The following is a 72089-nucleotide window of genomic DNA, read 5'->3' as shown; positions in this document are numbered from 1 at the left end:
GCACGCGTCAACTTCTCCACCTCACGATTGTTTTAGAACTTCCTCAACCGGATCCTTTAGCAAATAATGTTTTCATTTTCCGCAATTGTCATCCCACAACGCTGCAACATCAAATTAAGCGATCCTTTATGCGGACGATACAAAAACAAAACCATCACTTAGCAAATCATAAAACTAAAAGATGAATAGATAAATAACTAGAGAAAAAATGGCCAAGAGAAAATTATCATCACGTACGGTCATTTACAGGAAAAAGAATATATTTATTTCATTCATTTTTTTAAACGTATGAAACATCGTGGTCCCAGTAGACTCTCCTCGGATCTCTCCCGGGCAGCACGTCCCACAAGGCAAAGACCCCAGGGCTGCCCAGGACAAGCTGGTGGGACAATGTCGCTCGGCTGGCCTGGGAACGCCTGGAAATTCCCCAGGAAGAGCTAGAGTCTGTGTATAAAAGTGTCGTGTATAGTTGTTTAGTGTATAGTGTAGTAGTGTAGAGTAATGTAGTGCTGGAGTCTATCACCAGGGAAAAGGAGTCTGGACCGCCCTACTCAACATGCTGCCGTCGCGACCCTCACCAAAACAAGCGGACTGAGAAATGAACGAACATCGGGGCACATTGGTGGCATGTAATGCCGATAATTACGTTTAAAAAAAAGCCAAATATCGACCGATGTATATGTCGGGTTCTAGTTTTGAGGATTTCGCCAGATTTCCAGATGCACCAGGGCACTTTACCTTCCCGTGTAATTTTCATTATTAGCCAAATTCATATAATTTTCACTTGGGGTGAATTTCAAGTATTCCAAAACAGCCCTTGCACTCTGCCAAAGTGCCCACCGTATCGTTCTAATTAGAACTCACGTTTCTTCCCCTGTGCTTTAAAATGGTAGTTTAACTATTAATGAAATTGAAATGTTTTTTTGCATGTAATGCCTTTTGTTTATATTTCACAGAGAGCAGAGAGAATGATTCAGAATTGCTGGAAAGCACAGACACGCTGGAAGGGCAGGCAGAACCACTGCCAACAATTTCCCAAGCTCTACGGTCCTACAGTAGGATGTTTCGCCAACTCCATTAATGGGTGTTTATTGTGCTCCTGTAAGCGAGTGTGTGTCTTATCAGGCTCATGAAGAGGAAGCTCTTGATGGACGCTACTGGGCAGTTGGAAGCAGCGTCCAAGAATAGCGGAGGGCGCAAAAGTGACGCTGACAACGAGAGGCTCTCCAGGCGGCTAAAACTGAACGAGTTGGCACAGTGGGGAGCACAGGTGGTTCATCTGCCTGCCATCTCAGTCAGTTAACCCACAACACCTTGGTCTGTTTCATGACCTGTCAGTGGGCCTTCGGCACATCACGTGGCTACAACGTGCACGTAGCCTGGCACAAGCTCTGCGGTGATCTCACTGGCACATAGTCGTGAATGGGGGCTGTAGTTGTGTCAGAATATTTGTACAACTTGCATTGGATGCGTCTTATAATTCAGTTGAGGTGTGTTATAATGTGCGTTATTACAAGGTATGGGGGAGCAGTGGTGCAGTGGTTAACTCGGATCTATGAACCCGGCGACCCGAGTTAGATACCCGCTCACAGCCAACAGCAGTGATGATTATCTGAACTGATGCTGGGCCTCTCTCTAGGTCAACTCAGCCTCAAATGAGTACCTGGTGCTGTGTGTAAACATCGCCACTGGGGAGACAAAGGCGGTCGGGCGTGGTGCTTGCCACCCATCTCGTGTGCTGTGCGGGCCATCATAGGCGCTTGCTAACAGCACCTGCCCCAACTGTCAGTTAAGGTGCTACAGCGGATATTTGTCTTTGTATTACAATGGTTGGAGGTTTAATTACACATGTAAAGCTTAATGCAGCTGTGTAATAAATATTTTCATTGCCAAAGGTTTGACGGATATTTTTTGATATATTGATGAACTGTAGTACTGCCTCCCCATCGTTGGGAAACTAATTGATTCCTGCAAGATGAAAAAAGAAATTACCAGGTTTTTTTACATTTTGAGATTTGCATAACGTGATTCAAATCAGAAATGTGGACACTGACGAAGCACAAAGAATAAAAGCTGAAGGGCACGGAGATGGTCCGGAGTCTCAGCTCCGTGAGGGATTCCTGGGTCACCCAGCATAATCTTTTCGAATTCCAAAATGACGCTCCCGTCTGGTTACGTGAGACCGATGGAACGATCTGGATGAGATTGGAGGATATTGATGCACACATACACACAAAGATACCCCGTATAGCCCTTACAGACTTGGGACAAGTGCTATTAGCGAGCAGCACCTATATGGACGCTGGCATGGCACACAGGGGGGAAAGAGGGGGGGTGTTGGCCAGCACGACCCAAAAATCCCCATCATGGTGGTGAATGCCGTGCAGTTGTCATCCTCACGCAGTTCGCGTGCGCGTGGTGATGGTTGCGCGTGGTGGTGGTGGTGAACAATGGTCTGGCTTTGCTGAGTGATGGGAGTCGATGTAGGAGTTGAAGCAGTCTACGCGGGGTGGGAGTCTTATTTCATATTTAACACGAGAGTGCCTTTGTGTGAAACTTCTACAGTTCTCCCGAGCCCATCATACTGTTGCTACTCCGGCCCACCAGCTACGACCAGGCCTACCCCAACCCCTATCACTACTCCAACCCCAACTCCTATAAACACCCGTATCACCACCCTTACCCCGATATCCTGCAGCCATTTATGTGCTAGCGCCTGCTCCGGTGTCATCCGAAAAGCCGGGATCCATCTGTTGAGACACACAGACAGACGCGGCACACGCTGTGAGTGATGATGATTGGAGGGTTTACATTCGTATCCTCCCACCGGGTCCAAGAATTAATGCCAGCAGTAGTAGCAGTCATCCACTTTTGGTGATGATCACCAAAATCATCATCATTGACCATTTGCTGCTGTGATCAATGGCAGATGCACCACCTGTGCTCCCAACTCTGCCACTTTGCTGCGTATTAGACGCTCGGTGCTCTGCTCGTTGTTAGCGTTGCTCCTCCACCCTCTGTTGTTGCTCAGTGGCAACTTCCGTCCAACTGCCAATTAGCCTCAAAGTGCACCTTGCCTGGCATTTCCCTGTGTCGTATTTATCGAAACTGAACCCAACGTCGCTGGTAACATTAATCGACAAGTCCAACCAGCTCCACATCCTCCAATGCCACATGAGCTCATCTCTACTTTGACATGGCTCAGCAGTGACATGGCCCAGCAGTGACGGGGCCCAGCATGAGCGCGTTGTTTGCCGTGTGTTGCAGACGGTCACAGTGCGCATCCAGTGGCCGTCCTGGTTAATGCAGCGGGTGTGTGAACCCTAAAAATACTCGCTGTTTGCTTCATAGAGAATGTAAAGATCCTGTCATGTAATTTGCAAGAGAAGGCCATTGTGTGCTGACATCACGGTCAAAATTAAACTAAACAATGTACTGCTTGTAAGCAGGGCCGTCCATAGGGGGTGTGGGTCCACGGCCAATCTCACCGTGTGGGCCCACCGACACCTTCAAACTAAAGCAGAAGTGTTACATCTGACACCACCGTGACATTGAAGCATGGCACCCCTCAAGTTACTCGACTTGAATGTACAGCGGTACCTCGATATACGTCGTCAATTCGTTCCAGACGTTTAACACGTAGGCTTTCGCGACCAATATTATTCATAATAAAGATTTTTGGGTTAGATCGCGTTTATTTATAAATGTGTCGTAACCCTCCACCACCCGACATGGCCAATCAGCAAAAAAAGTGTCACGTTGACAAAAGACAAATAATTCACTACTTTAGCCCACCGGTGTGTTGAAGAGTGAATCCACATTTACAGTTTGAGTACGACGTTTCGCTGGTAAATACATCCAGCATCATCGAATTGCCCGATGATGCTGGATGTATTTGCCAGCGAAACGTCGTACTCAAACTGTAAATGTGGATTCACTCTTCAACACACCGGTGGGCTAAAGTAGTGAATTATTTGTCTTTTGTCAACGTGACACTTTTTTTGCTGATTGGTCGTGTTGGGTGGTGGAGGGTTACGACACGTTTATAAATAAACGCGATCTAACCCAAAAACCTTTATTATGAATCGTTCCAGAAGGTCGGACTTATACTGAAAATTACGTCTACCAAACGAATGTTTCCCATTAGAAATAAAGGGTAAGGAAATAATCCGCTCCAGAGTATAAGAAATTTTATTTTACATGGCATATACCTTAATTTGGGTTGTATTAAATAATTTAGACACTACTTATTAAAATGCATACTTAAATCAAAATAAATGCATAAATAAACTAAAATAAATTGAAATGAAAATAAAATTTAACATCACTTTACCTTGCTGAGAGGAGTTGAATGAATGTACAAAAAATCCACGTTAAAATGACAAAAACACGTGAAAATTCACAGGGATTTACTGTACGGGCAGACTGAGGAGTGGCGCTTTGTTTCAGTCGTGAATGGGGTATACGCGGGTACGCGGTGACTCATCCCGACCCATACAAGTTCTAGCAAGCGCATCGTATCCCAAGCAAGACGTCGTATCCCAAGATATTTTTTTCTCGTCAAAACACGACGTACTCCAAATTCGACGTATTCCACAGCGGTCGTATACCGAGGTATGACTATGTAGAAATCATCTCCTCCCACTACGCAAACTTGGCAGGACCCTCCTGAAAAAGAGTCTTGAGGCTCACTGAAGCTTTCCGAGGTAAGCAAACGTCAATAAAATAATAAAAGCAGCGGTCTACGTTCCCCAATTCTATCGATTATCCTTGTCCTACCTTAAAATCATTATTGCATTGCACAGGGCGCTCGCCTAAATTCTACGGCAACGCAAACCACCGTACATCACATTTCATCCATTCCCGTGCACTACTGCGGTCTAGCCAAGAGGGAAACGCCAAGGGACGTGGTTACGGACATGAGCAATTGTGGACTTTTGACTTCGAAGATGATAAGAGTCTAGGTCTCTGTGTAAGTATATGGATCATGTAAGTCCATGCAATGATAGGGCTTCTGATTCTGCTTGAGAGGGATGAAGCTATTTTCTGGAGGAAAGCGGTCGCTCATTTAGAGCAGAGTGACCGATGCGAGAATCCTCGTGGGGGAGAGGGGCCCTTGCTGGAGGCAGCTGCTGATGAAGTCCACAAACTCCAGGCCGTAGTTTGCGAGCAGCAAGCAGAGCGGGCGACTCCCTGGCACTCGATGGAAACCAAACATCCTTGGCTGCTTGTCGGATTCTACAGGTAGCACGCACAGACAGGAGAAACAGTCACACAACCTACGTAGCCCTTGCACACCGGCAGCGATGCCGCAACAGTGCGATGCTGTAGCACTTTGCCATGGCCCAGCGGTAGCAATTTTGCTGCTTGTTATAGAAGTTTGTAGGGTGTATTAACCATACCAAAATTCGCATTGTTTGCTTCACAGTGGACGTTCCAGATCCCGCGACGTCATTAGAAAATAGTCGGCCATTGAGTCCCAATGTGAAAAATGAAACTGAAAATTACTCCATGAGAAGTATAATGGAACATCGCCCACTACTGTGAAACTACTGCAGACCGTCTGAAATACAGCAGCACCTTCATTCCAGCTCATCTCATGCTAAAATAATGGCACACTAAATGTAATAATTATTATTTTTAATTATTGTAATAAACCATACATTTAAAATGGAATGTTTGGCATCATCTGGCATGGGTGTTGGTACGACAAAGGAGCATATGCACGATTCATTATCGATATTTGGGTCTGGCCGCTTAATGACTGAGCCACATTTTCTGCTGTAGGACCCGAATGTCAGATGTACAAGCATTTCAAGGCTAACTGCCTGGTTTTCAGTCCGACTTCTTGCATCCTGCCCTGATGATGCTTGACGCAGTTTCAAGTGAAAAGTTGCATCTAATTGCAAAAGTGGGTTGTAAAAATCGAAGTTGAAATATTTATGGGTGGTTAAGCTGAAAGAAGAACAATTGGCTTGAGAAACACTTTACACATTCAACTTTCATTTGTTTCCCTATGTCGGGTGTCGCAGGATGTTAACGACACAAATGGTCATATCATTACGTGGTTTTGCCAGAAAATCTATTACAAACCACGTGCAAAGTTAGCCCCCCAAAAATATAACAGTTCTGGGGCACCACCTCAAACGTAATCCAGTCAGCCTGCCCTTTCAACTTTCCAAAGTATTTGTTTCTTCTAGGAGCGGCTTTCACCAAGTCGTCCGGAGGCAGCCCCAGGACCTACGCACGGTTCACACAAGAAACAAAGATGCCTCGTATAAATGTAACTGACTGTTGTGGCAAGTGCTTTTAGTAAGCACCTATTAAGGCCAATGTGGCACACTAGAGGATGGGCCCCATAACAATAGGTACTTGACACGCCACATGATTATTTAACGCTATTAGCCTATGTCCATTTCAGGTATTTGTCAACATTCTTGGTGGTAAGCGGGAATCAAACTCGGGTCACGAGGTTCGTAGCACAGTTCACTAATCACTACGCTACCACTCCCCACGGTTCCCCTACAGGTGCATGGCAGTGGTAATGCCTTGGCCCAGAAGTAGCACGTTTGCCTCCTCTGCTGGAGGTTCTTGGTTCAAATCCAGCCACCCAGTTTTTACTTGCGATGTGTACAAACCGTAAACTACTACGTGCCGTCTTCTTTATTTGCAGTGGATGTAATGATCCCATGACGTTATTTTAAAGTAGGCCATTGTGTGCACGAGTTATGGTCCTGCAAGTGTGCTGGATGTAGCTTCAAGTAAAACCTATTTAATTTCTAAACTTGATTGGAAGAATTGTTCTTAAAATTACTGGTGGTGAGCCTAAACAGCAAGGAGCTGTTTAAGTTTGTGCTTGCACGACAATTTATTATGCTTGGCTGTGTCAGAAAATGGAGGTAAAAAATATGCCCAAATCATTACGTGACCAATCTATTATCATTCACGAGTGAAGTGCTGTGTGGGCAGTACCTCCATACAGCACACCAACTGGTCGTGAAAGTTCATGGGGTCAAAAATGGCTGTTCCGGTTGCCATCTCCGCCACCGTGCAACCCAGAGCCCACATGTCCACTGAGCAGGTGGACGAGTAACCCAGGTGCCCCTCCGGAGCCATGAACATGAGGGTACCGAAGCACACGGGGGCTGAAAATCACAAAGACAACGATCCCCATTTAACCTTTAAAAGCATCAACTGACACATCATTACCCACACACGGTCACATGTACATACATGTGCGCACACACAGACACGGGTATACAAAGGCAAACAGTCCCCGTATAGCCTTTAATAGACTGTTGGGACAAGTGGTGTTAGCGAGTACTTATGAAGGCCGGCACGGTACAAGGGATGGGTGGCTACCACCACGCACGACCGCCTTTCTCCGAAGGTGATGTTTAAACTTTGCTACAGGTATTCATTTGATGCTGAGTTGGTGGTCGTGGCGGCTGTGGTGTCACTGCTGGGCCATGTCACAGTAGAGATGTGCTCATGTGGGATTGATGGATGTCGAATCCGGTTGGACTTGGCAATGACTGTTGCCAGCGGCGTTGAGATCAGTTTCGTGAAATACAACACAGGGCAGTGTCAGGCAAGGTGCACTTTGAGGCTACTTGGCAGTTGATGGCAACTCGCCACTCAGGCCCAGGAGGAGTTCAGATAATCGTCACTGGTGTAGGTGGTTGTTAGCGGGAATGGAACCCGGGTCGCTAGGTTCATAGCGCAGTGCGGTAACCATTACTAGCAATCTTACTCAGGTGAGGGCACTCACTTTGGCAGCCCTCAACGAAGCGGTATCCAAAGTTTGTGACCTTCATGGTCCCTGCTACGCGGTCCTTGACCAATATGTTTTCTTAGATGAAGAACAGAAGAAGGGATTCACAGAGGGATGTAACAGCATTCATCCAGCAGTCCAGTGATCATATCCCAAAATTGCAAAATAGCTACGAAACGGTGAGTTAAACTTGGTGACTCTCTGTCATAAAGGTTAGTTGCAACGACAGGATATGTTTACCGACAGCTGCCACTGGGGGTGCCCTTTCAAATGTTAGATGAGATGCGATGTAAGTCGATTATTGCTTGTAAAAAAGACCATAAATTAGCTAAAAGCTGCTCGTCCATGCTAACAAGTTGGGAAAAATCATGTACACGCTTGGATTGGGTAACACTTTCCACCACGCGTTTGTCTTGGAAATAAAGTATTTAGTCGGATAGAGGCTGATGAGTCGCCCTGAAGAGGAGCTTAATAGCTCAATGGGCTTTATACTGGTAGGAACGAAGTTGTAAACTGAGTGTACCAGCCTGCAATAGATTAACGTGTCCGTCCGTCCGTCCCCTTTCAATACTTTAACGAAGTGAAATCTCGTGCTGTTGGGTGTAAAATCAGCAATAGACAGCGCAGAGACTTGATATGTCTTATTGCACCCAACATTTGGAAGTCACATTATCCTACCAGCCCACCCTGCAGGAACCTGTTTTGGAAAATAAACTTCTGATTCTAAAATTAATTTGTATATTTGCAAATTGAGTAATACCCCAGGTTCCGTCGGGGATGCGTTCCAAACAGGTGCAATGACGAATATCCAAGCAATGTAAAAGGGGAAGACATAAATCAAAGAATTACTGGAGTTATGTCTTCTCCTGGTTTGTGTCCGCCAATTGTTTCTTTCTCAGCCAAGTCAGTAATAGCAACACAACTTTGCCCAAAGTCTGCTTCACATTCGATCATCTTTATCAGAGTTACCATGACTCCCCCACCGCCCATCCCAGACAGATGAACATAGCTGATACATTAAAACCCTTTGATCAATGTAGCTGGGGCTTTCTCCAGGTTGACAGTGAGGTTCCGCCAAACACTGTCCACTCACAGGCTTGAGGTCACCATGAATAATTTTCTTCGCCTGGAGGTGAGACAGGCACTTGAGGATCCCCTTTGCGAATATTTTCACCTCCTCCATCTGAAGGGGCTCGGCATTCTGGCGACGAATCAGGTCATCCAGGGTTCCGCTGTGAAAAAGGCAACAATACAAAGTCGGTGCCATTCGACGATGTTCTGATTCATATAATAACAATAGATTATTATGCTTTAAACAGGACATCCTCACGCCTCTTTTTCAGGAGGGTCCTGCCAAGTTTTGACAGTAGAGGGGGCGATGTTGCTGCAATGCATTATCCCAATTTAGTAATGTGTCGGTAAAATTCAGCCATTGGGGTGATTGGCCAAGGACAGTCACGTTGGGTATTTATTAGAAACGATACACGTTTTATTTTACCAACTGATTGAGGGGATATGGCTATGTAAAAGTGAGCAGGGCTAGCAGAGAAACGAAAATGGCTTCCAGCTCGACATGTGTCCCAGTTTAGTCTTAAAACGACACATTGTCGCAAGAGCACGTCAACACAACGATGCTACCTGACATGTGGTACGTTCCTCAACAGCTCCAAGACGATGGTGTATTGTTTTATGAACTGAAACCAATCCAACATCTTGATGATGTTGCAGTCGTCGGTGTCCCCCGCCTGAACTTGTATCCCAATGTGTATCTCCCTCCTCTGGAGATTGTCATCATTGGCGCTGCAAATACATAGTCCAGAATTAAATATCGATAAAAAATGTAGACTTATATACCATGCTCACTCTCAAAGACAGAGACCTATTCAGATGCGTGAGCATCCACATACAAGTGGGAAGGCAGCCAAGCAGTGAGCTGGCACTTACAATTTCCCAAGCTCTGAGAGCCTTTGTATGTTAAGATGAATCTGCCAATTCATATTCATAGTAAAAGATTGGGTCGCGACTATGAATATGGCTCTCAAAGCACAAGGCTATCGCAAAGAGAGGTGCTATGATTCACAGACACAGCCTGCAGTAGTTTCAGGGTAGGGGCCTATGTTATTTTAAATTCGTTAGTAATTTTCAGCATTGGGATGTTTAGGTTAACCTGCTTAAATTGTATGGGTTTTTTTAGCTTCGAGAGGAAACTGGAAAATCTGGAGTAAACCGATGCGAAACATGGAGATATAAACTCAGAAAGGCATTCGGGCAATTCATGCTGTGAGGCACAAATGTTACCACTGTGCCACCCTTCCCTTATAGTCACGTTAATAACATCAACCTGATTGTGGCATGGGCCAGTGTGGAGTCTTACCTCAGTGGAATGCTCAGGATTTTCACCGCCACCAGGGTGTTTGTCTTGTGGTCAAGACACTTGATCACTATGCCTTGACCGCCAATCCCAATGATCTTCAGCACCTCATACCGAAAGTTGAGGTGCTCGTGTTTAACCTGCGCAACAATCACACAGTGGTTAAGTGCCGATTCAATCGAGGCTCATTCAATCAGTGCTCGTTAGACAACGCATAGAGAGACTTAATCCATGCAGTGACAAGGAGCACGAGTTAATGAAGTAGCCGAGCTTTGTCAATTCTAGTGAAGGGTAAAGACAAGACTTGATGTGCTCATTTGCCATGCTAGATAACCATTTTCAACACTTTTTTGGCACACAGCACGAAGGGCCTGGGTTAAATGTGCAGCTCAGTCTCTTTTTGCGTGGAGTTATTTACTACCCCTCTTTAGAAAATTGTGAGTGTGTAGAGTTTGTTTGCTTTCACCTTGTTCTGCATGGCTTACATCCTGGTTCTTTGGAATCTGCCCATTGGTAATAAACACTCACAATGTAACCGGTGATGACCAACCATGCTGAAAACGTACCTGCAAATGTATCAATTGGTTTTACACACAGCAACCTCGCTAAATACTGCGATAAATGGTCAGAACCGTCCTGAAAATGTAATGGCAATGTTGCTATCAGAATCAAAGTGTATTTCCAGAATAAATACATTGACATCAAATACCAACTGCATATATGCAGGTAATTTTTCAGCATTGATATATTTGGCCAATACCAGTTACAACGAGTGTGTGACAACACCGTGGTGTGAGGACATTGTCGTTGATGATGGTGTACGTGATAACGCGATGATGATACCGTGTGCAGTTGATTATGCTGAATGTGATGACGATGATTATGATGATGACACCCGAAGTAATAACCAGGGTGGCCTGCCGTATTTATTCCGCAGACTTTTGCAACGAGCAGCAAGCCCACTACCACCGAGCCATGGCATCGCCTCCAAGGCGGGTATTTTGTGGAGTGCCTTACCGGAATATAATTGTCGTCTTCATCATCGTAACCATTATTTTAGAAGCCCTGATCTTGATTTTGGAGCCCAAGGTAGCATATCTCCTGCATGGCTAAGAGCTCTGTTCGCTCCCTTTCTGTCAGGTAGCTGCCGTAGAGCTGCAGGATTTCTGCAGAAATGACAATAAAAACAATTATTAATACATTATTATTACTATCCTTGTTTCTTATCTTAGATTCATATCGCGCCTTATTCCAATGTGCATTACACCATTTACAACATTGTGCATAAGATGATAATAGTTGAGACAAAGAGCAGGGTTATTAAAAGTGGTGGTGTAACTATGGTGACAGGAGAACAAGCATGAGAGGTTAAGGAGGGGTGAGGGTAGGCCTGGTCTTGAATGAGGGTCGGGGGTTAGGGAGCAGCAGTGGAGGTAGTGATAGGGGTGATGATAGGGGTCGAGGTAGTGATATGGGTTGGGGTAGGCTTGATCGCAGCTGAGGGACAGAGTCAGAGGGTAGCAGTAGGATGGGCAAGGGAGAAGAGATGGCTTTTATTTAAGGGAGGAAGGGAAGTAGGTTTACCACTACTATAGGGGCTGATGGTGTAATCAGAACTGAATAACTGCAGGTAATTGTGAAGTCTTGAAAGTTTGGCTAATGACAGTAACAGTTGGTTTTTTTACGTGAGGAAATTGGAGTCCCTGGAGGAAACTCGTGCAGAACAGGTCGAGAACATAAACTCATCAATCAGTGCCATCTGAGTCAGGAATCAAACCCTAGCCTTCTTGCTGTGGTACCACTGTAACACCTTACTGCCCAAACTTTAGATGCCGTGTGAAAGCACATTGCGATAAAGGAAATAAATTCATAATTTTGTCGTAAGTCTGGTCGACAATGAAGGAGAAAACAGACTTAAGTAAATATGGGAGTTGTAGTTAAATGGTAACGCTCACTTTTATAAGCGCGGTTCCTCGGTATTACAGCAACATTCCACTGCACAAGCCAAGCAGCTGCCAATCAGCTGCAAGAAAAATTAAGAACCCATGCAATATGGCTGCCTTCACATCCCCCAACCAACGTGGCTGACGTGATGTCCTCCATGTAAAAAATGGACAACTTGACATCACCCGTACAAGAAACCAGCACGATGTCACCCATGCCATATGGCTCACTTAAAGTAACCTCTAGAATATGGCAACCATGACATCTTTCATGAAACATTGTCGCCGTCACATCCGCACTCCACCATGTAACATGGCCAATGTGACATCACCAATGCAACATGGCTGAAATGATGTCCCCCATAATTGTTATTACCTTGCAGGGTTTTGCACTGGATGGTGGCTCCGTCTTGTGAGTCTGAGAGCGCACTCCATCTCACGTCTTCCCTCTGTCTCTCTCTCGATTGGCTCGACTACACACACAAAAACAAATGTCCACATTATAGCGTTTAACAAACTGTTGGAGCAAGTGCAGTTATTGAGCACTGAGCCAGCATTTCTGAAATCTTCGCTTCCAAATTCAGGAGGGTCCTGGCATGTTTTATTAACAGTGCGTAATGTTACTGTGTGTAATCCCAATGTATTTGCAGATTTTTTTATTGGAAGAGGAACACATGGAATAGAGAATATACGCAGGTGAATGACAAAAGTCAAACTTAATAAAAAGGACACATTGTGGCTATAAGGGATGTTGACCATTGGTAAAGAAAAATAAGTGACAGCCAAGTATTGGAAAACTTCCGAGAGACCGTCCAACTGGAGATGGAACGATAAAATCATCTCAGCTAGCAGGAGCTGAACGGAATATTACATCACCGGATATTTAGAGGTGTCATCGGCTTGGGGAGGCCTTCATTCAGCAGTGGAGAGATAAAAATTCTGTAGATGTTCTGGTTAAAATAGACATTCAGGTACACAGACAAGATCTCAGTCAGACACTCTTTGATGCCTAGACACAGGCAGGTAGACACACAGCCAGGTAGAATTGGTGAGGAGTAGGTACACGGATAGAGAGTAGAGAACACAGGCATGTGAATCACATATTCGCCCATACATCACCATGCAAGTTGAGGAGCCGTACCTCCATTTTGGCGACGTGCAGGGCAAATTTCGCAGAGTGTTTTGTGTCTCACACCTTCTGGGTCTCTGTGAGAAAAGCGGGAGACGAGTCTAGGGTCGTACACAGTCTAGGATCATTTCTCACAATACAATTCACATCTCTATATCGTGAAATCCTGAACATTTATATAATTACTCATTTGGGATTGCACATCGCCCTCAACTAGAAGACTAATGGCCACTTGCAGGCCAAGTTCTGAGCCACTTTGTGACCAACAGGGATAGCTATCACGAGAGGTTGAGAGGGGTGAGCAAGGGGTGATACAGAGCAGCAAAATCCATCATTGCATTGCTCTTCTATGCTCCCCCATCCCCTGACTTAACCACAGCTCCAACAGAAACCCACATCGTCAAAACGGACATCCATCATCAACACGAACCAACATCATCGACATGGACCAACATCATCAACACAAACACAGTTTAACACGTAGGCTTTCACGACTAATATAATCCATAATAGATGTTTTTTTTTGGGTTAGATCGCGTAGATTTATAAATGTCGTTAAAACCCACCACCACCCGACAAAGCCAACTAGTAAGCGTTGCCACTCATACAGAACATGCCAATTCGTCACTAGTACAGAACACCGGTGCGTTGCAGAGCCAAGCCACAACATTTGCAATCTGAGCACGACGTTTAGCCACTAAGGGGTCGTCCATAAATGACGTCACGCGATTTTGGACGATTTTTGACCCCCCCCCCTTTGTCACACGGCATCACAAAACGTCAGACCCCCCCACCCCTCAAATATGACGTCACAAAGCTCGGCCCCCCCCCCAAAAAAAATACGTATAAACATGCTTCAAATCCCTTTAAACTGTTGTTATTGTAGTGCATATTTAATGTGCCGCTGCACAGATGTTGTAGGAGAAAACATTTATTTCAAAGTCTATTTAATTAAGTAGAACGTATTCTTGGTTCTTTCGGTAAAGTCACGTAGAAGGGAAACAAAGTAATAAAAATATAAAACAAAATTCTCACGACACAGGCAGTGATCTCAAGTACGTACACGAAGCTCTTAAGGCTAATGGTTACTCCGACTATACAATCCGCAAAGCTATCACTCAAACCATAAAGAAGGACCCTCTTGAGTAGCCTTTCAAAACAATCACTTTACCCTACATTGCGGGGATCACAAAAAAGATCTCCAAAATCTTGAATAAACACAAGATCCAAGTCCGTTTCAACACATTACATAAAATCCGTGATCTGGTTCCGTCTGTAAAAGATGTGATTCCGGACATACAATACCCTGGTGTCTACAAACTAAGTTGCCTCTGTGGTAGTAGTTACATTGGAGAAACCAAACGCGATGTCTCGGACCGCATTCGTGAACACAAAGCAGACCTTAAACACGGTAGGACCAACACCTCGGCCGTGGCAGATCATTGTTATAATTCAGTAGGCTCACATGACATTGACTTCTCCAAGACAGAGGTTCGTTGTACGCCATCTGGCTACCATGAGAGATACGTTCATGAGGCTATCCACATATACAAACACAGAGACAATTTCAACCGAGAAGATGGATTCTGGCTTAGCAATCATTGGAAGGATTTGAAAAACCATTTCAGGTCTTAATTGATTGTTCACTCTTACGGTGGCTTTCAGACAGCATACATTAATTTTTCGTCTCCCCCGTCCTCTTTTCAGAACATAGATGGACTCGTCCTTCTAAAAAAACTGCCAAATCGCTGCGCGTGGCGCTAACTTGTTTTATAAATAAGTAAATACACCGTAAATAAATAAATGCAAACCGATATTTCTTTCAAATGTTTCTTGCCGTTGGTTTTTCACACCTGATGATGACCGTTTGTGTTATGGTCGAAACATCGTGAGATTTTTTATTGTTTTATATATATTTTATTATTTTATTGTTTCTCTTCAACGTGACTTTACCGAAAGAGCTAAGAATATGAATTACTGCAGTCACAAAAGCTTTAAATCAAAACAGTGTTAGTCAAGTTCATTACGGTTTTGTTTTTAAATTGTTCGTTATTAGTAGGGATTTGTTTATTATGAAGTCTAGAAAATGTATTCATTTGGTTAGTTTTTGTTAGATTAAACACATTATCAGCCGATTGTTGTGTTATGGTACCGATTATATTCCAATAATACATGGATACACTATTGCTTATATCTAGGTGTAACTGCTTTAGCGATTCGGAAATGTAAGATAATTCAATCCTGTTGTGCTGTATTCTCTATTAATAATAATTCGTTAGCTTTGTGTAGTATTTGGTTAGCTTTAGAAGACTCTATGTGATGTGTTATTTTAACTGCGTTTGGTATTACCTTTGAATCTCTGCACCTTTTGAGGAACGCCAGTGAAGATCTCAATTTCATCTGCTTAATGCGGAGCTTCTACAACTTTGTGGTTTTAAGAAAAGTATCCTCCCCATAGAGGTTAGTCAGTTTAACATGCAGGCTTTCGCGACCAATATTATTCATAATAAAGGTTTTTGTGTTAGGTCACGTTATTTATAAATGTATCTTATCAAGACGCTCATACATTGGGCTAAAACAGTGTCAGATGGTGAAAGTCTAGTGAGAGAGATCAAACACGTTGAAGAAGCATTACGACAGAATGGCTACAATAATACTCAAATTAACAGAGCACTGAATGCCAAATTACGATCGCAAAGCAACACTGCTGAAAGCGATCAGATTGTTAAAACAATTAAAACTCCATATATCTCAGGAGTAACTGACAAATTAGCCCGTGTTTTGCAAAAGCAAAACATTACAGTAAGATTTGGTACAGTACACAAAATTAAAAAAAACTAGTATCTTGCACTAAAGACGAATTACCTAAATTATCAACAGAAGGTGTATATCGGATTAATTGTTTATGTGGCAGATGCTATTTTGGACAGACGGGACATAACATGAGCATAAAACAAAAAAAAAACACCAAAGAAATATTAAATTATCTCAAACACAACTGTCAGCAGTGGCAGAACATGCTTGTCAACAAGGACACTCAATTGATTTTGATAACGTTGACGTGTTGTGTAAAAATAATTATTGCTGGCAAAGACGAATGAGAGAATCCATTGAAATTGAGAGAAGTAAAAATAACTTTAATCGCTCTGATAGCTATAGGCTTAGTGCGGCTTGGAAGCGTATTATTAAATAATACATATTAAAATTCCTTATAGGGGAAACACATACTAATTAACGGATTACTAACGTAGCATATATTCACAATAACACATTGCAACTCATTACTAATCATAACCATTGACTGATTACCAATCGATTATATAATTACTGCACCTGAATGAGTTAAATGATGACATCACCCTGCTGCTATATTTAAGACCGGGAGCAAGTGAGGGCTTTACCATTCTGGCGAATTGCCCGATGATGCTGGATGTAATTACCAGCGAAACGTCGTATTCAAACTGTAAATGTTGTGGATTCACTCTTCAACACACCGGTGGGCTAAAGTACTGAACTAATTGTCTTTTGTCAATGTGAGACTTTTTTTGCTGATTGGCCGTGTCGGGTGGTGGAGGGTTACGACACATTTATAAATAACGCGATCTAACCCAAAAACCTTTATTATGAATATGATTGGAAGATTAATTACATATGTGTAATGTTTATAATGACGAATTAACTTCTTATGAGGCACACTGTTTATTGTAATACTTCTCTTTACACAGTCCTTAACACACAGAGGGGTATACGGTCCCCTCACCCGATACCCTAAGAAGGTACAGCCTCCGGACTTAGCGTGACCTACACACAGGTCTCTTCCTAACCTAAGGAGGTACAGTCTCCTATCTTGGCGGGACTTACTCACGTCTACCGCTATCCTAGAGTCCTCCGACTGGAACCTATGGGAGGCTATCTGACCCACCGCTGGCCCGGCGGGTCTTGACCACTGGATGCGCCAAGCCTTAGCCCTCAGAAGGGCTGGAAGGCTGAGTCCAGGGACCTGGCTATCTTCAGCCCGGTCTTCGTGTAGCGAGAGAACTCCCCGCACTCTGCGCGGTCACCCTTATACCCGTTTGTGGCCAGGTGTAACCAATCCCACATTCCCACGTGGAACTGTCTGATTGGTTCTTACCAAACTGTGGCTACGATCCACTTCACCTCGTTTGACCCCAACCGTTATGTACACAGAGGTAACGCTGCACTGCCCCTTTGATACCTAGTGGCAATGCATGTTACCGAACAGTGAGTAGTTAACACCTCTACATCACCCCCTCCTTCGGAAGCTCCAGCCGTCCCGGCTGCAACAATGTGAAACTCCGAAATTATCAACGATGGAAGAAATGTGAGTGTGCCTCGCGAACAACAAGAACAAGAGCGGGAAAAAACCCCATAAATACCCCCCTAACAACACAATGTATGTACAAGGCAATAGGTCATGACACCGAACATACAGTGAGGGAAAAAAGTATTTGATCCCCTGCTGATTTTGTACGTTTGCCCACCGACAAAGGAATTATCAGTCTATGATTTTAATAGTAGGTTTATTTGAACAGTGAGAGACAGAATAACAACAACAAAATCCGGATAAACGCATGTCAAAAATGTTATAAATTGATTTGTATTTTAATGAGGGAAATGTGTTTGACCCTTCTGCAAAACATGACTTAGTGCTTGGTGGCAAAACCCTTTTTGGCAATCACAGAGGTCAGACGTTTCTTGTAGTTGGCCACCAGGTTTGCACACATCTCAGGAGGGATTTTGTCCCACTCTTTGCAGATCTTCTCCAAGTCATTAAGGTTTCGAGGCTGACGTTTGGCAACTCGAACCTTCAGCTCCCTCCACATTTTCTATGGGATTAAGGTCTGGAGACTGGCTAGGCCACTCCAGGATCTTAATGTGCTTCTTCTTGTGCCACTCCTTTGTTGCCTTGGCCGTGTGTTTTGGGTCATTGTCATGCTGGAATACCCATCCACGACCCATTTCAATGCCCTGGCTGAGGGAAGGAGGTTCTCACCCAAGATTTGACGATGCATGGCCCCGTCCCTCGTCGCTTTGATGCTTTGAAGTTGTCCTGTCCCCTTACCAGAAAAACACCCCCAAAGCATAATGTTTCCACCTCAATGTTTGACGGTGGGGATGGTGTTCTTGGCGTCATAGGCAGCATTCCTCCTCCTCCTCCTCACACGGCGAGTTGAGTTGATGCCAAAGAGCTCCATTTTGGTCTCGTCTGACCACAACACTTTCACCCAGTTGTCCTCCGAATCATTGAGATGTTCATTGTCAAGCTTCAGACGCGCATGTATACGTGCTTTCTTGAGCAGGGAGACCTTGCGGGCGCTGCAGGATTTCAGTCCTTCACGGCGTAGTGTGTTACCAATTGTTTTCTTGGTGACTATGGTCCCAGATCCTCCCGTGTAGCTCTGGGCTGATTCCTCGCCGTTCTCATGATAATTGCAACTCCACGAGGTGAGATCTTGCATGGAGCCCCAGGCCGAGGGAGATTGACAGTTCTTTTGTGTTTCTTCCATTTGCGAATAATCACACCAACTGTTGTCACCTTATAGGATTAGGTTTTACCCTTTTAACTGGCCTTGAATAAAGGTGTCAGTTTTTGTGCCAGTTAAAAGGGTAAAACCTATTCTTATATCTTGTTACTGGCAAAGGGGGTCTCATAATGTAAATGCTCACCCCGAGCCCTCAATACTCTGATAGTGCGCTGTTTTTGAGTTGTATGCCTTTTGGCGTCTTCTGGTCCAACACCAATGGAGACTAGGCTCTAAGAAAAGCCGTCTCGGGTGTGGACCAATCGAATTCAAGAACAGTGCATATTATTATCAGAGTTGTCTTTTTTGTTTGCATTTTGACTGCTTGTGTTGTGGTTATTGCAAACATGATGCCTTGAATAAAGGTGTCAGTTTTTGTGCCAGTTAAAAGGGTAAAACCTATTCCTATATCTTGTTACTGGCAAAGAAGGTCTCATAATGTTGTCACCTTCTCACCAAGCTGCTTGGCAATGGTCTTGTAGCCCATTCCAGCGTTGTGTAGGTCTACAATCTTGTCCCTGACATCCTTGGAGAGCTCTTTGGTCTTGGCCATGGTGGAGAGTTTGGAATCTGATTGATTGCTTCTGTGGACAGGTGCCTTTTATACAGGTAACAAGCTGAGATTAGGAGCACTCCCTTTAAGAGTGTGCTTCTAATCTCAGCTCGTTACCTGTATAAAATACACCTGGGAGCCAGAAATCTTTCTGATTGAGAGGGGGTCAAATTCTTATTTCCCTCATTAAAATGCAAATCAATTTATAACACTTTTGATATGCGCTTTTCTGGATGTTTTTGTTGTTATTCTGTATCTCACTGTTCAAATACACCTACCATTAAAATTATAGACTGATCATTTATTTGTCAGTGGGCAAACGTACATAATCAGCAGGGGATCAAATACTTGTTTCCCTCACTGTACACACAACGAGATAGAGCAGACGGCGAGCGTAGCAAAACCGATTAGGAACCGGGAACGTGTCAGCAAGAAAGAGAAGCATAATAAAAACCGACGAGATTTAGCGCGCGTGTGTTTCGCGGGGCCATCGTAGGGGATGGTAGGCTTCGTCGGCGGCACAGGAGGAGCAGGAGGATGAACAAGAGCGTCCGGTGGGTCAGGAGTTGGGTCTTGAGGCACCTCCATGGGGACACCTGACGATCCATGGTCCATCGAGGCCGAACGTGGCCTGCACGGAGCTGTCACTCCCGTGTCATCTGCAGGAGGAATGACACGCCTGCGCTGTGGGTTAGGCACCAACGGGGCAACATCTGACTCGTTGGACGAGTCGCACACTCGGCCCCCGTGTTGTGTGTGTGTGTCGCAGGGGAGCGCGGTGCAACGAAGGGTTTTAACCGAGAAGGGTGAACGAACCAGCGACGCCGTCCCCAGCGAATTTAAATACATTGGGGACGCAGGACCTCAACCACCTCTACCGGACCCCGCCATGGCCTGAGGAGTTTTGCCGATGTGGACACTGGCACCTGGGGGCAGTGAAGCCATGCCCTGTCTCCCGGTGCCCACCGATGCGTGGACGTCCGAGGATCATGCAGTCTTAAATTCGCTCGCTGGCGGGAAGCCAAATTTTCAATGGCAGCCTCCCATGCCTCGGCCAACTTACGGAGGTTAAATCGCAAGTGGTCAACGAGCTTGGATTTCTGCGGTGGCTGTTCTATCTCCAGCCGAACGTCGGCGGGAGGAAAGGCATCCCTGCCATACATTAAAAAGAATGGGAAAAATCTCGTCGTCGCGTGAGGTGCCATGCAGTATGTGGCGAGGACCCCCGGAACCTGCAAGTCCCGATCGAGGTGGGATTCATCGACCTGATGGCATAACATAGCAGTGAGAGTTCTATGCAGGCGCTCCACCATGCCATCGGTTTGGGGATGGTAGGGCGAAGTGTGCACTTTCTTTGTGCCCAACAGGCGGCACACATCATTCAACAGGACTCCTGAAAAATGTCTTCCCTGATCGGTCAGCAACGCTTCTGGTGCACCCTTGTCCAGGACGTAGCCCTGAACAAAGGCGTCCATGACGGCCGCTGCCGACTGGTTGGGGAGGGCCCAGGCCATAGGCCACTGTGATGATGCGGCGGCAGCTGAGTAGCATGAGTTAACAGCGTCGCGCGCTGATGACGCTGCGGAGTGTGATTGGCCCCCAGCATTCCCAGAATCCCCTTGGCTTCTACATCCGGCGGGACCACGTGGTTCATAGGCGGGAAAATCTAATTGTCCATCTTGGCCGATGTCGGGAACATCCGCCGGCGGCTGATTTGATCCGCCCGCGACCTCCAAGTTGATCTCGTCGAGAATTGGTACCGCAGCATGTAGAAGTTAGGCGAGACGGCTGTGTGCTGCCCGGAGTCCGTTCCCCATGGCAGGAGGAGCAACCGGCTGCTGAGCCGGTGGTTGGGCGGCTGGCAACGCGCCGGCATTTTTAGAGGAGTTCGCGGTTCCCTCAGGTGAGTCAGGGTTTTCTTCATTCTGACTTCGCACGTGGGCTGAACTTCTCGTTTCCATTTTTCAACCACTTCTGACTCCAGTTGTAGTGTTTATAATGACGAATGAACTTCTTATGAGGCACACTCTATTGTAATACTTCTCTTTACACAGTCCTTAACACACACAGGGGTATACGGTCCCCTCACCCGATATCCTAAGAAGGTACAGCCTCCGGACTTAGCGTGACCTACACACAGGTCTCTTCCTAACCTAAGGAGGTACAGCCTCCTATCTTGGCGGGACTTACTCACGTCTACCGCTATCCTAGAGTCCTCCAGCTGGGACCTAGGGGAGGCTATCTGACCCACCGTTGGCCCGACGGGTCTTGACCACTGGATGCGCCGAGCCTTAGCCCTCAGAAGGGCTGGAAGGCTGGGTCCAGTGAACTGGCTATCTTCAGCCCGAGTTTCGGTCTTCGTGTTGGGAGAGAACTCCCGGCGCTTTGCGCGGTCACCCTTATACCCGTTTGTGGCCAGGTTTAACCAATCCCACATTCCCACGTGGAACTGTCTGATTAGTTCTTACCAAACTGTGGCTACAATCCACTTCACCTCGTCTGACCCCAACCGTTATGTACACAGAGGTAACGCTGCACTGCCCCTTTGATACCTAGTGGCAATGCAGGTTACCGAACAGGGAGTAGTTAACACCTCTACATATGTAAAGCTTAATGCAGCTGTGGAATAAATATTTTTATTGCCAAAGGTTTGACGGATCATTTTTTTATATATTGATGAACTGTAGTACTGTCTTCCCATCGTTGGGAAACTAATTGATTCCTGCAAGATGAAAAAAAAATACTATTTTTTTTTTAATCATGAGATCTGCATAACGTGAATCAATTCAGAAATGTGGACACTGACGTAACACAGAGAATAAAAGCTGAAGGGCACGAAGATAGTCCGGAATCTCGGCTCCGTGAGGTATTCCTGGGTAACCCAGCGTAATCATAACGCATTCCAAAATGACGCTCCCGTCTGGTTACGTGAGACCGATGGAACGATCGGGATGAGATTGGGGGATATTGATGCAGCACATATATGAAGGCTGGCATAGCACACGGGGGGGAAGGGGGGTGTGTTGTCCAGTACGACCCAAAAAGCCCCATCATGGTGGTGAATGTCGTGCAGTTATCTTCACGCAGTTCGCATGTGAATCATGATGGTTGCGCGTGGTGGTCGTGAACAATGGTGTTTCTTTGCAGAGTGATGGGAGTCTACGTGTGAGTGGGAGCAGTCTGCGTGGGGGTGGGAGTCTTAGTTCATATTTAACACTACAGTGCCTTTGTGTTAAACTGTTTTAGTTTCCCGAGCCCATCATACTGCTGCTACTCCAGCGCACCAGCTACGACCAGGCATACCCCAACTCCTATCACTACCCCAACCCCAACTCCTATAACACCACCCTTACCCAGGGTCTCAGCAGTGTTGGCTGAGTGTTTCTAACCCAGCCAGACCTAGGGCTTGAACCCAGGATCTCAGTTTTGGTTCAGTCTCTCTGATATAGCCATTACGACCCTGATACACCTAGACCTAGGGTTTGAACCCAGGACCTGCAGTGTTGGCTCAATGTCTCGGACCCAGCCATTATGAACATGAGAGAGACACCCATCCCCAGGGTTTGAACCCAGGATCTCAGCAGTGTAGGTTCAGTCTCTCTGACCCAGCCATTATGAACCTGAGAAAGACACCCAGCCCCAGGGTTTGAACCCAGGTTCTCAGTGCTGCTGGCTCAGTATCACGGAGCTAGCCATTACGACCCCTCAGCCTCATGGTTGCAACTAAACATCTTCACCATCGTTGTATGTTAATCGCTCATTCAGCATTATACAATGTTTTTTCTCCCCAGATTAAACATTTTCACGTAATTCATACAAAAAATAACCGGATTACAAGAGCCCGAATTATGGCAGCTGTTTTGGGTTCGATGCCGATACCGATCGGAGAGTCCGAGTCCACCGATTGCCAATATATCAACTGATGTTTTGTGTTTTAAAAAATGCTAAATGTTTTAATCAACATGAAAACCTCTATTTTTATTGAACGTTCCATATTTGAGAACATTTCACTTAAATTATTATATGAACGAGCATGCACACAAATTAAAATACACATCAATTGTTTTTTAATGGATTGAACGTTAAAAAAAGTTGAAAAACAATACAGTACATTTTGATTTAAAGCTTTCGTGACTGCAGGGATTCATATTCTGGGTTCTTTCGGTAAAGTCACGTAGAAGGGAAACAATGAAATAATACAAATATAATTGTTTTATATAATATTTAATTGTTTTATATAAAAATATAATTGGTTTATATTTGTATTATTTTATTGTTTCCCTTCTACGTGACTTTACCGAAAGAACCAAGAATAACAATACCGTACTTGCAAATTGAACTTAATCTATTTTGTCAGAGTCTGGCAGTGCTCAGACATCAGAGTTCAGTTCTCGAGTACTGTTGCGAAATGGAATAGGCTACGTGCAGAGACTGATGTTGTGGGGAAGAGTTGGTGAGGTCATGATGGGGTCACTCCTACAGCATTGTTAGTATCCCGAACGTGCTAGCAACGAATGTACACGCGTCAACTTCTCCACCTCACGATTGTATTAGAACTTCCTCTACCGGATCCTTTAGCAAATATCTCACAACGCTGCAACATCAAATTACGCGATCCTTTATGCGGACGATACAAAAACAAAAACAACACTTAGCAAATCATAAAACTAAAAGATGAATAGATAAATAACTAGAGAAGAAATGGCCAAGAGAAAATGATCATCACGTACTGTAATTTGCAGGAAAAAGAATATATTTATTTCATTCATTTTTTTTACGTATCAAACCTCGTGGTCCCAGTAAACTCTCCTCGGATCTCTCCCGGGCAGCACGTCCCACTAGGTAAAGACCCCAGGGCTGCCCAGGACAAGCTGGTGGGACAATGTCGCTCGGCTGGCCTGGGAACGCCTGGAAATTCCGCAGGAAGAGCTAGAGTCTGTGTATAAAAATGTCGTGTATAGTTGTTTAGTGTATAGTGTAGTAGTGTAGAGTAATGTAGTGCTGGAGTCTATCACCAGGGAAAAGGAGTCTGGACCGCCCTACTCAACATGCTGCCGCCGCGACCCTCACCAAAACAAGCGGACTGAGAAACAAACGAACATCCGGGCACATTGGTGGCATAAAATGCCGATAACGACGTTTGAAATAAAAGTCAAATATCGAATGATGTATATGTCGGGCTCTAGTTTTGAGGATTTCGCCAGATTCCCAGATGCACCAGGGCACTTTACCTTCCCGTGTAATTTTCATTATTTGCCAAATTAATATAATTTTCATTTGGGGCGAATTTCAAGTATTCCAAAACAGCCCTTGCACTCTGCCAAAGTGCCCACCGTATCGTTCTAATTATAAGACTCACGTTTCTTCCCCTGTGCTTTAAAATGGTAGTTTAACTATTAATGAAATTGAAATGTTTTTTTGCATGTAATGCCTTTTGTTTATATTTCACAGAGAGCAGAGAGAATGATTCAGAATTGCTGGAAAGCACAGACACGCTGGAAGGGCAGGCAGAACCACTGCCAACAATTTCCCAAGCTATACGGTCCTACAGTAGGATGTTTCGCCAACTCCATTAATGGGTGTTTCTTGTGCTCCTGTAAGCGAGTGTGTCTTATCAGGCCCATGAGGAGGAAGCTCTTGATGGACACTACTGGGCAGTTGGAAGCAGCGTGCAAGAATAGCGGAGGGCGCAGGAGTCACGCTCACAACAACGAGAGGCTCTCCAGGCGGCTAAAACTGAACGAGTTGGCACAGTGGGGAGCACAGGTGGTTCATCTGCCTGCCATCTCAGTCGGTTAACGCACAACACCTTGGTCTGTTTCATGACCTGTCAGTGGGCCTTCTGCACGTCACGTGGCTACAACGTGCACGTAGCCTGGCACAAGCGCTGTGGTGATCTCACTGCCACATAGTCGTGAATGGGGGCTGTAGTTGTGTCAGAATATTTATACAACTTGCATTGTATGCGTCTTAGAATTCAGTTGAGGTGTGTTTTAACGTGCGTTATTACAAGGTATGGAGGAGCGGTGGTGTAGTGGTTAACTCAGATCTATGAACCCTGTGACCCGAGTTAGATACCCGCTCACAGCCAACAGCAGTGATGATTATCTGAACTGATGCTGGGCCTCTCCCTAGGTCAACTCAGCCTAAAATGAGTACCTGGTGAAGTGTGTAAACATCGCCACTGGGGAGACAAAGGCGGTCGGGCGTGGTGCTTGCCACCCATCTCGTGTGCTGTGCGGGCCATCATAGGCGCTTGCTAACAGCACCTGCCCCAACTGTCTGTTAAGGCTCTACAGGGGATATTTGTCTTTGGATTACAATGATTGGAGGTTTAATTACACATGTAAAGCTTAATGCAGCTGTGTAATAAATATTTTAATTGCCAAAGCTTTGAGGGATATTTTTTGATATATTGATGAACTGTAGTACTGCCTTCCCATTGTTGGGAAACGAATTGATTCCTGCAAGAAGAAAAAAAATACTATTTTTTTTACATTTTGAGATCTGCATAACGTGAATCAAATCAGAAATGTGGACACTGACGAAGCACAGAGAATAAAAGCTGAAGGGCACGGAGATGGTCCGGAGTCTCAGCTCCGTGAGGGATTCCTGGGTAACCCAGCGTAATCATATCGCATTCCAAAATGACGCTCCCGTCTGGTTACGTGAGACCGATAGAACGATCAGGATGAGATTGGAGGATATTGATGCACACATACACACAAAGATGCCCCGTATAGCCCGTACAGACTTGGGACAAGTACTATTAGCGAGCAGCACCTATATGGAGGCTGGCATGGCACACGTGGGGGAAGGAGGGGGGTGTTGGCCAGCAAGACCCAAAAATCCCCATCATGGTGGTGAATGCCGTGCAGTTGTCATCCTCAGGCAGTTCGCGTGCGCGTGGTGATGGTTGCTCGTGGTGGTCGTGAACAATGGTGGGGCTTTGCTGATTGATGGGAGTTGATGTACGAGTTGAAGTAGTCTACGCTGGGGTGGGAGTCTTAGTTCATATTTAACACGAGAGTGCCTTCGTATGAAACTTTTACAGTTCTCCCGAGCCCATCATACTGTTGCTACTCCGGCGCACCAGCTACGACCAGGCCTACCCCAACCCCTATCACTACCCCAACCCCAACTCCTATAACCACCCGTATCACCACCCTTACCCCTATCACTACCCCAACCTCTATCAATACCCCAACCCCTATCACTACCCCAACTCCTATCACTACCCCTCCTTAACCGCTCCCGCCTGTTCTTGTCACAATAACTACACCACAAATTTTAATAACCCCGCTATTTATCTAAACCACTATCATGGTACGCACAATTTTATAATAGCCATCAATTGTTTATGAATAAGGCGCTGTATAAATGTATATAATAATAGATAGTACATTTTCTCTAAGCTTCATACAATTGCATCTCAAAGAGCTGTACAATGACAGAAACAAAAACCCTCCTTCCCTTCAGCCTCCCCTTCCTCCACCAACTCCGTCCTCTCCTCCATGCTCTCCTCCACAACCTTTGTCTTCTCTTAGACACTTCACACAAGCCAGGCTGCACCAGAAAACGAGGCAACATTGTTTAATGTATATTTACAAGTAAATTTTACAACGTATATTACAATAACAATCATAATGTATGGTGTGTGTGTGTGGGGTGTAGTGTCTTGGCTGCAATTGTCCCCTGGTCCATCGCTGGCATCTGCGGATGAGCATTGTGTCACTGCTGGTTCGGCGCTGGCTGCTGCCAAGGATCGTCTGCGCCATTTTGCAACGTTCAGGGTGTCCTGCCTGTGATCCATCCTGGGATTAACCAAGCCGGATTACAGTTCCAGGAACTCACAGATCCTTGAAAGTTCTGGACATTGGTGAGTTCCTCTGGCAAGCGAGGCTGGGTTGGCTGGGTTGTGAAACCCGGACGACCAGCCATGGCAAGGCCTGGCAGCCCATGTGTGTGTAGTACGTGTGTGTGTTGTGTATGTGGGCGTGTGGTGTGTATGTGGGCATGCGGTGTGTATGTGTGTGTTGTGTGTATGTATATCTTGGGATGGGAAGAGGGTGAAGTGTGTGTGTATGTGGTGATAGTGGTGGTGATGATACCAATACACATCTATCATCACCACCCCTTGCGTCGTCATGGCTACTCTGCGGTGGACACTCCACCACAAAGCAGCCGGCGGCGGAAGAAAGAGCAGATTGCTCGTCCCACGCGAGCAAGTCGCGACCGCTTCTTCTTCTTCTTCTTCTGCTCTCTCATCTCCTGCACCAGCAACTCCGTCTTGGCCTCCGTCTTCCCCAGCTTCTTCTCGAGCTTCTCCTCCTTCCCCTCTTCCTCCTCTTTCTCCACCTTCCCCTCAACCTCCCCTTCCTCCTCCACCAACTCTGTCTTCTCCTCCATGCTCTCCTCCGCAATCTCCGTCTTCTCTGCAGAGGCCAGGGTGAGTGAGGGCTGCGCAGGAGTTGACCTGTGAAGGGACAGACACGACACCATTTCATATCCCGTCTTTCGTTTGTTATTACTCTACAAGATCACAACTCCCGGTCATCCGTGCGTGAAATATCCCCGTTGCATTTTCACCTTGCTTTGCAACATTCACAGCATCTTAAGACACAGTAGGGCTTTCCTTGGTAATTAACGAAAGTGCTAAGAAGTAATAATATAAACACACAGGACACACACGCAGAGTGGCTTACGGTTGCACAGCGGCTGCAGAGGTTGTATCGCTTTCCCTGTCGCACAGCGAGACCAGTCCCAGGTTAGCGGTGGCGACGACCGTGATGGTGGTTGCAGCGGTGGTGGTGGAGGCGGCCGTGGTGGCCGTGATGGATGCAGTGGCGATGGTGGTGTATGTGGTGGTGATGCCGGCAACAGTGGTTGTGATGGTTGTAGTGGTGATAGTGGTGGCAGCGGCGGTGATGGTGATGGTAGCCGCCGTGGTTTTAACTGCAGCTGCTCCGGGTTGCCCGGGTTCACCCGTGCCGATATCCTGCAGCCATTTATGTGCCAGCGCCTGCTCCGGTGTCATCCGAAAAGCCGGGCTCCATCTGTTGAGACACACAGACAGACGCGGCACACGCCGTGAGTGATGATGATTGGAGGGTTTACATTCGTATCCTCCCACCGGGTCCAAGAACTAATTTCAGCAGTAGTAGCAGTCATCCACTTTTGGTGATGATCACCAAAATCATCATCATTGACCATTTGCTGCTGTGATCAATGGCAGATGCACCACCTGTGCTCCCAACTCTGCCACTTTGCTGCGTATTAGACGCTCGGTGCTCTGCTCGTTGTGAGCATTGCTCCTCCACCCTCTGTTGTTGCTGAGTGGCGACTTCCGTCCAACTGCCAATTAGCTTCAAAGTGCACCTTGCCTGGCATTTCCCTGTGTCGTATTTATCGAAACTGAACTCAACGCCGCTGGTAACATTAATCGCCAAGTCCAACCAGCTCCACATCCTCCAATGCCACGTAAGCTCATCTCTACTTTGACATGGCCCAGCAGTGACATGGCCCAGCAGTGACGGGGCCCAGCATGAGCGCGTTGTTTACCGTGTGTTGCAGAGGGTCACAGTGCACATCCAGTGGCCGTCCTGGTTAATGCAGCGGGTGTGTGAACCGTAAAAATACTCGCTGTTTGCTTCATATTGAATGTTAAAGATCCTGTCATGTAATTTGCAAGAGTAGGCCATTGTGTGCTGACATCACGGTCAAAATTATACTAAAGAATGTACTGCTTGTAAGCAGGGCCGTCCATAGGGGGGTGTGGGTCCACGGCCAATCTCACCGTGTGGGCCCACCGACACCTTCAAACTAAAGCGGAAGTGTTACATCTGACACCACCGTGACATTGAAGCATGGCACCCCTCAAGTTACTCGACTTGAATGTAAAGTGGTACCTCGATATACGTCGTTAATTCGTTCCAGAAGGTCGAACTTATACTGAAAATTACGTCTACCAAACGAATGTTTCCCATAAGAAATAAAGGGAAATGAAATAATCCGCTCCAGAGTATAATAAATTATATTTTATATGGCATATTATACGTTAATTTGGGTTGTATTAAATAATTTAGACACTACTTATTATTAAAATGCATACATAAATCAAAATAAATGCATAAATAAATTGAAATAAATTGAAATGAAAATAAAATTTAACATCACTTTACCTTGCTGAGAGGAGTTGAATGAATGTACAAAAAATTCACGTTAAAATGATAAAAAAAACCACGTGAAAATGCACAGGGATCTACTGTACAGGCGGACTGAGGAGTGGCGCTTTGTTTAAGTCGTGAATTGGGTATACGCGGGTACGCGGTGACTTATCCCGACCCATACAAGTTCTAGCAAGCGCGTCGTATCCCAAGCAAGACGTCCTATCCCAAGACATTTTTTTCTCGTCAAAACACGACATATACCAAATTCGACATATTCCACAGCGGTCGTATACCGAGGTATGACTGTACGTAGAAATCATCGCCCCCCACTACACAAACTTGGCAGGACCCTCCTGAAAAAGAGTCTTGAGGCTCACTGAAGCTTTCCAAGGTAAGCAAACGTCAGTAAAATAATAAAAGCAGTGGTCTACATTCCCCAATTGTATCTATTATCCTTGTTCGACCTTGAAATCATTATTGCATTGCACAGGGCGCTCGCCTAAATTCTACGGCAACGCAAACCACCGTACATCACATTTCATCCATTCCCGTGCGCTTTTGCGGTCTAGCCAAGAGGAAAACGCCAAGGGACGTGGTTGCGGACATGAGCAATTGTGGAATTTGGCTTCGAAGATGATAAGAGTCTAGATCTCTGTGTAAGTATATGGATCATGTAAGTATATGCAATGATAGGGCTTCTGATTTTGCTTGAGAGGGATGGAGCTATTTGCTGGAGGAGAGCAGTCGCTCATCATTTAGAGCAGAGTGACCGATGTGAGAATCCTCGTGGGGGAGAGGGGCCCTTACTGGAGGCAGCTGCTGATGAAGTCCACAAACTCCGGGCCGTAGTTTGCGAGCAGCCTGCAGAGCGGGCGTCTCCCTGGCACTCGATGGCAACCAAACATCCTTGGCTGCTTGTCGGATTCTACAGGTAGCATGCACAGACAGGAGAAACAGTCACACAACCTACGTAGCCCTTGCACACCGGCAGCGATGCCGCAACAGTGCGATGTTGTAGCACTATGCCATGGCCCAGCGGTAGCAATTTTGCTGCTTGTTATAGAAGTTTGTAGGGTGTATTAACCATACCAAAATTCGCATTGTTTGCTTCACAGTGGACGTTCCAGATCCCGCGACGTCATTAGAAAATAGTCGGCCATTGCGTCCCAATGTGAAAAATGAAACTGAAAATGACTCCATGAGAAGTATAATGGAACATCGCCCAATACTGTGAAACTACAGCAAACTGTCTAAAATACAGCAGCACCTTAATTCTAGCTCATCTCATGCTAAAATAATGGCACACAAAATGTAATAATCATAATATTTATTATTAATTACTATTAATTATTGTAATAAACCATACATTTTAAATGGAATGTTTGGCATCATCTGGCATGGGTGTTGGTACGACAAAGGAGCATATGCACGATTCATTATCGATATTTGGGTCAGGCCGCTTAATGACTGAGCCACATTTTCTGCTGCAGGACCCGAATGTCAGATGTACAAGCATTTCAAGGCTAACTGCCTGGATTTCGGTCCGACTTCTTGCATCCTGCCCTGATGATGCTTGACGCAGTTTCAAGTGAAAAGTTGCATCTAATTGCGAAAGTTGGTTGTAAAAATCGAAGTTGAAATATTTATGGGTGGTTAAGCTAAAAGAAGAACAGTTGGCTCGTGAAACACTTTACACATTCAACTTTCATTTGTTTGCCTATGTCGGGTGTCGGAGGATCTTAAGGACCTAAATGGTCATATCATTACGTGGTTTTGCCAGAAAATCTATTACGAACCATGTGCAAACATAGCCCCCCTAAAATATAACAGTTCTGGGGCACCCCCTCAAACGTAATCCAGTCAGCCTGTCCCTTCAACTTACTAAAGTATTTGTTTCTTCTAGGAGCAGCTTTCACCAAGTCGTCCGGAGGCAGCCCCAGGACCTACGCACGGTTCACACAAAAAACAAAGATGCCGCATATAAATGTAACTGACTGTTGTGGCAAGTGCTTTAATAAGCACCTATTAAGGCCAATGCGGCACACTAGAAGATGGGCCCCATAGCAATAGGTACTTGACACACCACATGATTACTCATTGTTTTTTTCGGTAAAGTCACGTATTTCTACATACGTTACTTTACCGAAAAAACCAATGAGTAATTTTATGCAGTCACGAAAGCTTTAATACTTTATTAACGCCACATGATTATTTTACGCTGTTGGCCTATGTCCATTTCAGGGATTCGTCAACACTCTTGGTGGTAAGTGGGAATCAAACTCGGGTCACGAGGTTGGTAGCACAGTTCACTAACCACTACGCTACCACTCCCCACGGTTCTCCCACAGGTGCAGGGCAGTGGTAATGCCTTGGCCCAGAAGTAGCACGTTTGCCTCCTGGTTCAAATCCAGCCACCCAGTTTTTACTTGCGATGTGTACAAACCGTAAACTACGACGTGCCGTCTGCTTTATTCGCAGTGGATGTAATGATCCCATGACGCTACTTGAAAGGAGTCGGCCATTGTATGCACGAGTTATGGTCTTGCAAGTGTGCTGGATGTAGCTTCAAGTAAAACCTAATTAATTTCTAAACTTGATTGGAAGAATTGTTCTTCAAATTACTGGTGGTGAGCCTAAAGAGCAAGGAGCTGTTTAAGTTTGTGCGTGCACGACAATTTATTATGTTTGGCTGTGTCAGAAAATGGAGGTAAAAAATATTCCCAAATCATTACATGACCAAGAATCTATTATCATTCACGAGTGAAGTGCTGTGTGGGCAGTACCTCCATGCAGCACACTAACTGGTCATCAAAGTTCATGGGGGCGAAGATGGCTGTTCCGGTTGCCATCTCCGCCACGGTGCAACCCAGAGCCCACATGTCCGCTGAGCAGGTGGACGAGTAACCCAGGTGCCCCTCCGGAGCCATGAACATGAGGGTACCGAAGGACATGGAGGCTGAAAATCACAAAGACAACGATCCCCATTTAACCTTTAAAAGCATCAACTGACACGTCATTACACATACACCGTCACATGTACATACGTGTGCGCAAACACAGACATGGGGGTTTACAAAGGCAAACAGTCCCCGTATAGCCTTTAACAGACTGTTGGGACAAGTGGTGTTAGCGAGTACTTATGAAGGCCGGCACGGTACACAGGATGAGTGGCTACCACCACGCACTACCGCCTTTCTCAGAAGGTGCTGTTTACACTTTGCTGCAGGTATTCATTTGATGCTGAGTTGGTGGTCGTGGCGGCTGTGGTGTCACTGCTGGGCCATGTCACAGTAGAGATGTGCTCATGTGGAATTGGAGGATGTCGAGCCGGTTGGACTTGGCAATGACTGTTACCAGCGGCGTTGAGATCAGTTTCGTGAAATATGACACAGGGCAGTGTCAGGCAAGGTGCACTTTGAGACTACTTGGCAGTTGATGGCAAGTCGCCACTCAGGCCCAGGAGGAGTTCAGATAATCGTCACTGGTGTAGGTGGTTGTTAGCGGGAATGGAACCTGGGTCGCTAAGTTCATAGCGCAGTGTGGTAACCGCTACTAGCAATCTCAGGTAAGGGCACTCACTTTGACAGCCCTCAACGAAGCTGTGTCCAAAGTCTGTGACCTTCATGGTCCCTGCCACGCGGTCCTTGACCAATATGTTTTCCTAGATGAAGAACAAAAGAAGGCATTCACAGAGGGTGTAACAGCATTCATCCAGCAGTCCAGTGATCATATACCAAAATTGCAAAATATCTACGAAAGGTGAGTTAGACTTGGTGACTGTCATAAAGGTTAGTTGCAACGACAGGATATGTTTACCGACAGCTGCCACTGGGGGTGCCCTTTCAAATGTTAGATGAGATGCGATGTAAGTCGATTATTGCTTGTAAAAAGAGACCCTAAAGTAGCTAAAAGCTGCTCGTCCATGTTAACAAGTTGGGGAAAATCATGTACACGCTTGGATTGGGTAACACTTTCCATCACGCGTTTGTCTTGGAAATAATGTATTTAGTAGGATGGAGGCTGATGAGTCGCCCTAAAAAGGAGCTTAATAGCTCAATGGGCTTAATTTGGAAAATAAACTTCTGATTCTAAAATTAATTTGTATATTTGCAAATTGAGTAATACCCCAGGTTCCTTCGGGGATGCGTTCCAAAAAGGTGTAATGACGAATATCCAATCAATGTAAAAGGGGAAGACATAAATCAGAGAATTACTGGAGTTATTTCTTCTCCTGGTTTGTGTCCGCCAATTGTTTCTTTCTCAGCCAAGTCAGTAATAGCAACACACAACTTTGGCCAAAGTCTGCTTCACATTCGATCATCTTTATCAGAGTTACCATGACTCCCCCACCGCCCATCCCAGACAGATGAACATAGCTAATACATTAAAACCCTTTGATCAATGTGGCTGGGGCTTTCTCCAGGTTTACAGTGAGGTTCCACCAAACACTGTGTCCACTCACAGGCTTGAGGTCACCGTGAATAATTTTCTTCGCGTGGAGGTGAGACAGGCACTTGAGGATCCCCTTTGTAAATAATTTCACCTCCTCCATCTGAAGGGGCTCGGCATTCTGGCGACGAATCAGGTCATCCAGGGTTCCGCTGTGAAAGAGGCAACAATACAAAGTCGGTGCCATTCGGTGATGTTCTGATTCATATAATAACAATAGATTATTATGCATTAAACAGGACATCCTCACGCCTCTTTTTCAGGAGGGTCCTGCCAAGTTTTGACAGTAGAGGGGGCGATGTTGCTGCTATGCATTATGCCAATTTAGTAACGTGTCGGTAAAATTCAGCCATTGGGGTGATTAGCCAAGGACAGTCACGTTGGGTATTTATTAGAAACGATACACGTTTTATTTTACCAACTGATTGAGAGGATATGGCTATGTAAAAGTGAGCAGGGCTAGCAGAGAAACGAAAATGGCTTCCAGCTCGACATGTGTCCCAGTTTAGTCTTAAAACGACACATTGTCGCAAGAGCACGTCAACGCAACGATGCTACCTGACACGTGGTACGTACCTCAACAGCTCCAAGACGATGGTGTAGTGTTTTCTGAACTGAAACCAATCTAACATCTTGATGATGTTGCAGTCGTCGGTGTCCCCCGCCTGAACTTGGATCCCAATGTGTATCTCCCTCCTCTGGAGATTGTCATCATTGGCGCTGCAAATACATAGTCCACAATTAAATATTATTGATAATAATGTAGACTTATATACCATGTACACTCTCAAAGACAGAGACCTATTCAGATGCGTAAGCATCCACATACAAGTGGGAAGGCAGCCAAGCAGTAAGCTGGCGCTTACAATTTCCCAAGCTCTGAGATCCTTTGTATGTTAAGATGAATCCGCCAATTAATATTCATGATAAAAGATTGGGTCGCGACTATGAATATGGCTCTCAAAATTCAAGGCTATCGCAAAGAGAGGTGCTATGATTCACAGACACAGCCTGCAGTAGTTTCAGGGTAGGGGCCTATGTTACTTTAAATTCGGTTGTAATTTTCAGCATTGGGATGTTTAGGTAAGCCTGCTTAAATTGTATGGGTTTTTTTTATCTTCGAGAGGAAACTGGAAAATCTGGAGTAAACCGATGTGAAACATGGAGATATAAACTCAGAAAGGCACTCGGGCCATTCATGCTGTGCGGCACAAATGTTACCACTGTGCCACCCTGCCTTCCCTTTTCGTCACGTTAATAACATCAGCCTGATTATGGCATGGGCCAGTGTGGAGTCTTACCTCAGTGGAATGCTCAGGATTTTCACCGCCACCAGGGTGTTTGTCTTGTGGTCAAGACACTTGATCACTATGCCTTGACCGCCCATCCCAATGATCTTCAGCACCTCATACCGAAAGTTGAGGTGCTCGTGTTTAACCTGCGCAACAATCACACAGTGGTTAAGTGCCGATTCAATTGAGGCTCATTCAATCAGTGCTCGTTAGACAACGCATAGAGAAACTTAATCCATGCAGTGACAAGGAGCACGAGTTACTGAAGTAGCCGAGCTTTGTCAATTCTAGTGAAGGGTGAAGACAAGACTTGATGTGCTCATTTGCCATGCTAGATAACCATTTTCAACACACTTTTGGCACACAGCACGAAGGGCCTGGGTTAAATGTGCAGCTCAGTCTCTTTTTGCGTGGAGTTATTTTCTACCCCTCTTTAGAAAATTGTGAGTGTGTAGAGTTTGTATGATTTCCCCTTGTTCTGCATGGCTTACATCCTGGTTCTTTGAAATCTGCCCATTGGTAATAAACACTCACAATGTAATCGGTGATGACCAACCATGCTGAAAACGTACCTGCAAATTGATCAATTGGTTTTACACACAGCAACCTCGCTAAATACTGCAATAAATTGTCAGAACCGTCCTGAAAATTTAATGGCAATGTTGCTATCAGAATCAAAGTGTATTTCTAGAGTAAATACATTGACATCAAATACCAACTGCATATATGCAGGTAATTTTTCAGCATTGATATATTTGGCCAATACCAGTTACAACGAGTGTGTGACAACACCGTGGTGTGAGGACATTGTCGTTGATGATGGTGTACCTGATAACGCGATAATGATACCGTGTGCAGTTGATTATGCTGAATGTGATGACGATGTTTATGATGATGATGACACCCGAAGTAATAACCAGGGTGACCTGCCGTATTTATTCCACAGACTTTTGCAACGAGCAGCAAGCCCACTACCACTGAGCCATGGCATCGCCTCCAAGGCGGGTATTTTGTGGAGTGCCTTACCGCAATATAATTGTCGTCTTCATCATCGTAACCATTATTGTAGAAGCCCCGAGCTTGATTTTGGAGCCCAAAGTACCATATCTCCTGCATGGCTAAGAGCTCTGTTCGCTCACTTTCTTTCAGGTAGCTGCCGTAGAGCTGCAAAATTTCTGCAGCAATGGCAACAAAAACAATAATTAATACATTATTATTACTATGCTTGTTTCTTATCTTAGATTCATATCGCGCCTTATTCCAATGTGCATTACACCAATTACAACATTGTGCATAAGATGATAATAGTTGAGACAAAAAGCAGGGTTATTAAAAGTGGTGGTGTAGGTATGGTGACAGCAGAACAGGCATGAGAGGTTAAGGAGGGGTGAGGGTAGGCCTGGTCTTGAATGAGGGTCGGGGGTTAGGGAGCAGCACTAGAGGTAGTGATAGAAGTGATGATAGGGGTCGAGGTAGTGATATGGGTTGAGGTAGGCTTGATCGCAGCTGAGGGACAGAGTCAGAGAGTAGCAGTAGGATGGGCAAGGGAGAAGAGATGGCTTTTATTTAAGGGAGGAACGGAAGTAGGTTTTCCACGGACAGCCTTGTTCTTGCCGAGTTATTACAATAGGGGCTGATGGTGTAATCAGAACTGAATAGCTGCTGGTAATTGTTAAGTCTTTAAAGTTTGGCCAATGACAGTAACAGTTTGGTTTTTTACGTGAGGAAACTGGAGTCCCTGAAGGAATCTCGTGCGGAACAGGTCGAGAACATAAACTCAACATGCAGTGACATCCGAGTCAGGAATCAAACCCACGCCTTCTTGCTGTGGTACCACTGTAACACCTTGCTGTCCAAACTTTAGATGCCGTGTGAAAGCACATTGGGACATAGGAAATAAATTAATCATTTTGTCATAAGTCTGGTTGACAACGAAGGAGAAAACAGACTTACGTAAATATGTGAGTTGTATTTAAATGGTAACTCTCACTTTTATAAGCACGGTTGCTAGGTATTACAGCAACACTTCCACTACACAGGCCAATCAGCTGCCAATCAGCTGAAAGCAAAATTAAGCACCCATGCAATATGGCTGCCTTCACATCCCCCAGCCAACATGGCTGACGCAATGTCCTCCATGTAAAAAATGGACAACTTGACATCACCCGTACAAGAAAACCAGCACGATGTCACCCATGCCATATGGCTCACTTAAAGTCACCTCTAGAATATGGCAACCAGGACATCTTCCATGAAACATTGCCGCCGTCACATCCGCACTCCACGATGTAACATGGCCGATGTGACATCACCAATGCAACATGGCTGATATGATGTTCCCCATAATTGTTATTACCATGCGGGGTTTTGCACTGGATGGTGGCTCCGTCTTGTGAGTCTGAGAGTGCACTCCATCTCACGTCTTTCCTCTGTATCTTTCTCGATTGGCTTGACTACACACACAAAAACAAATGTCCACAATATAGCGTTTAACAAACTGTTGGAGCAAGTGCAGTTATTGAGCACTGAGCCAGCATTTCTGAAATCTTCGCTTCCAAATTCAGGAGGGTCCTGGCATGTTTTTTTAGCAGTGCGTAATGTTACTGGGTGTAATCCCAATGTATTAATTTGCAGATTTTTTTTGGAAGAGAAACACATGCAATAGAGAATATACGCAGGTGAATGACAACAGTCAAACTCTTAATAAAAAGGACACATTGTGGCAATAAGCGATGTTGACCAATGGTCAAGGAAAATAACAGTGACAGCCAAGTAATGGAGCACTTCCGAGAGATCGTCCAACTGGAGAAGGAGCGATAAAATCATCTCAGCTAGCAGGAGCTGAACGGAATATTATATCACAGGATATTTAGAGGTGTCATCGGCTTGGGGAGGCCTTCATTCAGCAGTGGAGAGATAAAAATGCTGTAGATGTTCTGGTTAAAATAGACATTCAGGTACACAGACAGGATCTCAGTCAGACACTGTTTGATACCTAGACACAGGCAGGTAGACACACAGCCAGGCAGAATTTGTGAGGAGAGAGAGTATAGAACACAGGCACGTGAATCACATATTCGCCCATACATCACCACGCGAGTTGAGGAGCCGTACCTCCATGTTGGCGACGTGTAGAGCAAGTTTCGTAGAGTGTTTGTGTCTCACACCTTCTGGGTTTCTGTGAGGAAAGCGGGAGACGAGTCTAGGGTCGTACACAGTCTACGATCATTTCTCAATAAGATTCACATCTCTATATCGTGAAATCCTGAACATTTATATAATTACTCATTTGGGATTGCACATCGCCCTCTACTGGCAGACTAATGGCCACTTGCAGACCAAGTTCTGAGCCACCTTGTGACCAACAGGGATAGCTATCACGAGAGGTTGAGACGGGTGAGTATGGGGTGAGACAGAGCAGCAAAATCCATCATTGTACTGCACTTCTATGCTCCCCCATCCCATGATTTAACCACAGCTCCAACACAAACCCACATCGTCAAAACGGACATCCATCATCAACACGAACCCACATCATCGACACGGACTCACATCATCAACACAGACCAACATCATCAACACAAACACAGTTTAAGACGTAGGCTTTCACGACTAATATCATCCATAATAGAGGGTTTTTTGGGTTAAATATATAAATGTGTCGTTAAAACCCGCCACCACCCGACACAGACAACTAGTAAGGGTTGTCACTTAAACAGAACATGCCAATTCGTCACTAGTACAGAACACCGGTGCGTTGCAGAGCCAAGCCACAACATTTACAATCTGAGCACGACGTTTAGCCACTAAGGGGTCGTCCATAAATGACGTCACGCGATTTTGGACGATTTTTGACCCCCCCCCCCCTCGTCAAATGGCATCACAAAAAGTCAGACCCCCCCTCAAATATGACGTCACAAAGCTCTGTCCCCCCCCCCAAAAATATATATAAACATGCTTCAAATCGCTTTAAACTGTCATTGTAGTGCACTGATGTTGTAGGAGAAAACATGTATTAAAAAGTCTATTTAATTAAGTAGAATGTGTTGCCTATATTAAAAGTTGCGCATTTTAATGTGGCGTCACATTTCTCAAACCCCCTCCCGCCTCGTTACACATCGTCACAAATGTCTGACCCCCCCCCCTCCCCAAGGTGCGTGACGTCATTTATGGAAGGCCCATAATTACCACAAGTTTCATCAGGCGACATACATATTTGTGAAGAAGTCTAACTGTTCCGTTATTTATATACACACATTAACATGGACCCAAATCATCAGACCCACATCATCAATACAAACTCATATCAACAAAACGGACTCACATCATCAACACGGACTTGCATCATGAACACAAAATCACATCCTTAACACATGAAGCTGCCGAGTGAAACCAAGTCTCACTCTGATTCTTTCCCACTCTGCTGCTCTTTCCCCACACCTCTTCCACTCTCACCTGTTCGAGAATTCGCTCGGAGTGGCTTCAGCTGCTGTGTTCTGCGTCCGTCTCCTCCACGTGTCTCTCGAACATTGAGGGCACGTGGTCCGAGACCGGATGTCGTGGGATATTACGTCACGGTGACGTCAGACGGAGATCCCCGCCCCCTTTTGATAACTTCCGGCGCCGTGCGGGCACGTGGGTGAGTGACGTCATGGCAGCCCACGTTCCTCTTCCGGGTGTCGTGGCCGTCATTGGTGACGGTCCTGGGCCCCTAGCTCTGGGTCGACTCAGGCCGCGTGGCTGACGGGATGTGTACAAAATACTTCGTCACTAGAGGGGTGAAGGTGCAGCCCTGCAAGTGCTCGCTCTCGCCGCTGCTGGAGGACGGGTACGACGAGAGCAAGCTCTGGAGAAGCGCTTCTGGAGGTGTATTTATTGCTTTTGGCCTACTCTTCCACGTCGGCAAGTACATCCTTGGGTAAAGGTGAGAGAGTCCCGACACTTTACCCACCGCACAACGCGTGTTGGCAGAGTGGACTTGCAATGCAGTGCCTGAGTCGGCCCTTCAATTGCCTTTCTCATTCACCCACTGCGTTCACTCGGCCACAAGTTCTTTGACCTACGTAGAGACTCCTCGACTCGCATAGAGACCCGCAGTTCCCAACTGATCGATTTAATGTCCCTCACTTTGCAGGCCTGTGCTGTGTTTAACTTCGCTTAGATCCCAGGTTCCAATACGGGAATCAAACTGCGCAACCGTGATTAATCCGGGTTCTCACTTGTGGCAATTTGATGGTCTCTGCGCTGATACCAATTACTGTACCTATTTAAAAACCCATAGACTCATAGTGACCCACATGCTGACCCAGATTATTTACTAGATGCTCAGACTCACAGAGATGTCCCCAGACTCGCCTCGAGACCCATCGACTTGTGTGGACAGCCCTACACTTGCACGGAGACGCATTTAGACCAATAGCCTCACGCAGTCCGTTCCATTCTTGTGTCAGGCAATATGTTCAGGAACTAAATGCCGACGTCAACGTCTGCTCCTCGCGACGGGAGACTTTCAGCAGACAGAGTTCGTGTCGTTTTGCTGTTCCTCCGTTGACGGAGCGCAGACTTACAGTGAGTACACTGCACTCACTGTACATAGTCTGGGTTGCATTGGCCACAGTCGCACTGCTGTGGCTCGCGTTTTTAACTTTACATTGGCGAGGGAGATGGACGCAACGGCCTCCTGGTGATGTTCTGACTCGGCTGATGATCGCACCGCCAGTGTCTGCGAGGAGGAATGTTTGAGCCAGGAGGTGCGATGCTGTTGGTCTCGATCGAGGTGTTTATTCTTGGAGGCCCCTTCATCCCACTGCCATATTAAGGTGTTCTCAGCGTTTAACACCAGTAGTAAGTTTTGTTATGAAGGTCGTCAGCTGTGATCTTGTCTGTTCCTTGCGTTGGATAACAACCGATTGCTATACAACAACCTATTGCTGTACAAGCCGTGTAAAGCCCATTGAGCTCTACAGCTTTGTTCTCAGACATACCTCTCAAAGGCCATTATGGCCTCTAACCTGGCCATTATGAACCTGAGACTCCCAGACCCAGGGCTTGAAGCCAGGATCTCAGCAGTGTTGGCTTAGTGTCTGACCTAGCCATTATGAACCTGAGAGAGACACCCAGACCCAGGACTTGAACCCATGATCTCAGCAGTGTTGGCTTAGTGTCTCTGACCAAGCCATTATGAACCTGAAAGAGACACTCACACCTAGGGTTTGAATCTAGGATCTCAGAAGTGTTTCTTCAGTTTCTCTGATCCAGCCATTATGAACATGAGATGGACATCCAGACCCAGGGCTTGAACCCAGGATGTCACCAGTGTGGGCTCAGTGTATCTGACCCAGACATTATGAACCTGAGAGACACAGCCAGACCCAGGGCTTGAACCCAGGATCTCAGCCGTGTTGCTTCAGTGTCTCTGACCCAGCCATTTTGAACCTGAGAGAGACACCCAGACCCAGAGCTTGAACCCAGGATCTCAGCAGTGTTGGCTCAGTGTCTCCGACTCAGCCATTATGAACCTGAGAGATACAGCCAGACTCTTTGGTTCTATTCGGTAAAGTCACGTAGGTAAAAAATAAAACAACAAAAATCACAACGTTTCGGCCACAACACAAGTGGCCTTCATCAGGTGAAGGGGACCAGACTGTCTTGAAGACTGCGCTGGAGTAAAACAGAGCCAAGCTCAGACCACGGCTTTTAAGCTGTGTTAGAGGGATTAAGGTGCCTTGACAAAGGAATTAGCATAAAAATTAGCATTTAATTGGCGGACCTAGCATGATGAAAGGTGTAGAGAGGGTGAACATGCGGGTGCACATGCATCCGCATGTGCTGCGAAAGTTTGGGGTACCACTACTTGAAAAATTTTAATTGGCGGACTTAGCATGATGAAAGGTATACTGTTTGGTTCTTTTCGGTAAAGTCACGTAAAAAACAAAAATAAAAAATTAATGACGTTTCGGCCACAACACAAACCTTGGTATCAGTGATAGCCAATGTTTTCATGGAGAAATTTGAATCGGACGCCATCCAGACTTCCACCCTCAGACCTTATTTTACCTACGTGACTTTACCGAATAGAACCAAAGAGTATGGATCATTGCAGTCACGAAATCTTCAAATCTAGAATAGATACAGCCAGACCCAGGGCTAGAACCCAGGTTCTCAGTGCTGCTGGCACTGAGCATGCACACATTCAAATACACATCAATTTTTGCTATAGATTCAACGTAAAAAATATACAGGAAAACAATACAGTACTTACAAATTGAACTTAACCTATGTTGGCAGAGTCTGGCAGTGCTGAGACATCAGAGTTCAGTTCTCGACTACTGTTGCGAAATGGAATAGGCTACATACAGAGACTGATGTCGTGGGGAAGAGTTGGTGAGGTCATGATGGGGTCACTCCTACAGCATTGTTAGTATCCCAAACGTGCTAGCAACGAATGTGCACGCGTCAACTTCTCCACATCACGATTGTATTAGAACTTCCTCTACCGGATCCTTTAGCAAATAATATTTTCATTTTACGCAATTGCCATCCCACAACGCTGCAACATCAAATTAGGCGATCCTTTACGCAGACGATACAAAAACAAAATCACCACTTCGCAAATTATAAAACTAAAAGATGAATAGATAAATAACTAGAGAAAAAAATGGCCAAGAGAAAATTATCATCACATACACTCATTTACAGGAAAAATAATTCATTTTTTTCATTAATTTTTTAACGTATCAAACATCGGAGTCCCGGTAGACTCTCCTTGGATCTCTGCCGGGTAGCACGTCCCACTCGGCAAAGACCCCAGGGCTGCCCAGGACAAGCTGGTGGGACAATGTCACTCGGCTGGCCTGGGAATGCCTGGAAATTCTCCAGGAAGAGCTAGAGTCTGTGTATAAAAGTGTATTGTATAGTTCTTTAGTGCATAGTGTAGTAGTGTAGAGTAATGTAGTGCTGGAGTCTTATCACCAGGGAAAAGGAGTCTGGACCGCCCTACTCAATATGCTGCCGCCGCGACCCTCACCAAAACAAGCGGATTGAGAAACGAACGAACATCGGGGCACATTGGTGCCATAAAATGCCGATAATGACGCTTAAAAAAGAAAGCCAAATATCGACCGATGTATATGTCGGGCTCTAGTTTTGAGGATTTCGCCAGATTTCCAGATGCACCAGGGCACTTTACCTTCCCGTGTAATTTTCATTATTTGCCAAATTAATAGAATTTTCACTTGGGATGAATTTCAAGTATTCCAAAACAGCCCTTGCACTCTGCCAAAGTGCCCACCGTATCGTTCTAATTATAACTCACGTTTCTTCCCCTGTGCTTTAAAATGGTAGTTTAACTATTCATGAAATTGAAACGTTTATTGTGTGTAATGCCTTTTGTTTAAATTTCACAGAGAGTAGAGAGAATGATTCAGAATTGCTGGAAAGCACAGACACGCTGGAAGGGCAGGCAGAAGCACTGCCAACAATTTCCCAAGCGCTACGGCCCGACAGTAGGATGTTTCGCCAACTCCATTAATGGGTGTTTATTGTGCTCCTGTAAGCGAGTGTGTGTGTTGTCAGGCTCATGTGGAAGAGGCTCGTGATGGACACTACTGGGCAGTTGGATGCAGCGTCCAAGGATAGCGGAGGGCGCAGGAGTGATGCTCACAACAACGAGAGGCTCTCCAGGTGGCTAAAACTGAACGAGTTGGCACAGTGGGGAGCACAGGTGGTTCATCTGCCTGCCATCTCAGTCAGTTAACTCACAACATCTTGGTATGTTTCATGACCTGTCAGTGGGCCTTCGGCACGTCACATGGCTACAACGTGCACGTAGCCTGGCACAAGCACTGCGGTGATCTCACTGCCACATAGTCGTGAATGGTGGCTGTAGTTGTGTAAGAATATTTGTATAACTTGCATTGGATGCGTCTTATAATTCAGTTGAGGCGTGTTATAATGTGCGTTATTACAAGGTATCGGGGAGCGGTGGTGCATTAATTAACTCAGATCTATGAACCCGGCGACCCAAGTTAGATACCCGCTCACAGCCAACAGCAGTGATGATTATCTGAACTGATGCTGGGCCTCTCTCTAGGTCAACTCAGCCTCAAATGAGTACCTGGTGCAGTGTGTAAACATCGCCATTGGGGAGACAAATATGGTTGGGCGTGGTGCTTGCCACCTATCTCGTGTGCTGTGCGGGCCATCATAGGCGCTTGCGAACAGCACCTGCCCCAACTGTCTGTTAAGGCTCTACAGGGGATATTTGTCTTCGTATTACAATGATTCGAGGTTTAATTACACATGTAAAGCTTATTGCAGCTGTGTAATAAATATTTTAATTGCCAAAGGTTTGACGGATATTTTTTGATATATTGATGAACTGTAGTACTGCCTTCCCATCGTTGGGAAACGAATTGATTCCTGCAAGGGCACGGAGATTGTCCTGAGTCTCAGCTCCATGAGGGATTCCTGGGTAACCCAGCGTAATCATATCGCGTTCCAAAATGACGCTCCCGTCTGGTTACGTGAGACCGATGGAACGAGCGGGATGAGATTGGGGAATATTGATGCACACATACACACAAAGATGCCCCGTATAGCCCTTACAGACTTGGGACAAGTGCTATTAGTGAGCAGCACCTATATGGAGGCTGGCATGGCACACGGGGTGGTGAATGCCGTGCAGTTGTCATCCTCTGGCAGTTCGCGTGCGCGTGGTGATGGTTGCGCGTGGTGGTCGTGAACAATGGTGTGGCTTTGCTGAGTGATGGGAGTCGATGTATGAGTTGAAGCAGTCTACGCGGGGGTGAGAGTCTTAGTTCATATTTAACACGAGAATGCCTTCGTGTTAAACTTTTACAGTTCTCCCGAGCCCATCATACTGTTGCTACTCCGGCGCACCAGCTACGACCAGGCATACCCCAACCCCTATCACTACCCCAACCCCAACTCCTATAACCACCCGTATCACCACCCTTACCCCTATCACTACCCCAACTTCTATCACTACCCCTACCCCTATCACTACCCCAACTCCTATCACTACCCCAACTCCTATCACTACCCCTCCTTAACTGCTCCCGCCTGTTCTTGTCACAATAACTACACCACAAATTTTAATAACCCCGCTATTTATCTAAACCACTATCATGGTACGCACAATTTTATAATAGCCACCAATTGTTTATGAATAAGGTGCTGTATTAATTTATATAATATAAGATAGTACATTTTCTCTAAGCTTTATACAATTGCATCTCCAAGAGCTGTACAATGACAAAAACAAAAACCCTCCTTCCCTTCAGGCTCCCCTTCCTCCACCAACTCCGTTCTCTCCTCCATGCTCTCCTCCACAACCTCTGTCTTCTCCAAGACACTTCACACAAGCCAAGACACATTGAACCCAGGCCGCACCAGCAAACGAGGCAATATTGTTTAATGTATATTTACAAGTTAATTTTACAACGTATATTACAATGACAATCATAATGTATGGTGTGTGTGGGGTCTAGTGTCTTGGCTGCAATTGTCCCCTGGTCCATCGCTTGCGTCCGCTGATGAGCATTGTGCCACTGCTGGTTCGGCGCTGGCTGCTCCCAAGGATCGTCTGCGCCATTTTGCAACGTTCAGGGTGTCCTGCCTATGATCCATCCTGGGATTAACCAGGCCGGATTACAGTTCCAGGAACTCACAGATCCTTGAAAGTTCTGGACATTGGTGAGTTCCTATTGCAAGCAAGGCTGGGTTGGCTGGGTTGTGAAACCCGGACGACCAGCCATGGCAAGGCCTAGCAGCCCGTGTGTGTGTAGTATGTGTGTTGTGTATGTGGGCGTGTGGTGTGTATGTGGGCAGGCGGAGTGTATGTGTGTGTTGTGTGTATGTATATCTTGGGATGGGAAGAGGGTGAAGTGTGTGTGTAAATGGTGATAGTGGTGGTGATGATACTAATACACATCTATCATCACCACCCCTTGCGTCGTCATGGCTACTCTGCGGTGGACACTCCACCACAAAGCAGCCGGCGGCGGAAGAAAGAGCAGATTGCTCGTCCCACACGAGCGACCGCTTCTTCTGCTCTCTCGCCTCCTGCACCAGCAACTCCGTCTTCTCCTCCATGCTCTCCTCCGCAATCTCCGTCTTCGCTGCAGAGGCCAGGGTGAGTGAGGGCTGCGCAGGAGTTGACCTATGAAGGGACAGACACGACACCATTTCATATCCCGTCTATCGTTCGTTATTACTCTACAAGGTCACAACTCCCGATCATCCGTGCGTGAAATATCCCCGTTGCATTTTCACCTTGCTTCGCAACATTCACAACATCTTAAGACACAGTAGGGCTTTCCTTGGTAATTAACGAAAGTGATAAGAAGTAATAATGTAAACACACAGGACACACACGCAAGGGGCTTACCGTGGCACAACAGCTGCAGAGGTTCTGTCGCTCTCCCTGTCGCACAGCGAGACCAGTCCCAGGTCAGCGGTGGCGACGACCGTGATGGTGGCAGTGGCGGTGGTGGTGTATGTGGTGGTGATGCCGGCAACAGTGGTTGTGATGGTTGTAGTGGTGATAGTGGGGGCGGTGGCGGTGATGGTGGCTGCCGTGTTTTTAACTGCAGCTGCTCCGGGTTGCCCAGGTTCACCTGTGCCGATATTTTGCAGCCATTTATGTGCCAGCGCCTGTATCCGGTGTCATCCGAAAAGCCGGGATCCATCTGTTGAGACACACAGACAGACGCGGCACACGCCGTGAGTGATGATGATTGGAGGGTTTTCATTTGTCTCCTCCCACCGGGTCCAAGAACTAATGTCAGCAGTAGTAGCAGTCATCCACTTTTGGTGATGATCACCAAAATCATCATCATTGACCATTTGCTGCTGTGATCAATGGCAGATGCACCACCTGTGCTCCCAACTCTGCCACTTTGCTGCGTATTAGACGCTCGGTTTTCTGCTCGTTGTGAGCGTTGCTCCTCCACCTTCTGTTGTTGCTGAGTGGCGACTTCCGTCCACCTGCCAATTAGCCTCAAAGTGCACCTTGCCTGGCATTTCCCTGTGTCGTATTTATCGAAACTGAACTCGACGCCGCTGGTAACATTCATCGCCAAGTCCAACCAGCTCCACATCCTCCAATGCCGCATGAGCTCATCTCTACTCTGACATGGCCCAGCAGTGACATGGCCCAGCAGTGACGGGGCTCAGCATTAGCACGTTGTTTGCTGTGTGTTGCAGAGGGTCACAGTGCAAATCCAGTGGCTGTCCTGGTTAATGCAGCGGGTGTGTGAACCCTAAAAATATTCGCTGTTTGCTTCATATTGAATGTTAAAGATCCTGTCATGTAATTTGCAAGAGTAGGCCATTGTGTTCTGACATCACGGTCAAAATTATACTAAAGATTGTACTGCTTCTCAGCAGGGCCTTCCATAGGGGGTGTGGGGCCCACGGCCAATCTCACCGTGTGGGCCCACCGACTCCTTCAAACTAAAGTGGAAGTGTTACATCTGACACCACCGTGGCATTGAAGCATGGCACCCCTCAAGTTACTCGATTTGAATGTACAGTGGTACCTCGATATACGTCGTTAATTCGTTCCAGAAGGTCGGACTTATACCGAAAATGATGTATACCAAACGAATGTTTCCCATAAGGAATAAAGGGAAAGGAAATAATCCGTTCCATAGTATAAGAAATGATATTTAACATGGCATATTAAACATTAATGGGGTTTTGATTTAAAGCTTTCGTGACTGCAGGGATTCCTATTCTTGGTTCTTTCGGTAAAGTCACGTAGAAGGGAAACAAAATAATAAAAATATAAAACAATAAAATTCTCACGACGTCTTGACTGCAACACAAGCAATCATCATCAGGTGTGATGATTCGACTGCAACACAAGCAATCATTATCAGGTGTGATGATTGCGTGTGTTACAGTCGAAACGTCGTGAGAATTTTATTGTTTTGTATTTTTATTATTTTATTGTTTCCCTTCTACGTGACTTTACCGAAATAACCAAGAATATTAATAGGGTTGTATAAACTAATTTAGACACTCCTTATTTCTAAAATGCATGTACATACATTAAAATAAATGCCTAAATAAATTAAAATAAATTGAAATAAAAATAAAATTTAACATCACTTTACCTTGCTGAGAGGAGTTGAATGAATGTACAAAAAATTCACGTTAAAATTACAAAACAGACGTGAAAATTCACAGAGATCCACTGTACAGGCAGACTGAGGAGTGGCGCTTTGTTTCAGTCGTGAATGGGGAATACGCGGGTACGTGGTGACTCATCCCGACCCATACAAGTTCTAGCAAGCGCGTCGTATCCCAAGCAAGACGTCGTATCCCAAGACATTTTTTTCTGGTCAAATCACGACGTATACCAAATTCGATGTATTCCAAAGCGGTCGTATACCGAGGTATGACTGTACGTAGAAATCATCGCCCCCCACTACGCAAACTTGGCAGGACCCTCCTGAAAAAGAGTCTTGAGGCTCAGTGAGGCCTTCAGAGGTAAGCAAACGTCAATAAAATAAAAGCAGCTGTCTACATTCCCCAATTCTATCTATTATCCTTGTCCCACCTTGAAATCATTATTGCATTGCACAGGGCGCTCGCCTAAATTCTACGGCAACGCAAACCACCGTACATCACATTTTATCCATTCCCGTGCGCTACTGCGGTCTAGCCAAGAGGGAAACGCCAAGGGACGTGTAAGTATATGGATCATATAAGTCTATGCAATAATAGGGCTTCTGATTCTGCTTGAGAGGGATGGAGCTATTTGCTGGAGGAAAGCGGTCGCTCATCATTTAGAGCAGAGTGACCGATGCGAGAATCCTCGTGGGGGAGAGTGGCCCTTACTGGAGGCAGCTGCTGATGAAGTCCACAAACTCCGGGCCGTAGTTTGCGAGCAGCAAGCAGAGCGGGCGACTCCCTGGCACTCGATGGCAACCAAACATCCTTGGCTGCTTGTCGGATTCTACAGGTAGCATGCACAGACAGGAGAAACAGTCACACAACCTACGTAGCCCTTGCACACCTGCAGCGATGCCGCAACAGTGCGATGCTGTAGCACTATGCCATGGCCCAGCGGTAGAAATTTTGCTGCTTGTTATAGAAGTTTGTAGGGTGTATTTACCATAACAAAATTCGCATTGTTTGCTTCACAGTGGACGTTCCAGATCCCGTGACGTCATTAGAAAATAGTTGGCCATTGCGTCCCAATGTGAAAAATGAAACTGAAAATTACTCCATGAGAAGTATAATGGAACATCGCCCACTACTGTGAAACTACTGCAGACCGTCTGAAATATAGCAGCACCTTCATTCCAGGTCATCTCATGCTAAAATAATGGCACAGTAAATGTAATAATTATAATATGTATTATTAATTATTATTATTTATTGTAATGAACCATACATTTATAATGGAATGTTTGGCATCATCTGGCATGGGTGTTGGTACGACAAAGGAGCATATGCACGATTCATTATCGATATTTGGGTCTGGCCGCTTAATGACTGAGCCACATTTTCTGCTGTAGGACCCGAATGTCAGATGTACAAGCATTTCAAGGCTAACTGCCTGGATTTCAGTCCGACTTCTTGCATCCTGCCCTGATGATGCTTGACGCAGTTTCAAGTGAAAAGTTGCATCTAATTGCAAAAGTTGGTTGTAAAAATCGAAGTTGAAATATTTATGGGTGGTTAAGCTAAAAGAAGAACAGTTGGTTTGTGAAACACTTTACACATTCAACTTTCATTTGTTTTGCCTATGTCGGGTGTCGAAGGATCTTAACGACACAAATGGTCATATCATTACGTGGTTTTGCCGGAAAATCTATTACAAACCATGTGCAATGTTAGCCCCCCAAAAATATAACAGTTCTGGGGCACCCCCTCAAACGCAATCCAGTCAGCCTGTCCTTTCAACTTACCAAAGTGTTTGTTTCTTCTAGGAGCGGCTTTCACCAAGTCGTCCAGAGGCAGCCCCAGGACCTACGCACGGTTCACACAAGAAACAAAGATGTCTCGTATAAATGTAACTGACTGTTGTGGCAAGTGCTTTTAGTAAGAACCTATTAAGGCCAATGCGGCACACTAGAGGATGGGTCCCATAGCAATAGGTACTTGACACGCCACATGATTATATAACGCTGTTGGCCTATGTCCATTTCAGGTATTTGTCAACATTCTTGGTGGTAAGCATGAATCAAACTCGGGTCACGAGGTTCGTAGCACAGTTCACTAATCACTACGCTACCACTCCCCACGGTTCCCCTACAGGTGCAAGGCAGTGGTAATGCCTTGGCCCAGAAGTAGCACGTTTGCCTCCTCTGCTGGAGGTTCTTGGTTCAAATCCAGCCACCCAGTGTTTACTTTCGATGTGTACAAACCGTAAACTACTACGTGCCGTCTTCTCTATTCGCAGTGGATGTAATGATCCCATGACGTTATTTGAAAGTAGGCCATTGTGTGCACGAGTTATGGTCCTGCAAGTGTGCTGGATGTAGCTTCAAGTAAAACCTATTTAATTTCTAAACTTGATTGGAAGAATTGTTATTCAAATTACTGGTGGTGAGCCTAAACAGCAAAGAGCTGTTTAAGTTTGTGCTTGCACGACAATTTATTATGCTTGGATGTGTCAGAAAATGGAGGTAAAAAAATGCCCAAATCATTACGTGACCAATAATCTATTATCATTCACGAGTGAGGTGCTGTGTGGGCAGTACCTCCATGCAGCACACCAACTGGTCGTGAAAGTTCATGGGGTCAAAGATCGCTGTTCCGGTTGCCATCTCCGCCACCGTGCAACCCAGAGCCCACATGTCCGCTGAGCAGGTGGACGAGTAACCCAGGTGCCCCTCCGGAGCCATGAACATGAGGGTACCGAAGCACAAGGAGGCTGAAAATCACAAAGACAACGATCCCCATTTAACCTTTAAAAGCATCAACTGACACGTCATTACCCACACACGGTCACATGTACATACATGTGCGCACACACAGACAGGGGTATACAAAGGCAAACAGTCCCCGTATAGCGTTTAATAGACTGTTGGAACAAGTGGTGTTACAGGTATTCATTTGATGCTGAGTTGGTGGTCGTGGAGGCTGTGGTGTCACTGCTGGGCCATGTCACTGCTGGGCCATGTCACAGTAGAGATGTGCTCATGTGGGATTGGAGGATGTCGAATCCGGTTGGACTTGCCAATGACTGTTACCAGCGGTGTTGAGATCAGTTTCGTGAAATACAACACGGGGCAGTGTCAGGCAAGGTGCACTTTGAGGCTACTTGGCAGTTGATGGCAAGTCGCCACTCAGGCCCAGGAGGAGTTCAGATAATCGTCACTGGTGTAGGTGGTTGTTAGCGGGAATGGAACCCGGGTCGCTAGGTTCATAGCGCAGTGCGGTAACCACTACTAGCAATCTCACTCAGGTGAGGGCACTCACTTTGGCAGCCCTCAATGAAGCTGTGTCCAAAGTTTATGACCTTCATGGTCCCTGCTACACGGTCCTTGACCAATATGTTTTCCTAGATGAAGAACAGAAGAAGGGATTCACAGAGGGTGTAACAGCATTCATCCAGCAGTCCAGTGATCATATACCAAAATTGTAAAATATTTGCGAAACGGTGAGTTAGACTTGGTGACTCTCTGTCATAAAGGTTAGTTGCAACGACAGGATATGTTTACCGACAGCTGCCACTGGGGGTGCCCTTTCAAATGTTAGATGAGATGCGATGTAAGTCGATTATTGCTTGTAAAAAGAGACCCTAAAGTAGCTAAAAGCTGCTCGTCCATGCTAACAAGTTGGCGAAAATCATGTACACGCTTAGATTGGGTAACATTTTCCATCACGCGTTTGTCTTGGAAATAATGTATTTAGTAGTATGGAGGCTGATGAGTCGGCCTGAAAAGGAGCTTAATAGCTCAATGGGCTTTATTTGGAAAATTTACTTCTGATTCTAAAATTAATTTGTATATTTGCAAGTTGAATAATACCCCAGGTTCTGTCGGGGATGCGTTCCAAACAGGTGCAATGACGAATATCCAAGCAATGTAAAAGGGGAAGACATAAATCAGAGAATTACTGGAGTTATTTCTTCTCCTGATTTGTGTCCGCCAATTGTTTCTTTCTCAGCCAAGTCAGTAATAGCAACACAACTTTGCCCAAAGTCTGCTTCACATTTGATCATCTTTATCAGAGTTACCATGACTCCCCCACCACCCATCCCAGACAGATGAACATAGATGATACAGTAAAACCCTTTGATCAATGTGGCTGGGGCTTTCTTCAGGTTTACAGTGAGGTTCTGCCAAATACTGTGTCCACTCACAGGCTTGAGATCACCGTGAATAATTTCCTTCGCCTGGCGGTGAGACAGGCACTTGAGGATCCCCTTTGTAAATATTTTCACCTCCATCCGAAGGGGCTCGGCATTCTGGTGACGAATCAGGTCATCCAGGGTTCCGCTGTGAAAGAGGCAACAATACAAAGTCGGTGCCATTCGGTGATGTTCTGATTCATATAATAACAATGGATTATCATGCTTTACACAGGACATTCTCACGCCTCTTTTTCAGGAGGGTCCTGCCAAGTTTTGACAGAGGGGGCGATGTTGCTGCTATGCATTATCCCAATTTAGTAATGTGTCGGTAAAATTGAGCCATTGGGGTGATTGGCCAAGCACAGTCACATTGGGTATTTATTAGAAACGATACACGTTTTATTTTACCAACTGATTGAGGGGATATGGCTATGTAAAAGTGAGCAGGTCTAGCAGAGAAACGAAAATGGCTTCCAGCTCGACATGTATCCCAGTTTAGTCTTAAAACGACACAGTCGCAAGAGCACGTCAAGACAACGATGCTACCTGACACGTGGTACATACCTCAACAGCTCCAAGACGATGGTGTAGTGTTTTCTGAACTGAAACCAATCCAACATCTTGATGATGTTGCAGTTGTCGGTGTCCCACGCCTGAACTTGGATCCCAATTTGTATCGCCCTCCTCTGGACATTGTCATCATTGGCGCTGCAAAGACATAGTCCACAATTAAATATCGATAATAATGTAGACTTATGTACCATGCTCACTCTTTAAGACAGAGACTTATTCAGATGCGTGAGCATCCACATACAAGTGGGAAGATAGCCAAGCAGTGAGTTGGCGCTTACAATTTCCCAACCTCCGAGATCCTTTGTATGTTAAGATGAATCCGCCAATTAATATTCATAGTCACAGATTGGGTCACGACTATGAATATGGCTCTCAAAGCACAAGGCTATCGTAAAGAGAGGCGCTATGATTCACAGACACAGTCTGCAGTAGTTTCTTGGTAGGGGCCTATGTTACTTTAAATTCGGTAGTAATTTTCAGCATTGGGATGTTTAGGTAAGCCTGCTGAAATTGTATAGGTTGTTTTTAGCTTCGAGAGGAAACTGGAAAATCTGGAGTAAACCGATGCGAAACATGGTGAAAGGCACTAGCGCCATTCATGATGTGAGGCACAAATGTTACCACTGTTAAGTTAATAACATCAGCCTGATTGTGACATGGGCCAGTGTGGAGTCTTACCTCAGCGGAATGCTCAGGATTTTCACCGCCACCAGGGTGTTTGTCTTGTGGTCAAGACACTTGATCGCTATGCCTTGACCGCTCATCCCAATGATCTTCAGCACCTCATACCGAAAGTTGAGGTGCTGGTGTTTTACCTGCGCAACAATCACAGAGTGGTTAAGTGCCGATTCAATCGATTCATTCAATCACTGCTAATTCAGTGCTCGTTAGACAATGCAAAGAGAGACTTAATCCATGCAGTGACAAGGAGCACGAGTTACTGAAGTAGCCGAGCTTTGTCAATTCTAGTGAAGGGTGAAGGCAAGACTTGATGTGCTCATTTGCCGTGCTAGATAACCATTTTGCACACACGTGTGTCACAGCAAGAAGGGCCTGGGTTAAATGTGCAGCTCAGTCTCTTTTTGCGTGGAGTTATGTTCTACCCCTCTTTAGAAAATTGTGAGTGTGTAGAGTTTGTATGCTTTCCCCTTGTTCTGCATGGCTTGCATCCTGGTTCTTTGGAATCTGCCCATTGGTAATAAACACTCACAATGTAACCGGTGATGACCAACCATGCTGAAAACGTACCTGCAAATTGATCAATTGGTTTTAAACACAGCAACCTCGCTAAATACTGCTATAAATTGTCAGAACCGTCCTGAAAATTTAATGGCAATGTTGCTATCAGAATCAAAGTGTATTTCCAGAGTAAATACATTGACATCAAATACCAACTGCATATATGCAGGTCATTTTTCAACATTGATATATTTGGCCAATACCAGTTACAACGAGTGTGTGACAACACCGTAGTGTGAGGACATTGTCGTTGATGATGGTGTACGTGATAACGCGATGATGATACCGTGTTGTCAACACTGCAGTTGATTATGCTGAATGTGATGACGATTATGATGATGACACCCGAAGTAATAACCAGGGTGGCCTGCCGTATTCATTCCGCAGACTTTTGCAACGAGCAGCAAGCCCACTACCACCGAGTCATGGCATCGCCTCCAAGGCGGGTATTTTGTGGAGTGTCTTACCGGAATATAATGGTCGTCTTCATCGTAACCATTATTGTAGAAGCCCTGAGCTTGATTTTGGAGCCCAAGGTACCATATCTCCTGCATGGCTTAGAGCTCTGTTCGCTCACTTTCTGTCAGGTAGCTGCCGTAGAGCTGCAGGATTTCTGCAGAAATTACAATAAAAACAATTATTAATACATTATTATTACTATGCTTGTTTCTTATCTTAGATTCATATGGCGCCTTATTCCAATGTGCATTACACCAATTATAACATTGTGCATAAGATGATAATAGTTGAGACAAAGAGCAGGGTTATTAAAGGTGGTGGTGTAACTATGGTGACAGGAGAACAAGCATGAGAGGTTAAGGAGGGGTGAGGGTAGGCCTGGTCTTGAATGAGGGTCGGGGGTTAGGGAGCAGCAGTAGAGGTAGTGATAGGGGTGATGATAGGGGTCGAGGTAGTGATATGGGTTGGGGTAGGCTTGATCGCAGCTGAGGGACAGAGTCAGAGGGTAGCAGTAGGATGGGCAAGGGAGAACAGATGGCTTTTATTTAAGGGAGGAACGGAAGTAGGTTTACCACTACTATAGGGGCTGATGGTGTAATTAGAACTGAATAACTGCAGGTAATTGTGAAGTCTTGAAAGTTTGGCCAATGACAGTAACAGTTTGTTTTTTTACGTGAGGAAACTGGAGTCCCTGGAGGAAACTCGTGCGGAACAGGTCGAGAACATAAACTCATCAAGTAGTGCCATCCGAGTCAGGAATCAAACCGAAGCCTTCTTGCTGTGGTAATACTGTAACACCTTACTGCCCAAACTTTAGATGCCGTGTGAAAGCACATTGGGTCATAGGAAATAAATTCATCATTTTGTCGTAAGTCTGGTCGACAATGAAGGAGAAAACAGACTTAAGTAAATATGGGAGTTGTAGTTAAATGGTAACGCTCACTTTTAAAAGTGCGGTTCCTCGGTATTACAGCAACATTCCACTGCACAAGCCAAGCAGCTGCAAGCAAAATTAAGAACCCATGCAATATGGCTGCCTTCACATCCCCCAACCAACGTGGCTGATGTGATGCCTTCCATGTAAAAAATGGACAACTTGACATCACCCGTACAAGAAAACCAGCACGAAGTCACCCATGCCATATGGCTCACTTAAAGTAACCTCTAGAACATGGCAACCATGACATCTTCCATGAAACATTTCCGCCGTCACATCCGCACTCCACCATGTAACATGGCCAATGTGACATCACCAATGCAACATGGCTGAAATGATGTCCCCCATAATTGTTATTACCTTGCGGGGTTTTGCATTGGATGGTGGCTCCGTCTTGTGAGTCTGAGAGCGCACTCCATCTCACGTCTTCCCTCTGTCTCTCGATTGGCTCGACTACACACACAAAAACAAATGTCCACAATATAGCGTTTAACAAACTGTTGGAGCAAGTGCAGTTATTGAGCACTGAGCCAGCATTTCTGAAATCTTCGCTTCCAAATTCAGGAGGGTCCTGGCATGTTTTATTAATAGTGCATAATGTTACTGTGTGTAATCCCAATGTATTTGCAGATTTTTTATTGGAAGAGGAACACATGGAATAGAGAATATACGCAGGTGAATGACAAAAGTCAAACTCTTAATAAAAAGGACACATTGTGGCTATAAGGGATGTTGACCATTGGTCAAGAAAAATAAGTGACAGCCAAGTAATAGAAAACTTCCGAGAGATCGTCCAACTAGGAGATGGAACGATAAAATCATCTCGGCTAGCAGGAGCTGAACGGAATATTACATCACAGGATATTTAGAGGTGTCATCGGCTTGGGGAGGCCTTCATTCAGCAGTGGAGAGATAAAAATGCTGTAGATGTTCTCGTTAAAATAGACATTCAGGTACACAGACAAGATCTCAGTCAGACACTCTTTGATGCCTAGACACAGGCAGGTAGACACACAGCCAGGTAGAATTGCTGAGGAGTAGGTACACGGATAGAGAGTAGAGAACACAGGCATGTGAATCACATATTCGCCCATACATCACCACGCAAGTTGAGGAGCCGTACCTCCACGTTGGCGACATGCAGGGCAAGTTTCGCAGAGTGTTTTGTGTCTTACACCTTCTGGCTCTCTGTGAGGAAAGTGGGAGACGAGTCTAGGGTCGTACACAGTCTAGGATCATTTCTCACAATACAATTCACATCTCTATATCGTGAAATCCTGAACATTTATATAATTACTCATTTGGGATTGCACATCGCCCTCTACTAGCAGACTAATGGCCACTTGCAGGCCAAGTTCTGAGCCACTTTGTGACCAACAGGGATAGCTATCACGAGAGGTTGAGAGGGGTGAGCAAGGGGTGATACAGAGCAGCAAAATCCATCATTGTATTGCACTTCGATGCTCCCACATCCCCTGACTTAACCACAGCTACAACACAAACCCACACCGTCAAAACGGACATCCATCATCAACACGAACCAACATCATCGACATGGACCAACATCATCAACACAAACAGTTTAACACGTAGGCTTTCACGACTAATATAATCCATAATTGATGTTTTTTTTGGGTTAGATCGCGTAGATTTATAAATGTCGTTAAAACCCGCCACCACCCGACAAAGCCAACTAGTAAGGGTTGCCACTTATACAGAACATGCCAATTCGTCACTAGTACAGAACACCGGTGCGTTGCAGAGCCAAGCCACAACATTTACAATCTGAGCACGACGTTTAGCCACTAAGGGGTCGTCCATAAATGACGTCACGCGATTTTGGACGATTTTTGACCCCCCCCCCTTGTCACACGGCATCACAAAACGTCAGACCCCCCCCCCTCAAATATGACGTCACAAAGCTCTGCCTCCCCCCCCCTAAAAAAATACGTATAAACATGCTTCAAATCGCTTTAAACTGTTGTTATTTTAGTGCATATTTAATGTGCCGCTGCAATGATGTAGGAGAAAACATTTATTAAAAAGTCTATTTAATTAAGTAGAACGTATTCTTGGTTCTTTCGTAAAGTCGCGTAGAAGGGAAACAATAAAATAATAAAAATATAAAACAACAAAATTCTCACGACACATAGGCAGTGAACTCAAGCACGTACACCAAGCTCTTAAGGCTAATGGTTACTCCGACTATACAATCCGCAAAGCTATCACTCAAACCATGAAGAAGGACCCTCTTGAGGAGCCTTTCAAAACCATCACTTTACCCTACATTGCGGGGATCACAAAAAAGATCTCCAAAATCTTGGATAAACACAAGATCCAGGTCCGTTTCAACACATTACATAAAATCCGTGATCTGGTTCCGTCTGTAAAAGATGTGATTCCGGACATACAGTACCCTGGTGACTACAAACTAAGTTGCCTCTGTGGTAGTAGTTACATTGGAGAAACCAAACGCCATGTCTCGGACCGCATTCGTGAACACAAAGCAGACCTTAAACACGGTAGGACCAACACCTCGGCCGTGGCAGATCATTGTTATAATTCAGTAGGCTCACATGACATTGACTTCTCCAAGACAGAGGTTCTTTGTACGCCATCTGGCTACCATGATAGATTCGTTCTTGAGGCTATCCACATATAAAAGCACAGAGACAATTTCAACCGAGAAGATGGATTCTAGCTTAGCAATCATTTGAAGGATTTGATAAACCATTTCAGGTCTTAATTGATTGTTCACGCTTACGGTGGCTTTCAGACAACATACATTAATTTTTCGTCTCCCCCCTCCTCTTTTCAGAACATAGATGGACTCGTCCTTCTAAATAAACTGCCAAATCGCTGCGCGTGGTGCTCACGTTTTTTATAAATAAGTAAATACACCGTAAATAAATAAATGCAAACCGATACTTCTTTCAAATGTTTCTTGCCGTTGGTTTTTCACACCTGATGATGACCGTTTGTGTTATGGTCGAAACGTCGTGAGAATTTGTATTGTTTTATATATATTTTATTATTTTATTGTTTCCCTTCAACGTGACTTTACCGAAAGAGCTAAGAATATGAATTACTGCAGTCACGAAAGCTTTAAATCAAAACAGTGTTAGTCAAGTTCATTACGGTTTTGTTTTTAAATTGTTCGTTATTAATATGGATTTGTTTATTATGAAGTCTAGAAAATCTATTCATTTGGTTAGTTTTTGTTAGATTAAACACATTATCAGCCGATTGTTGTGTTATCGTACCAATTATATTCCAATAATGCATGGATACACTATTGCTTATATCTAGGTGTAACTGATTTAGCGATTCGGAAATGTAAGATAATTCAATCCTGTTGTGCTGTATTCTCTCTATTAATAATAATTCGCTAGCTTTGTGTAGTATTTGGTTAGCTTTAGAAGACTCTATGTGATGTGTTATTTTCACTGCGCTTGGTATTACCTTTGAATCCCTGCACCTTATGAGGAACGCCAGTGAAGATATCAATTTCATCCGCTTAATGCGGAGCTTCTCCAACTTCTGGTTTTAAGAAAAGTATCCTCCCCATAGAGGTTAGTCAGTTTAACATGCAGGCTTTCGCGACCAATATTATTCATAATAAAGGTTTTTGTGTTAGGTCGCGTTATTTATAAATGTATCTTAACGAGATGCTCATACATCGGGCTAAAACAGTGTCAGATGGTCAAAGTCTAGTGAGAGAGATCAAACACGTTGAAGAAGCATTACGACAGAATGGCTACAATACTCAAATTAACAGAGCACTGAATGCCAAATCACGATCGCAAAGCAACACTGATGAAAGCGATCAGATTGTTAAAACAATTAAAATTCCATATATCTCAGGAGTAACTGACAAATTAGCCCGTGTTTTGCAAAAGCAAAACATTACAGTAATATTTGGTACAGTACACAAAATAAAAAAAAACTAGTATCTTGCACTAAAGACGAATTACCTAAATTATCAACAGAAGGTGTATATCGGATTAATTGTTTATGTGGCAGATGCTATTTTGGACAAACGGGACGTAACAGCATAAAACTAAAAGAACACCAAAGAAATATTAAATTATTTCAAGCACAACTGTCAGCAGTGGCAGAACACGCTTGTCAACAAGGACACTCAATTGATTTTGATAACGTTGACGTGTTGTGTAAAACTAATTATTGCTGGCAAAGACTAATTAGAGAATCCATTGAAATTGATAGAAGTAAAAATAACTTTAATCGCTCTGATAGCTATAGGCTTAGTGCGGCTTGGAAGCGTATTATTAAATAATACATATTACAATTCCTTATAGGGGAAACACATACTAATTAAAGGATTACTAACGTAGCATATATTCACAATAACACACATTACAACTCATTACTAATCATAACCATTGACTGATTACCAATCGATTATATAATTACTGCACCTGAATGAGTTAAATGATGACGTCACCCTGCTGCTCTATTTAAGACCGGGAGCAAGTGAGGGCTTTACCATTCTGGTGAATTGCCCGATGATGCTGGATGTAATTACCAGCGAAACGTCGTATTCAAACTGTAAATGTTGTGGATTCACTCTTCAACACACCTGTGGGCTAAAGTACTGAACTAATTGTCTTTTGTCAACGTGACACTTTTTTTGCTGATTGGCCGTGTCGGGTGGTGGAGGGTTATGACACATTTATAAATAACGCGATCTAACCCAAAAACCTTTCTTATGAATATGATTGCAAGTTTAATTACATATGTGTAATGTTTATAATGACGAATTAACTTCTGAGGCACACTGTTCATTGTAATACTTCTCTTTACACAGTCCTTAACACACAGAGGGGTATACGGTCTCCTCACCCGATACCCTATGAAGGTACAGCCTCCGGACTTAGCGTGACCTACACCCAGGTCTCTTCCTAACCTAAGGAGGTACAGCCTCCTATCTTGGCCGGACTTACTCACGTCTACCGCTATCCTAGAGTCCTCCGACTGGGACCTAGGGGAGGCTATCTGACCCACTGCTGGCCCGGCGGGTCTTGACCACTGGATGCGCCAAGCCTTAGCCCTCAGAAGGGCTGGAAGGCTGGGTCCAGGGACCTGGCTATCTTGAGCCTGGGCTTCGGTCTTCGTGTAGCGAGAGAACTCCCCGCACTCTGCGCGGTCACCCTTATACCCGTTTGTGGCCAGGTGTAACCAATCTCACATTCCCACGTGGAACTGTCTGGTTGGTTCTTACCAAACTGTGGCTACGATCCACTTCACCTCGTTTGACCCCAACCGTTATGTACACAGAGGTAACGCTGCACTGCCCCTTTGATACCTAGTGGCAATGCATGTTACCGAACAGTGAGTAGTTAACACGTCTACATCACCCCCTCCTTCGGAAGCTCCAGCCGTCCCGGCTGCAACAATGTGAAACTCCGAAATTATCAACGATGGAAGAAATGTGAGTGTGCCTCGCGAACAACAAGAACAAGAACAGGAAAAAAAACCCCATAAATACCCCCCTAACAACACAACGTATGTACAAGGCAATAGGTCATGACACCGAACATACAGTGAGGGAAAAAAGTATTTGATCCCCTGCTGATTTTGTACGTTTGCCCACCGACAAAGAAATGATCAGTCTATGATTTTAATGGTAGGTTTATTTGAACAGTGAGAGACAGAATAACAACAAAAAAATCCAGAAAAACGCATGTCAAAAATGTTATAAATTGATTTGTATTTTAATGAGGGAAATAAGTGTTTGACCCCTCTGCCAAACATGACTTAGTGCTTGGTGGCAAAACCCTTTTTGGCAATCACAGAGGTCAGACGTTTCTTGTAGTTGGCCACCAGGTTTGCACACATCTCAGGAGGGATTTTGTCCCACTCCTCTTTGCAGATCTTCTCCAAGTCATTAAGGTTTCGAGGCTGATGTTTGGCAACTCGAACCTTCAGCTCCCTCCACAGATTTTCTATGGGATTAAGGTATGGAGACTGGCTAGGCCACTGCAGGACCTTAATGTGCTTCTTCTTGAGCCACTCCTTTGTTGCCTTGGCCGTGTGTTTGGGGTCATTGTCATGCTGGAATACCCATCCAAGACCCATTTTCAATGCCCTGGCTGAGGGAAGGTTCTCACCCAAGATTTGACGGTGCATGGCCCCGTCCATCGTCCCTTTGATGCGGTGAAGTTGTCCTGTCCCCTTAGCAGAAAAACACCCCCAAAGCATAATGATTCCACCTCCATGTGTGACGGTGGGCATGGTGTTCTTGGGGTCATAGGCAGCATTCCTCCTCCTCTAAACACGGCGAGTTGAGTTGATGCCAAAGAGCTCCATTTTGGTCTCATCTGACCACAACACTTTCACCTAGTTGTCCTCCGAATCATTCAGATGTTCATTGTCAAGCTTCAGACGGGCATGTATATGTGCTTTCTTGAGCAGGGGGACCTTGCGGGCACTGCAGGATTTCAGTCCTTCACGGCATAGTGTGTTACCAATTGTTTTCTTGGTGACTATGGTCCCAGATCCTCCCGTGTAGCTCTGGGCTGATTCCTCACCGTTCTCATGATCATTGCAACTCCACGAGGTGAGATCTTGCATGGAGCCCCAGGCCGAGGGAGATTAACAGTTCTTTTGTGTTTCTTCCATTTGCGAATAATCGCACCAACTGTTGTCACCTTATAGGAATAGGTTTTACCCTTTTAACTGGCCTTGAATAAAGGTGTCAGTTTTTGTGCCAGTTAAAAGGGTAAAACCTATTCCTATATCTTGTTACTGGCAAAGGAGGTCTCATAATGTAAATGCTAACCCCGAGCCCTCAATACTCTGATAGTGCGCTGTTTTTGAGTTGTATGCCTTTTGGCGTCTTCTGGTCCAACACCAATGGAGACTAGGCTCTAAGAAAAGCTGTCTCGGGTGTGGACCAATCAAATTCAAGGACAGTGCATATTATTATCAGAGTTGTCTTTTTTGTTTGCATTTTGACTGCTTGTGTTGTGGTTATTGCAAACATAATGCCTTGAATAAAGGTGTCAGTTTTTTGTGCCAGTTAAAAGGGTAAAACCTATTCCTATATCTTGTTACTGGCAAAGAAGGTCTCATAATGTTGTCACTTTCTCACCAAGCTGCTTGGCAATGATCTTGTAGCCCATTCCAGCCTTGTGTAGGTCTACAATCTTGTCCCTGACATCCTTGGAGAGCTCTTTGGTCTTGGCCATGGTGGAGAGTTTGGAATCTGATTGATTGCTTCTGTGGACAGGTGCCTTTTATACAGGTAACAAGCTGAAATTAGGAGCACTCCCGTTAAGAGTGTGCTTCTAATCTCAGCTCGTTATCAAACGTACATAATCAGCAGGTGATCAAATACTTGTTTCCCTCACTGTACACACAACGCGATAGAGCAGGCGGCGAGCGTAGCAAAACCGATTAGGAACCGGGAACGTTTCAGCAAGAAAGAGAAGCATAATAAAAACCGACGAGATTTAGCGCACGTGTGTTTCGCGGGGCCATCGTAGGGGATGGTAGGCTTCGTCGGCGGCACAGGAGGAGCAGGAGGATGAACAAGAGCGTCCGGTGGGTCAGGGGTTGGGTCTTGAGGCACCTCCATGGGGACACCTGATGATCCATGGTCCATCAAGGCCGAACGTGGCCTGCACGGAGCTGTCACTCTCTTGTCATCTGCAGGAGGAATAACACACCTGCGCTGTGGGTTAGGCACCAACGGGGCAACATCTGACTCATTGGACGAGTCGCACACTCGGCCCCCGTGTTGTGTGTGTGTCGCAGGGGCGCGCGGTGGAACGAAGGGTTTTAACTGAGAAGGGTGAACGAACCAGCGTCGCCGTCCCCAGCGAATTTTAATACATTGGACGCAGGACCTCAACCACCTCTACCGGACCCCGCCATGGCCTGAGGAGTTTTGTCGATGTGGACACCGGCACCTGGGGGCAGTGAAGCCATGCCCTGTCTCCCGGTGCCCACCGATGCGTGGACGTCCGAGGATCATGCAGTCTTAAATTCGCTCACTGGCGGGAAGCCAAATTTTCAATGGCAGCTTCCCGTGCCTCGGCCAACTTACGGAGATTAAATCGCAAGTGGTCAACGAGCTTGGATTTCTGCGGTGGCTGTTCTATCTCCAGCCGAACGTCGGCGGGAGGAAAGGCATCCCTGCCGTACATTAAAAAGAATGGGGAAAATCTCGTCGCCGCGTGAGGTGCCATGCGGTATGCGGCGAGGACCCCCGGAACCTGCAAGTCCCGATCGGGGTGGGATTCATCGACCTGATGGCATAACATAGCGGTGAGAGTTCTATGCAGGCGCTCCACCATGCCGTCGGTTTGGGAATGGTAGGGCGAAGTGTGCACTTTCTTTGTGCCCAACAGGCGGCACACATAATTCAACAGGACTCCTGAAAAATGTCTTCCCTGATCGGTCAGCAACCGTTCTGGTGCGCCCTTGTCCAGGACGTAGCCCTGAACAAAGGCATCCATGACGGCCGCTGCCGACTGGTTGGGGAGGGCCCAGGCCATAGGCCACCGCGTAAAATACTCTACCCCAACCAGAAGGTACTTATTACCCCGTGGCGTCGTAGGACTAGGGCCCAAAATATCGAGAGCCACCAACTCGTTTATATGAGACACTGAAATAGGTTGCAGGGGTGGGCATGCCGTTTTAGCCGGCGGTTTACGTTGCGCGCAATGGGTGCACCCCAGTAGAATGTCGGTTTCATCGTGCAGCATGCCCGGCCAGAAAAATTGCAATCGCAACAACCCAATGGTTTTTTGAACACGCAAGTGTAACAAGCGCTCGTGCGCTGCCTATGCGGCTTTACATCGCAAGGCGGAGGGCATGACGATCTTATGTTGACATGAGTCAGCATCCCAATGCATCAGCAAGCCGCGCTTCATAACAAATGAATTTAATTTCCCTTGACGCGGAGCCCCATTATTTGTGTGACGACGCATCCCCAACAACGACATGTCTTCGCTCTGGTGCAAGTCGTCACTGACCCTTGGATCTGCATGATCCGACATCGGCGCTGAGGCGACGGGAACTGCGGCGGACACCGTTTCGAGAGGCGTGACCTGCGCAGGCAGTGGTGGCTTACAACGACCAGAGCCCAAAAAGCATGCACATTTTTGAGCCGGCGGGAGGCGAGACAACGCATCGGCATTCGTGTGTTGTGCACCCTTACGATAAGTAACATTGAAATCTTAGTCCTGAAGGACTTCGAGCCACCGAAAAAGCTGGCCGGACGGTTGGCCAACCTGAAGAGCGTACTGTAATGCCGAATGATCAGATCGCACGGTAAAATGCTGACCATACAGGTACGGCCTGTATTGCTGAATGAAAAAGACAATGGCCAGCAGCTCACGTCGGGTAACACAGTATCGTTGTTCAGCAGGAGACAAAACTCTGCTATCATAGGCAACGACGCTTTCAATGCCATCAACCTTTTGGGACAGAACACCCCCAATCCACGTATTGCTAGCGTCAGTGTCCAACACGAATGGTACGGAAAAATCGGGGTATGCAAGGGACTGAGCCGTTCCGAGTGCGTTCCGCAAGGAGTCGAATGCGGCCTGTTCCGCGTCCCCCCAATGAAACATCACCCCTTTGGACGTAAGGGCATGAAGCGGTTTGGCAATCGTCGCAAAGCCAGCAACAAAATGGCGGTAATATGACGCAAAACCAATAATACTGCGAACATCGCCCACAGATGTAGGGGTCGGCCATTGGCGAACGCATTTGGTCTTTTTCAGGGTCGGTAGAAATTCGCAAGCGGCTGACAATGTGGCTCAAATAGCGCACAGACTCACGCAGAAGGTGACACTTCTGCGGCTTGACTTTTAAGTTAGCGGCCCGCATTTTCAAGAAGACAGCACGCAATCGCTCAATGTGTTCACCGAACGTGCGGCTAAAGACGATGAAGTCAAGATAAATGAGACATGAGTCCCACTGGAGCCCAGCGAGGACCAGCTCCATGAGCCTCTGGAACGTCGCTGGGGCCGAGTGGAGACCCATGGGCAATCTATTAAACTCAAAAAGGCCCTGTAGTGTCCGAAAAGCAGTCTTAGGTATTGATGCTTCGTCGAGGGCGAGTTGCCAAAACCCGCGACAGAAGGTCCAAAGTGGAGAAATAGTGCGGCCCCGCCAGGGCATCCAATGGCTCGTCGATACGAGGGAGAGGGTAGGCGTCAGCTACCGAGATTTTATTTAGGCGCCGAAAATCAACGCAAAAATGAAGACTGCCATCGTGCTTTGTGACCAGCACTATTAGAGCACCCCAGGGACTAGTGGAAGGAGAAATGATTTCGGCCTCCAGCATGTCATCCACAGCCGATTTAACATGCCGCTTCTCCGCCGGGCTAAGTCGAAACGGGTTTTGTCGGATAGGGGCAATGTCACCAGTATCAATGTGGTGATGCAGCAGCTTGGTGCAGCCAATATCAAATTTAGATTTACTGAATATATCAGAAAATTCTCGCAAAAAAGCGCACAATTTAATTCACTGCAAACCAGACAGAACACCTGTGTCTGCGCAGAGCGCGTCCAACCATTCCTCATCTGATTCGGAAGGGGGTCGAACCTGTGGCCTGTCAAGCACGTGTCCCATAACTCCGGTCCCCAGGGGCGCTGGGGTCGCGTGAGTGAGCACAGTTTCTTGCGGAATGATGGTTGTGGACAATCCGACATTCAAAACCTGTAAGAACGGTTCCCTGTCAGCTGCTACTTGGGTCTGTGCAGCCACTAAATCCAACCCTTTAACAGCTGTGTTCGAAGGTTCCAGCAAAATGCCATGTGCCGAGGTGTCCGGGGCTAACGGTTTCTTTAGTCGCAAGGGCACGAGCATTTGTGTCCCTGGCAGAATACGGACTGTGCTGGCGACGAATGCCTGCACAGAGGCATTTGCCGTGCGCAGACATGAGGGCGTGGGCAAGAACGTCATCCGTCGACCCGACGGGAGTTCGATGCAGTCTTGATCTACAAGGATCTTAATAGGCATTGTCGCGAGAAAGTCAGTGCCTAACAAACACGGCACGGCGAGGGAGGAAGAGACCAAAATAGGCGCGCCAAATTTAATGTCACCAATCGAAATTTGCGCACGAATTTGCCCAATAATGCCCAGCGAACTTCCATTAGCGGCGAAACACGGGATAAAAGCACGTTCCAAGGGGCTGCATCGTACGGGCAGTATATTATAAATAAAATCCTAAATGATCGTAGCCGACGCACCAGTATCAACCAACACACGGAATTCCACACTCTCGATCGATCCGACAACCACGGAGGAACCTGCCGTCGCCGCGACTACCCTATGGGCCAACTCAGACTACTGCTCAGGTCCGAGTGGCTGCGAAGAATCGCTGGAACACTGCGCATCACACGCCGAATCGCGAACATTTCTTATGGTGCGTTGCGGTGTGTATGGTGTGAATGAGGGCCGAGGGTGAGAGGCGTCGCGACTTTCCTGATTGTGCCGCGATGCCGTGGGCGTCCTGTAGTCCTGGCCTCGGGATCCGGAGGAGCGTCGTCCAGGCGCACGACACTCGGAGGAGATGTAGCCTCGTCGGCCACAGTTGAAGCATGTCACGTCGCTGCGTGGAGGAGGCCGTCCCCGCTGCTGGTCGTCGCGGCGACCAGCGTGGTCGGACGATCGCCGGCCCGTTGACCTGGTCGCCATGAAGGCCCGGTCGGGAGAGAATTCGGCGTCCCTGCTGGCAGGCTCCGATGTCGAAGCCGAGGCGGCGATGGTCGAATCCTTGTGGAGCAGTAGATGCGCGTGGATGCTCCGAGCGGCTCATAGCGAGCACATACTCTCCTCGTCCATCGCTTGAATGATGATGCTCAGCACGCGCGCCAGTTCCAGCATCTTCTGGAGGACGATAGCATCGATGGCTTCATCGTCCATGCGGGGGTAACCCGCTCTTGCCATCGCGAGTAGAGTGGTCCGGAATGCTAGTGGAAACTCTTTAGGGTGGCGTCGCCTATTATAAAACCGGCTGCAGACATCGGACGGAGGTCCGTAGACGTCGGACATCCGTCGGAGGGTCGATTGTAGAGTCGCCCTTCATTGCCTAGGGATGGTGAGGAGTGAGGCGAGAGCGTCATCATCCAGGGTGGCCGGTAGCGCTCGAAGCGCCTGTGCGTCCGACCAGCCCACCATTTCTTGGTGGCTTAGGAAGTGACGCTGGAACACCGCCCAGTCGCCCCCTGTAGACGCGAATTCATGAAAGATGGGCAGGCGCTGTTTGAGGACGGACGTCGTTTCTTCTTCAACTTGCACAGTCTCGAGCCGCATCATCACAGTACTCTGTCGGTACTGTGATGATGCGGCGTCGGCTGAGTAGCGTGAGTTAACAGCGTTGCGCTGATGATGCTGCGGGGTGTGATTGGCCCCCAGCATTCCCAGAATCCCCTTGGCTTCGACTTTCGGCAGGACCACATGGTTCATCGGCGGGAAAATCAAAATGTCCATCTTGGCGAATGGCGGGAACATCCGCCGGCGGCTGATTCGATCCGCCCACGACCTCCAAGTTGATCTCGTCGAGAATGTGTACCGCAGCATGTAGAAGTTGGGCGAGACGGCTGTGTGCTGCCCGGAGTCCGTTCCCCATGGCAGGAGGAGCAACTGGCTGCTGAACCGGTGGTTGGGTGCCTGGCAACGCGCCGGCATTTTCAGCGGAGTTGGCGGTTCCCTCAGGTGAGTCAGAGTTTTCTTCATTCTGACTTCGCACTTGAGCTGAACTTCTCGTTTCCATTTTTCAACCACTTCTGACTCCAGTTGTAGTGTTTATAATGACGAATAAACGTCTTATGAGGCACACTCTATTGTAATACTTTTCTTTACACAGTCCTTAACACACACAGGGGTATACGGTCCCCTCACCCGATACCCTAAGAAGGTACAGCCTCCGGACTTAGCGTGACCTACACACAGGTCTCTTCCTAACCTAAGGAGGTACAGCCTCCTATCTTGGCGGGACTTACTCACACGTCTACCGCTATCCTAGAGTCCTCCGGCTGGGATCTAGGGGAGGCTATCTGACCCACCGCTGGCCCGGCGGGTCTTGACCACTGGATGCGCCGAGCCTTAGCCCTCAGAAGGGCTGGAAGGCTGGGTCCAGTGACCTGGCTATCTTCAGCCCGAGTTTCGGTCTTCGTGTTGGGAGAGAACTCCCCGCGCTTTGCGCAGTCACCCTTATACCCGTTTGTGGCCAGGTGTAACCAATCCCACATTCCCACGTTGAACTGTCTGATTAGTTCTTACCAAACTGTGGCTACATCCACTTCACCTCGTCTGACCCCAACCGTTATGTACACAGAGGTAACGCTGCACTGCCCCTTTGATACCTAGTGGCAATGCACGTTACCGAGCAGGGAGTAGTTAACACCTCTACATATGAAAAGCTTAATGCAGCTGTGTAATAAATATTTTAATTGCCAAAGCTTTGACGAATCATTTTTTTTAATATATTGATGAACTGTAGTACTGCCTTCCCATCGTTGGGAAACGAATTGATTAATGCAAGATGAAAAAAAATTACTGAATTTATTTAAATCATGAGATCTGCATAACGTGAATCAAATCAGAAATGTGGACACTGACGAAGCACAGAGAATAAAAGCTGAAGGGCACAGAGATAGTCCGGAATCTCGGCTCCGTGAGGTATTCCTGGGTAACCCAGCGTAATCATAACGCATTCCAAAATGACGCTGCCGTCTGGATACGTGAGACCGATGGGACGATCGGGATGAGATTGGGTGATTTTGATGCAGCACATATATGAAGGCTGGCATTGCACACGGGAGGGAAGGGGGGTGTGTTGTCCAGTACGACCTAAAAAGCCCCATCATGGTGGTGAATGTCGTGCAGTTATCTTCACGCAGTTCGCATGTGAATCATGATGTTTGCGCGTGGTGGTCGTGAACAATGGTGTTTCTTTGCAGAGTAATGGGAGTCTACGTGTGAGTGGGAGCAGTCTGCGTGGGGGTGGGAGTCTTAGTTCATATTTAACACGAGAGTGCCTTCGTGTTAAACTGTTTTAGTTCTCCCGAGCCCATTATTCTGCTGCTACTCCAGCGCAGCAGCTACGACCAGGCATACCCCAACTCCTATCACTACCCCAAACCCAACTCCTATATCACCACCCTTACCCAGGGTCTCAGCAGTGTTGGCTGAGTGTTTCTAACCCAGCCATTATGAACGTGAGAGAGACAGCCAGACCTAGGGCTTGAACCCAGGTCTCAGTTTTGGTTCAGTCTCTCTGATACAGCCATTACGACCCTGATACACCTAGACCTAGGGTTTGAACCCAGGATCTCTGCAGTGTTGGCTCAATGTCTCGGACCCAGCCATTATGAACATGAGACACCCATCCCCAGGGTTTGAACCCAGGCTCTCAGCAGTGTAGGTTAAGTCTCTATGACCCAGCCATTATGAACCTGAGAAAGACACCCAGCCCCAGGGTTTGAACCTAGCATCTCAGCAGTGTTGGCTCAGTGTCTCTGACCCAGCCGTTATGAACCTGAGAGAAACACCCAGACCCAGGGCTTGAACCCAGGTTCTCAGCAGTGTTGGCTCAGTGTATCTGACCCAGCCGTTATGAACCTGAGAGATACAGCCAGACCCAGGGCTTGAACCCAGGTTCTCAGTGCTGCTGTCTAAGTATCACGGAGCTAGCCATTAAGACCCCTCAGCCTCATGGTTGCAACTAAACATCTTCACCATCGTGGTATGTTAATCGCTCATTCAGCTTTATACAATGTTTTTTTCTCCCCAGATTAAACATTTTCACGTAATTCATAAAAAAAATAACCGGATTACAAGAGCCCGAATTATGCCAGCTGTTTTGGGTTCGATGCCGATACCGATCGGAGAGTCCAAGTCCACCGATTGCCAATATATCAACTGATGTTTTGTGTTTTAAAAAATGCTAAATGTTTTAATCAACATGAAAAGCTCTATTTTTATTAAACGTTCCATATTTGAGAACATTTCACTTAAATTATTACATGAACGAGCATGCACACATATTACAATACACACATCAATTGGTTTTTAATGGGTTCAACGTTAAAAAAAGTGGAAAAGCAATACAGTAAGTTTTGATTTAAAGCTTTCGTGACTGCAGGGATTCATATTCTGGGTTCTTTCAGTAAAGTCACGTAGAAGGGAAACAATAAAATAATAAAAATATAATTGTTTTATATAATATATAATTGTTTTAATTGTTTTATATAAAAATATAATTGGTTTATATTTTTATTATTTCATTGTTTCCCTTCTATGTAACTTTACCGAAAGAACCAAGAATAACAATACAGTACTTGCAAATTGAACTTAATCTATTTTGGCAGAGTCTGGCAGTGCTTCAGACATCAGAGTTCAGTTCTCGAGTATTGTTGCGAAATGGAATAGGCTACGTGCAGAGACTGATGTCGTGGGGAAGAGTTGGTGAGGTCATGATGGGGTCACTCCTACAGCATTCTTAGTATCCCGAACGTGCTAGCAACGAATGTGCACGCGTCAACTCCACCTCACGATTGTATTAGATCTTCCTCTACCGGATCCTTTAGCAAATAATATTTTCATTTTCCGCAATTGTCATCCCACAACGCTGCAACATCAAATTAAGCGATCCTTTATGCGGACGATACAAAAACAAAACCAACACTTAGCAAATCATAAAACGAAAAGATGAATAGATAAATAACTAGAGAAAAAATGGCCAAGAGAAAATGATCATCACGTACGGTCATTTACAGGAAAAAGAATATATTTATTTCATTCATTTTTTAACGTATCAAACATCGTGGTCCCAGTAGACTCTCCTCGGATCTCTCCCGGGCAGCACGTCCCACAAGGCAAAGACCCCAGGGCTGCCCAGGACAAGCTGGTGGGACAATGTGGCTCGGCTGGCCTGGGAACGCCTGGAAATTCCCCAGGAAGAGCTAGAGTCTGTGTATAAAAGTGTCGTGTATAGTTTAGTGCAGTGGTTCTTAACCTGGGTTCGATCGAACCCCAGGGGTTCGGTGAGTCGATCTCAGGGGTTCGGCAGAGCCCCCGCCACGGAGGTCCGGACACACTTGAATTATTGTGTAAATTTGTGATGACACACACGGCCCGCTTGGCCATCACTGGCTGCAGATGATCATGCTACACTGCTTGGCCAATCAGCGCTGTGGGGAATTTAGTGCGTACTCAGTAGTCAACGTGTGACTGTTGTTGTCGTACGTCGTGTGATTTCTTTAATATTTTATCCATACTAACTATGTCGGGCAAAAGAAGAAAGTGGTCGGACGAATATGTACAACATGGATTCT

The 72089-nt window shown here is 45.9% G+C and overlaps 2 long non-coding RNA genes across 3 annotated transcripts; both read left to right on the top strand.

The window, feature by feature from the left end:
- Positions 1-39232: 39232 nt before the first annotated feature.
- On the top strand, positions 39233-44450 carry LOC142905753 (uncharacterized). 2 transcript variants are annotated; one of them, XR_012929785.1, is made up of 3 exons: positions 39233-40147; positions 40674-40791; positions 43798-44450. It is a non-coding gene; the product is annotated as an uncharacterized LOC142905753 (long non-coding RNA). The 2 variants fall into 2 exon arrangements; XR_012929786.1 differs by having other exon boundaries at positions 39236-40147; positions 40687-40791.
- Positions 44451-46281: 1831 nt separating this feature from the next.
- LOC142905752 (uncharacterized) lies at positions 46282-50773 on the top strand. Its single transcript, XR_012929784.1, has 2 exons — positions 46282-46378; positions 50190-50773. It is a non-coding gene; the product is annotated as an uncharacterized LOC142905752 (long non-coding RNA).
- The last annotated feature ends 21316 nt before the right edge of the window (positions 50774-72089 follow it).

This window comes from Petromyzon marinus, chromosome 58 (assembly GCF_048934315.1).
Source record: "Petromyzon marinus isolate PM22_M1 ecotype Great Lakes invasive population chromosome 58, UKy_Petmar_22M1.pri1.0, whole genome shotgun sequence".
Classification (NCBI taxonomy): Eukaryota; Metazoa; Chordata; class Hyperoartia; order Petromyzontiformes; family Petromyzontidae; genus Petromyzon; species Petromyzon marinus.
The sequence above is the reverse complement of the archived record's forward strand: the minus strand, read 5'-3'. Positions and strand labels throughout refer to the sequence as shown.